This window comes from Manihot esculenta, chromosome 12, assembly GCF_001659605.2.
Source record: "Manihot esculenta cultivar AM560-2 chromosome 12, M.esculenta_v8, whole genome shotgun sequence".
NCBI lineage: Eukaryota > Viridiplantae > Streptophyta > Magnoliopsida > Malpighiales > Euphorbiaceae > Manihot > Manihot esculenta.
The window spans coordinates 14,156,117-14,228,205 of NC_035172.2; the positions used below are offsets into that span (position 1 = coordinate 14,156,117).

At 37.9% G+C, this 72,089-nt stretch overlaps 1 protein-coding gene across 1 annotated transcript; it reads right to left on the bottom strand.

Moving 5' to 3' along the window:
- Positions 1-50,573: 50,573 nt before the first annotated feature.
- On the bottom strand, positions 50,574-57,511 carry LOC122725264 (putative uncharacterized protein DDB_G0290521). Its single transcript, XM_043962300.1, has 2 exons — positions 57,100-57,511; positions 50,574-50,614 (listed from the first exon to the last, which is right to left on the bottom strand). The coding sequence occupies exons 1-2, from the start codon at positions 57,509-57,511 to the stop codon at positions 50,574-50,576; spliced, it is 453 nt and encodes a 150-aa protein (XP_043818235.1).
- Between the last annotated feature and the right edge of the window lie 14,578 nt (positions 57,512-72,089).

Sequence of the window (72,089 nt, forward strand, 5' to 3'; positions counted from 1 at the left end):
GCATACCTTTCTTAGGTCATGGTATGTCGGGGAAAAGAGAAAAGTGAAGTAGACCTGAGAAAGTTGAAGTTGTAGCTAACTAGCCCAGACCCCTTGTAGTGATTAAGATTGCCGCTCCTATGGCCAGATGGATCAAGAAGAACCAGAAGGTGAGTGGTCTACTAAGAGTGAAGAAGGCTTTGGAAGAGCCAAAGGAAATGTTGATGTCAGCACCAGTGGTGGCTCTGTCCGCCAGTGATGAAGATTTCACAGTGTCCCGTGATGCGTCCCGTGTGGGACTAGGTTGTGTGTTATGTAAAGTGGTAGGATGATTGCTTATGCTTCTGGGTAGCTGATGAAGCATGAGTTGAATCATCTTACACACGATCCAGAGGTGGCAATGGTAATACTTGCACTCAAGATGTGGAGGCAATACCTGTATAGGGTATGATGTCAGATCTTTACAGATCAAAAGAGCTTGCAATACATCTTGAGTCAAGGGAGAAGAACATGAGGTATAGGAGATGGGTAAAAACTGCGTGGTATTCCCGACTTCAAGGTTCGGTATATTCGGCTGAGGCAGATATTTCGATAGATGCCCTCAACCGGAAAACCACTTGACAGCTTATCCCATCCCTTAGTATAGTAAGAAGAAGGCCAGTAGTCAAAGATGAGAAGAATCAGAACTGCTGTGAGTCAGCAGGAGAATCATGAAGTTGTCCGCAAGAGGCATGTAGAGTACCAGAAGAGAGAAGAGTTTTGTCAGAGTGTGCAGCGGAAACATGTTGAGGTTCTCGAGGAAGATGAGGTTGCTGGAGGTGTCTCCTAAAGAGAGGGTGATTCGTTACGGGCAAAAAGGTAAATTAACTCTCTAATACATTGGACCCTTGAAATCCTGCAGAGGATTGGGAATGTATCCCACGAGTTAGATTTACCTACTTCAATGGAAGAGATCCATCCGTTTTTCCATGTTTCCACGGTATATGAGTTTGTGTCGGGTCCGAGTGAGGTTCTTGAAGGAACCAGAGGTGGAGATCGCAGAGGATCTCACCTATGTTGAGCAGCTAGTACAGACCGCAGACACGCAAGTTAGAAAGTGTGGAAACAAGGAAATACCGATGGTGAAAGTCCCTTAGGATCACCTTAGATGATAAAGTACACCAGGGAGACCGAGAGTTCATACTCCAGTGACACCGTGTTTCTTTTTAGATTAGAACTTATGTATTGTTATGATTGTATGTTATGTTATATGTTATGCATGTCTTAGTTGAGGAACATTCGGGGACGAATGTTCTTAAGGGGGGGAGAATGTAATACCCGGCTAGACTCCGGCATCGGAATTCCTACCGTCCGATGGAATCGCGGATGTCGGAAACCTCTAGAAGGGTAAAATCATGTTTTTATAAAATGTTTTCATGTATTCTAATGTTTTAAGTATGAAATAAAATGAGTTTTTGCATGAAAAAGTCCTTGGAGGAAAACTCAGGTTCGGCCGCCGAAAGTCAAGTTCGGCCGCCGGACATGCATGCGTTTTGGAGGCACGTTAGGCCCCCGAAAGCATGAACGAGGGAAGTCCAGGTTCGGCCGCCGAACTTAACCTTCGGCCACCGAACATAGCATGCATGCGGAGGCACATTCGGCCCCCGAACGTGGCCTGGCCAGCCACCTATAAAAGGGTCCCTTAGCCGAAAACGGGCGAGCTTTTTTCTCCCCATTTCGGCCAAGGTGAGTATTCCGCCATCCTTCCACAATCTTGAGTTTTTCCTTCCTTTTTCCATGATTTTTACAAGTTTATAACTTTGGTTTTGAAGATCTTTGAGCTTAGAACGAGTTTTGGAGCTTGGAGACCAAAAGTTGGAACTTCTCCCATCTCCAAGTTTAGATCTCCTCAACCCTCGATCTTCAAGAGGTAAGAGCCGATCTTAAGCTCATAGTATGTTGTAAATAAGTTTTATGAAGTTTTATGGGGTAGAAATGCATGTTTGAGTTAGTTGAGCTATGTTAGGTCTTATGTGATTTTTGAACAATGTGGCATGTTTGAGTATGTTTGAAGTGTTGTAGGTGGGGTATATGTTTGTTTGAGGCCCCTAGGAACTTGTATACATGTTTTGGTTGAATGGTATGCATGATTTGGGCTTGGGAGGCGAAATATGCATAGGAGAGCTGAGTTTCTGCCATTCGGGAGAAACTCAGGTTCGGCCGCCGAAGGGACTTTCGGCCGCCGAAGGGACTTTCGGCCGCCGAACCCCCTTGTGGAGGCAGCATTCGGCTGCCGAAGCTTGCCTCCGAAAGAGGACTTTCGGATCTGTCTGGGACTTTCGGCCGCCGAAGGTGCCGCCGAAAGTGCCTGACTTTCGGATCTGTCTGGACTTTCGGCCGCCGAAGGTGCCACCGAAAGTGCCCTGTCCAGACTTTTCTTGCATGTTTTTATGTGATGTTTTTAGGATGTTTTAGGGGGTTTTTGGGGAGTATAGTAGAGTTATGTTTATGTATGTTTGGTCCCTTATTGGAGTCCACCTGTGTAGGAACAGACCCGAGGAACCGAGGTGCTTAGCAGTGTCAACTGCTTCAGAGATAGTCCAGAGCTAGTCTCATGTGAGTGGAACTGAACCTTATGTTTTAAAGTAAATCAAATGTTAAGCATGTTCATGCATCATAAAATGCCATGATATGTAGTAGGTTGTATTGCATTAGTATTCACGAATATGATGCATTGCATAATATGTTGTTGATGTGGATGAATCTTGAATGATCCTTTAGCCCTCAATACGATATGATATGATATGATATGCCATGGTATGATATGAGATAGAAAGACCAGGTCGCCCCTGGCACTATGTTATGTAAGCGAACACTAGGTGAGGCCTAATCGCCCCTGGTGTAGTCGGACATGTTATGATATGAGTTAAGTAAGCGAATACTAGGTGTGGCCTCATCGCCCCTGGTATAGTTGAACGTATTACGACACGTAGAGGGCTATGGGTGACAAATTCATCCTTGATGTGATATGTTTGTGATGTGATGCATTTCATGATAGCATACGTTAAAATGAACTGTTTTCTTTATGGTTTCTGCTCACTGGGCTTTTTAGCTCACCCCTCTCCCCTAACCCCAGGTTTGCAGGGTTAGAGATAGTTCAGGAAGACGACGAGATATGGTTATGGTCTTGACATGTAATAGAATAGTAGTGGACATGATGTAATGTAAGGTTGTGTATTGATGTAAAAAGAGTTGTATTGCATAATGATATTATGTTATATGTTCAGAGTTATAGTATTATGCTTGGCCCGAGTTGGTTAATCCCTTTATACATGAGTTTTATTTTATGTCGTTTCATGTGATGGACCGAGTTTGACAAAGGGTATGCTGACCCTAGGGGTTCTATGAGTTCAGTCATAGTGCATACACAGGTCAAACGGGTTAAAGAAGAAGTTTACAGTTTTATGTTTTAAAGTTTATGCTTATGTTTGATCATGTATGGGATTATACCAGCTATACAGGATGTATGTTAGGCTTGCTACGGGTCCCGGCGACCTTAAGTCGATCTGGATCCTAGCGCCGGTAGCGGTCCGGATTTCCGGGTCGTTACATTTATGATGAGAACCAAGCTTGATATTTGATGATGACCCATCTAGAGCATATGATGAGAGCTCTAGTATGTGGTTTTCTGATCACAGAGTTAGTGCATGCACAGGTCAGGCTTGGTAAATGCAAAAGTTCAAAATTTTTATGGAAATGTATGATCATGTATGGGATTTAACAGGTACACAGAGTGCACAACAGGCTTACTACGGGTTCCGGCGACCTTAAGTCGACCTGAATCCTAGAGCCGGTAGCGGTCCGGTTTCTAGGTCGTTACAGATTGGTATCAAAGCCCTAGGTTCATATGATCAGACCTATAGAGTGTCGAGCTCATAGAGGTTATAGAAAGGCAAGCACAATAGGAAAGATCATGTTCACTAGGATAGGATGTAGAGTCTAGTCTTGATAATGATATGTAATGCCATGATTTTATGCATGTGCATTTACTGATATGCTATGTATGTGATGAGGGTGCATGTGTTTCCACATGGACCATATGATGCTAATGTTTATGTGTGCATGTTATGTTTTCAGAAGAAAGAATGAGAGGGACTCGTCGATCTGCTAGATTGACTGGAGCTCCACCAGAGAATGAAGGCATGGATGCCCGTCCCCCTGCTTTGCCAAGGGCAATGTCTCAGAGAACAGGCAGAGAAAGAACATCAAGGGACCCTAAAAGGTCTTTTGATGAAAGCAGAAGGGAAACAGAGCAGGGTAGAAGATCAGGTGATGGGAGGGAAGCAATGGATGTTGGCATGTCTGAGGAGGGTATGGGATCATCTTTTGGAGGCGCTCAGGCCTCGGGGTTTGGTTATCCACCCCAATACCAGCCCTTTCCATAGGGCCCAGGGTATTCGATGGGGGGTACATTGGATTATCCTAGTTTTAACCCATATCCCACCTTTATGCCTTATCCACCTTTTTACCCACCATATCCACAGTACCCCATGTATCCACCCTCACCCTTTTACCCAAGTCCAGCACACCCTACTCCAGGGAGTTCTGCACCTCCTCCACCACCAGCAGAACCAGTAGCCCCTGTTATCCAAACACCTCAACCTGGCCCATCTGAGAGGAGCAAGGTAAAGATGACTGATTACCTAAAGCTGGATGCTCCTAAGTACAAACCAGGAGATGATCCGTTTGAGTATCTCAAAGCGGTGAAAATGATAGCAGATGAGCTAGGGGCAAGTGATACTAGAGCCATTCAGATGGCGGGGTTCACTCTTAAATGCAAGAAGGCAAAAGAGTGGTTTGAAAACTATATGGATCCTCGACTGGATAGCATGACCTGGGGGGAGTTTGCAAATGATTTTGCTGGATGGGCTTTTCCAGATAGTTTCAGAGAGTTAAAGATGATAGAATTTGAGCAGTTAAGGCAGACAGAGGATATGAGTGTTGATGAGTACACTGACCGCTTCTTGGAGTTGCTGCAGTATGTGGGTCAGGCCTATGACACAGAACAGAAGAAGGCTAGGAGGTATACTATGAGACTTCACTCTCGGTATTCCTCCTTGATCCTAGCAGCAGAGAGGGAGAGTTTCCACACAGTGGTGGATATAGCTCGAAAGATGGAGGCTAGTGCCATTATACAGGGGACAGTGAAACAGCCAGTGGCACAGTCTTCGGGTTCTAAGACCCCAGGCAGGGGTAAGTCAGATCCCTCTTCTCAGAGTGCAGCAGCTTCAGGCAGTAAAAAGTGGAGTGGCTCCACTAAGAATCCAAAGAAGAACAAGTTCTGGAATAAGCTAAAGGCAGGTCTGGGATTAGGAGGTAGCTCGAGCTCAGGCATAGAGGTTCCAGAGTGTATGAGGTGCGGTAAGCCGCACAGGGGAGTTTGTCGTCTCGGGACTACAGCCTGTTTCAGGTGCAGTCAGGAGAGACACATAGCTCGTGAGTGTCCTAGGTCAGCCTTTATAGCACCGTCCCATCAGACAGCTCCAGGCAGTATGCCACAGCCATCAACTCTAGCCACGACTCAGGGCAGAGGCAGAGGGAGAGGGGCAGCCTCTTCTTCAGCAGGTCCCCGTGGTGAAGGTCCTTCAGCTCCAGCTCGGATCTTCACTATGACACAGCAGGAGGCAAACACGTCTAACACCGTGGTGTCAGGTACTCTCATCATTGGTTGTTCCGATGTGTATGCTTTATTAGACCCCGGTGCTTCTCATTCATTTGTTGCTCCGAGAGCCATAGAGAGAGTGGGTTTGATGACTTCTGGGCTAGAGTGTCCCTTTTGGGTCAGTGGGCCCAAGTGCGATCCATCAATGGCAGACTCAGTCTGTCATCATAGTCCAGTGTTTATAGATGGTAGATGCCTTCCAGCCGACCTTGTCGTTCTAGATTTGACGGATTTTGATGTCATTCTAAGGATGGATTAGCTATCTGCTTATGGTGCTACCTTGGACTGCAGAGACAAGGTAGTCAGGTTCAGAGATCAGGATGGATCCGAGTTTGTCTTCAGAGGAGACAGGAGGGGTACGCCGAGAGGTTTGATATCAGCCCTTCAGGCTCGCAGGTTGCTCAGGAGAGGGTGTCAGGGGTTTCTAGCTCATGTTCGAGAGCTTGATAGTCAGGTTAGGGAACTCGCCTCAGTGCCCGTAGTCAGAGAGTTTCTAGATGTGTTCCCAGATGAGCTCCCAGGACTACCATCTGATAGGGAGATAGAGTTCAAAATAGAGTTGTTGCCTGGTACCAGACCGATCTCTATCCCTCCCTATAGGATGGCACCAGCAGAGTTAGCAGAGTTAAAAGAACAGTTACAAGAGTTGGTAGATAAGGGTTTCATTCGACCGAGTACCTCACCTTGGGGTGCTCCAGTGTTGTTTGTAAGAAAGAAGGATGGATCTCTTAGACTTTGTATCGACTACAGGCAGTTGAACAAAGTCACTACTAAGAATAAGTATCCTCTACCCAGAATCGATGATCTATTTGACCAACTAGCAGGAGCAGGTTGTTTTTCTAAAATAGATCTGAGATCAGGATATCACCAGTTGGAAATCAGAGAAGAGGATGTACCAAAGACAGCATTCAGGACCAGATATGGGCATTATGAGTTCCTGGTAATGCTGTTCGGGTTAACTAATGCCCCTGCAGCATTCATGGATCTCATGAACAGAGTTTTCAGACAGTATCTGGATCACTTTGTTATTGTCTTCATAGATGATATTTTGGTGTATTCCAGAAATGCAAAGGAGCATGCCCATCTGTTAGTGTATATGCCCTAGGCCATTATCTTGGGCCTTTTTGTATGTCGTTTTGGTTATTAATAAAAGAGGTTTTTATCATTATTATTTGTTTGCATGTTACATAATAATGATTATCATCCCTGGTTATTTATTATTATGATGATAATAATATAACTGGTATGGTTATTGATTGATAATCATGAGATGATTATGTATATGTTGATATAATTCAATAATCATAAATACTTGTTGGAGAACAAAGTATTGGATGGACCCGCATTGAGATCACTACATGGGTCATTGTCATAAGTGAATCTCAAAGTAGTTATGTCTTAATCCTTTGACTTGAGATTGTCATAGTTTCCAACATAAGGACTATTATGTTTTGACATAATCAAACGTTGTCTTTAATCGGACAATCATAAAGGTTATGATTGAACATAATAGAAATTATGTAGAGGAAAATGAACAATCAAGATAGGATTTGTCCCTCTTTATGAGAGAGATATCTTCTGGGCCCCTCGATAAGTGAGACTGAGAAATGCATGGCCGTGCTCAAATGAATTGATAGTGTGATCAATATCATTTGAATTTATCAGTCTACTTAGAGATCGAGAAATTATAAGTTTGAACATTATAAGTTTGACATTGACCATGACTTATGTTCAAACTAGATATCGTGAGACAAAGGGATTAATACATGTTCTATTTAATAGGCTTTATCGGACTATTGATCCTCATATTAGTTGGGTAGTCATAATGTCTTGCTAGAGGCCACTTATGATTTATAGGCCTTGTTGGACTGGGCCTATTGCCAATTAATATGAGCCTATTGGGTCACACACAAGAACGTTGTTGATGTGCTATATTAATGGGCTAAAAGCCCATTAGTATAATTAATAATAATAATATGTTATTATTATTAATATTAATTATTTATTATTATGAGATAATAATATTTAAAAGATCTGCAGTCTATCTGTAACTGTTATAGATAAAGGACTCTATCACATAAAGATATTTGAGTATCTGTGAGATTGTGATAGTGGGTTCTGAACATAACTCTTTTAGGAAAAGAGTTGTACAATTCTTTTAGGAAAAGAATTGTGGGAAAAATACAACTCCTTTTAGGAAAAGGAGTTGTGTGAAAATAAAAGACTGAGACATATAAATACTCCTTCTACAGATTGAGTATGTTAATGAAAAAGTTTTGAGAAAACTCAGTCTAAAAGATTGTAGAACATAGAGCACATAATCTATCCATCTTGAAAAGAGCTAGCACTCTAGAAGGATAGAAGACGTTCGTGTGGATACCATAGAGGGTGTTCGTTTGAAAAGGCAGCACCATCAGTCCGCCAGTGTATCTTCACTACGAGATTAACAGGTTAGTCTCACATCTTTCTTATGATTTAAACGGAGTACTCGGATTCTGGGAAAGGAAATCCAAAATTTTATTTTTCCGCTGCGCAATTAGATTGCTATTAATCTACGGATTTCCCAACAGTGGTATCAGAGCCTACCTGTGCTTTTCGTTTAAATTAATTATATCATGATTGATATTATATATGTGATATATGTTTATTAGAATGGCATGATAATTCTGGAATATTTTGTGGAAGAATGATCAGATCATTTAGGTAATTTTTATTAGAAAAATTAAATTAAAAATTCCAGATCTGAAATCAAAATTGTTTTGATTTATTATTTTTTAATTAATAAATAAAATATTATTGTTTTCTGCAAATCGTGTTCTTGATGAACACGCTGTTGCGGGTACCTTCGACATCGCCTCGCCATGTTTGATGAAGGTCGCGGGAGGGCGTGTGACGCTCCTTTCGATTCCACCGACGACTTGACTCTCTGAGTTGGCTCGAAGTGCCGACAGACGCGCAATCGTTGCGTAATCTGCTAGACCTCGACTGGCGACAGATTATGAAGCTCGCTGGTGCTGTTTTAACCCCCGGAAAACGCGCAATGGTTGCGCAATCTTCTGGACGACGGCACGACGGCGGAACGGTCGCTGGCCGGCGTTGCTGCCTAGAGCGCAGCGAAAGCCGGGGAATCGCACGCCCGGAGGACCGCGTTCCCCGGAAGGCCGCGCGACCGGTGGAGCGCGCGACGGTTGGGTCGCGCCTCCCAGTGGGTCGCGCGATCCCGGTTGGTCGCGCGCCCAGTGAGTCGCGCGACCGGTGGGTCGCGCGATCCCGGTTGGTCGCGCGCCCAGGTGGGTTGCGCGCCCGAGGGGTCGCGCGACGAAGGTTCGCAATGGCGTGGAGCGTTTCGCGCGCCGGCGGGTCGCCCGACGGTGGGAGCGGCGGCCGGGGCTTCTTCATGAGGAAGAAGATGCCCAAATTACGTTTTTGCCCCTGAAAATAAAAAAAAAATAATAATAATAATAATAAAATAATAATAATAATAATAAGAAAATATTTATTTTCTTTTAGTCTTTAAATTAGATTTAAATGACTATATTTTATTATTATTATTAGTCTTTAAATTAGATTTAAATGACTATATTTTATTATTATTATTAGTCTTTAAATCAGATTTAAATGACTATATTTTATTAGTATGGGATACTATGCATCATTGTCTATATATATATATGTATGCATATTAGATGCTATGATATATATATATGTAAGATAAAATAATTTTATTATTTTGTTATACATTAGTATGAGATACTATGCATGATGGTTTATATATGTATGCATATTGGATGTCATAATATATACACATGCAAGACAAAATAATTAAAATTAAAAGTTAAACCCTCACTCTAAAATTTTAAGTTTTAATGCCACCCATATATTAAAAACCTATCAAGACTAAGATCACCAAAATGCAGGTTTTGCCAAAGCAAAGTGCATTAGGATTATCCTAGTAAGGTAGGATGAGTAATGGTTACTCATTTATTTAATTTTGGTTCAGCTTAATTAGGCTATCAAAACGGTTTTGGGCCTAAGGCATTAGATGAGGTATAACATGCATTTGACATATGATGTCAATACCTCATAATTTAAGAGTTACATTAGATGTAATTGGTAAGGGGTTACCTACCTAAATAACTTAATTCTAAGCGTCATGCCAAAGCTGACTTAGAATTAGGTGAAATATGGATCTTAGCCCACTAAAATATTATTATTATTTTGAGGGTTATATTTTAGTGGGAGATTATTATCACCTCAATATTAATTTGTTTATTAAATTAATTATATTTGCATATTTTTGTAGATTATTATGGCTGCTAATAACAATTCCACCTTATCACTGCGATCCATCCTTGAGAAGGATAAACTGAAAGAAAATGGGACTAATTTTATTGACTGGTTTAGAAACTTGAGAATTGTTCTCAAGCAAGAGAAAAAGTCCTATGTGCTTGATGAAGCTGTCCCTGAACCACCTCCTGCTGATGCTACTAATGCTGTTAAGAACAAGCATAAGAAGCATATGGATGATTCTAATGACATTGGATGTCTTATGTTGGCAACTATGTGCCCAGAACTTCAGAAGGATCTGGAGCACCTTGAGGCCTATGAGATGAGTGTCCATCTCAAACAGGCTTTCCAACAACAAGCTAGGCAGGACAGGTATGAAACCACCATCGCATTGCATGATTGCAAAATGGCTGAAGGTGATTCAGTTAGTGCTCATGTTTTAAAGATAAAAGGCTACATTGATCACCTTGCTAGGCTTGGCTATCCTCTGAGTTTAGAACTTTCCACGGATTTGATCCTACATTCTTTACCTGGCAGTTTTTCTCAGTTTGTCATGAACTATAACATGAACAATATGGAGAAATTCATTCCTGAGTTGCATGGGATGCTAAAAACAGCTGAGGTAAATATCAAGAAAAGGTCTACCCAAATTTTAAATGTCAATAAGGGTAAGCCCATGAAAAATAAGGGGAAGCCCAAGTCTAAAGGTGGTAATGGGCCTAAGGGACGAGGCAAGCCTAAATGGCAATCCTAAGGAAATAGTTCCTAAGGAAGGAATTTGCTTCCATTGCAAGGAACCAGGGCATTGGAAGAGAAATTGCAAACTCTATTTGGATGAGTGCAAGAAGAAGAAGAAGAGTAGTGAGACTACGACTTCAGGTATTTATGTTATAGATATTAATTTATCTATTTCTACTTCATGGGTATTAGATACCGGATATGGTTCTCACATTTGTACAAATGTGAAGGGTCTTAAAAGGAGTAGAAAACTGAAAAAGGGCGATGTGGACCTACGTGTAGGCAATGGAGCAAGAGTTGCTGCCATAGTTGTAGGGACATATGAACTTGTGTTGCCCAATGGGCTTTTGCTAGTTCTAAATAATTGCTTTTATGTTCCTACTTTGAGTAGGAATATTATTTCAGTTTCAGTTTTGGACGATGAAGGTTTTTCATTTCTTATCAAGGATAAGAAATGCTCCATTAATAAAGATGATTTGCTTTATTGTATTGCAAATTCATATGATGGCCTTTATGTCCTTTATCTAGATGATTCTAGAGACAGCAATATCTATAACATAACTTCTATGAAAACTAAGCCAAATGAGTTAAACCCAACATATTTATGGCACTGTCGTCTTAGGCATATAAACGAGAATTGCATATCTAAGCTCCATAAAGATGGTTTATTAGATTCATTTGATTTTGAATCATTTGAAAATTGTGAATCTTGTTTGCTAGGTAAGATGACAAAGGACCTTTTTACTGGACAAGGTCAAAGGGCTTCAGACTTATTGGGCTTAATACATACAGATGTTTGTGGCCCACTAAGCATTAGTGCTAGGGGAGGTTATCAGTACTTCATTACATTCACTGATGATTTCAGTAGGTATGGCTATGTCTACCTAATGAAACATAAGCATGAATCTTTTGAAATGTTTAGAACTTTTCAAAATGAAGTACAAAATCAACTTGGTAGAACTATTAAGATGCTTCGATCTGATCGAGGTGGTGAATATTTGAGCCAAGAGTTTGACGAATATCTTAGAAACTGTGGAATTGTTTCACAATTAACTCCTCCAAGAACTCCACAATGGATTGGTGTTTCTAAAAGGAAAATTCGAACTTTATTAGATATGGTTCAATCTATGATGAGTCAAACAGATCTCCCTTTATAGTTTTGGGGTTACGCCTTGGAAACAGCTGTATTCATTCTGAACCGAGTACCATGAAAGCGGTTGAAAAGACACCATATGAGTTATGGACTGGGAAAATGCCCAGTTTGTCTTTCCTTAAGATTTGGGTTATGTAGCTTATGTGAAATGTCCAATTTCAGATAAGCTAGCTCCAAAATCTATCAAGTGCAATTTTGTGGGGTATCCTAATGAAACCAAAGGATACTACTTCTATACTCCCTCAGAGAACAAAGTGTTTGTTGCTCGAAATGGTACCTTTTTGGAAAAGGAATTTATCTCTCAGAGATTCAGTGGGAGTACAGTGCGACTTGAGGAAACTCAAGCACCACAAAAGAGCATTGAACCGCCGATAGAACCACTTTCAGAACCACAAACAGTTGTGAAGACTGAAAGGGTGACACAAGTCCCATGCAGATCTGATAAGACACGTCATCAGCCTGAGAGATATGGATTTCTCATGACTGATAATCGTGAACTTTTACTCATTGATGAAGATGAATCTTGTGTTTACAAGATGGTTAGTGGGAGTGCAGTTGTGTTTCTGGTCTTATATGTGGATGACATATTACTCATTGGAAATGATATCCCTACCTTGCAAAAGGTTAAGACTTGGTTTGGGAATTCTTTTTCAATGAAGGACTTAGGTGAGGCCGCATATATCCTTGGTATTAAGATCTATAGGGATAGATCCAAGAGGATAATAGGTCTGAGTCAAAGTGCTTATATCGACAAGGTGCTGAAAAGGTTCAGCATGCAAGATTCCAAAAGAGGATTCTTGCCCATGTCTCATGGTATTCATCTCAGCAAGAATCAATGTCCTATGACATCTGATGAGCGAGAACGGATGAATAAGATCCCTTATGCTTCCGCTATTGGATCTATCTTGTATGCCATGTTATGTACTAGACCAGACGTCTCATATGCCTTGAGCACAACAAGCAGATATCAGACAAATCCCGGTGAAAGTCACTGGACAGCTGTTAAGAATATCCTAAAGTACCTTAGAAGGACTAAGGATGCATTCCTAGTTTATGGAGGTTTGAAAGACGAGCTAGTTGTAAATGGTTACACAGATGCTAGTTTCCAAACCGACATAGATGACTTCAGATCGCAGTCAGGATTCGTATTCAATTTAAATGGTGGAATTGTTAGTTGGAAGAGTTCCAAGCAGAGCACTATAGCAGATTCTACAATAGAAGCTGAGTATATAGCAGCATCAGATGCAGCTAAAAGGGCAGTCTGGTTGAAGGAATTCATCTCAGAGTTGGGAATGGTTTCCAGCATTGCAAAAACTATGGACCTTTATTATGGTAATAACGGTACCATAGCACAGGCAAAAGAGCCCAGATCTCACCAGAGATCTAAAACATATACTCAGGTGATATCACCTTATTCAGAGGAGATATCAAAATATGCAAAGTAGACACAAATGACAACATTGAAAATCCACTGACCGAACCTCTTTCACAGGTCAAGCATGATCAGCACACTAGGTCTACGGGTATTAGATACTTGTATGATTAGGCCTAGTGCAAGTGGGAGATTGTTAGTGTATATGCCCTAGGCCATTATCTTGGGCCTTTTTGTATGTCGTTTTGGTTATTAATAAAAGAGGTTTTTATCATTATTATTTGTTTGCATGTTACATAATAATGATTATCATCCCTGGTTATTTATTATTATGATGATAATAATATAACTGGTATGGTTATTGATTGATAATCATGAGATGATTATGTATATGTTGATATAATTCAATAATCATAAATACTTGTTGGAGAACAAAGTATTGGATGGACCCGCATTGAGATCACTACATGGGTCATTGTCATAAGTGAATCTCAAAGTAGTTATGTCTTAATCCTTTGACTTGAGATTGTCATAGTTTCCAACATAAGGACTATTATGTTTTGACATAATCAAACGTTGTCTTTAATCGGACAATCATAAAGGTTATGATTGAACATAATAGAAATTATGTAGAGGAAAATGAACAATCAAGATAGGATTTGTCCCTCTTTATGAGAGAGATATCTTCTGGGCCCCTCGATAAGTGAGACTGAGAAATGCATGGCCGTGCTCAAATGAATTGATAGTGTGATCAATATCATTTGAATTTATCAGTCTACTTAGAGATCGAGAAATTATAAGTTTGAACATTATAAGTTTGACATTGACCATGACTTATGTTCAAACTAGATATCGTGAGACAAAGGGATTAATACATGTTCTATTTAATAGGCTTTATCGGACTATTGATCCTCATATTAGTTGGGTAGTCATAATGTCTTGCTAGAGGCCACTTATGATTTATAGGCCTTGTTGGACTGGGCCTATTGCCAATTAATATGAGCCTATTGGGTCACACACAAGAACGTTGTTGATGTGCTATATTAATGGGCTAAAAGCCCATTAGTATAATTAATAATAATAATATGTTATTATTATTAATATTAATTATTTATTATTATGAGATAATAATATTTAAAAGATCTGCAGTCTATCTGTAACTGTTATAGATAAAGGACTCTATCACATAAAGATATTTGAGTATCTGTGAGATTGTGATAGTGGGTTCTGAACATAACTCTTTTAGGAAAAGAGTTGTACAATTCTTTTAGGAAAAGAATTGTGGGAAAAATACAACTCCTTTTAGGAAAAGGAGTTGTGTGAAAATAAAAGACTGAGACATATAAATACTCCTTCTACAGATTGAGTATGTTAATGAAAAAGTTTTGAGAAAACTCAGTCTAAAAGATTGTAGAACATAGAGCACATAATCTATCCATCTTGAAAAGAGCTAGCACTCTAGAAGGATAGAAGACGTTCGTGTGGATACCATAGAGGGTGTTCGTTTGAAAAGGCAGCACCATCAGTCCGCCAGTGTATCTTCACTACGAGATTAACAGGTTAGTCTCACATCTTTCTTATGATTTAAACGGAGTACTCGGATTCTGGGAAAGGAAATCCAAAATTTTATTTTTCCGCTGCGCAATTAGATTGCTATTAATCTACGGATTTCCCAACACCATCATCTGAGGATAGTTCTGCAGACCTTGAGAGAGCATGGCTTGTATGCCAAGTTCTCCAAGTGTGAGTTCTGGCTGAGGAGCATTTCTTTCTTGGAACATGTTGTGTCAGACCAAGGAATAGCAGTGGACCCCAAGAAGATAGAGGTTGTAGCTAACTAGCCTAGACCCACCACAGTGATAGAGATTAAGAGCTTTCTGGGTTTGGCAGGTTACTACAGGAGGTTCGTGCAGGACTTCTCAAAAATTGCTTCTCCTATGACCAGATTAACCAGGAAAAACCAGCGGTTTATATGGTCTGACCAGTGCGAAGAGAGTTTTGAAGAGCTAAAGAAGAGATTGACTTCAGCACCGGTGTTAGCTCTGCCTATCAACAATGAAGACTTCACAGTATTCTGTGATGCGTCCCGAGTAGGACTGGGTTGTGTGTTGATGCAGAATGATAGAGTGATTGCTTATGCTTCTAGACAGCTGAAGAAGCATGAGAAAAACTATCCTACACATGACCTTGAGATGGTAGCTGTGATCTTTGCACTCAAGATGTGGAGGCATTACCTCTATGGGGTTAAATGTGAGATCTTCACAGATCATAAGAGCCTGCAGCACATCTTGAGTCAGAGAGAGTTGAATTTGAGACAGAGGAGATGGGTGGAACTGCTTAGTGACTATGATTGCAAAATCCAGTACCATCCGGGTAAGGCAAATATTGTGGCAGATGCCCTAAGCCGGAAATCACTTGGCAGTTTGTCCCACATCTCAGCAGAGAGGAGACCGGTGGTGAGGGAGTTCTATAAGCTCGTTAATGAAGGGCTACAGTGAGAGTTATCTAGTGCAGGTGCTTTAATAGCTCAGATGAGAGTTACACCCGTGTTTCTGGAGCAGGTAGCTCAGAAACAGCATGAGGACCCAGAGTTGGTCAGAATTGCCAGGACTGTTCAGTCAGGCAAGAGTGATGCATTCAAATTCGACGACAAAGGGATCCTCCGCTACGGGAACAGGTTATGTGTACCAGATGACATAAGTCTGAAGGGAGACATTATGAGGGAAGCTCATAATGCCAGGTATAGTGTTCACCCTGGAGCCACCAAGATGTATCAAGATCTGAAAAGGGTTTATTGGTGGCCAGCTATGAAGAGAGAAGTGGCACAGTTAGTGTCAGCCTGCGAGGTATGTCAGAGGGTGAAGCTAGAACATTAGAAGCCGGCTGGAATGCTTAACCCACTGCCTATTCCAGAGTGGAAATGGGAGAATATAGCTATGGATTTTGTAGTGGGCTTACCGGCAGCGTCTAATAGACTAGACTCCATCTGGGTGATTGTGGACAGACTAACCAAATCTGCTCACTTCATCCTTGTCAAGAGTGGCTACTCTGTGGACAAATTAGCGCAGGTGTATGTTGAGGAAGTTGTCAGGCTGCATGGGGCTCCCGTTTCTATAGTGTAAGATAGGGGACCCCAGTTCACCTCCAGGTTTTGGCGGAGTCTGCAGGATGCCATGGGCACAAGGTTGGACTTTAGCACTGCTTTCCATCCACAGACTGACGGACAGTCAGAGAGGACCATCCAGACCATAGAGGATATGCTCAGAATGTGTGTGCTAGATTTTGGCGGTTCTTGGAGGCAGCATCTACCCTTAGTGGAGTTTGCCTATAATAACAGCTATCATGCTAGCATAGGGATGGCTCCATATGAAGCTCTTTATGGGAGGAAGTGCAGGTCACCTTTTTGTTGGGACGAGGTTGGAGAGAGGTCCTTGGCAGGGCCTGAGTTGGTAGAGATGACCAACAGAGTCATGCCTATTATCAGAGAGAGACTCAAGACTACTGTTAGTCGGCAGAAGAGCTATGCAGATGTCCACAGAAAGCATATAGAATTCCAGGAAGGTGATCTGGTATTGCTTAAGGTGTCTCCAATGAAAGGGGTGGTTCATTTTGGGAAAAAAGGTAAGCTAGCTCCACAGTACATCAGACCCTTCGAGATTTTGCAGAAGGTCAGGCATGTGTCGTACAAGTTAGATTTACCTACTTCTATGGAAAGAATCCATCCGGTTTTTCACGTTTCTATGCTACGGAAGTTTGTATTAGATCCGAAAAAAGTTCTTAGTGAACCAGATGTAGAGATCCTTGGAGATCTCACCTATGTAGAGCAGCCAGTACGGATCATTGACACTCAGATCAGAAAGTTGAGAAACAAGGAGATCCCGATGGTGAAAGTCCTTTGGAACCACCATAATAGTGAAGAGTGTACCTGGGAGACACGAGAGTCTATGCTCCAACAATACCCCTACCTCTTTTAAGGTTAGAGTTTTTGTTCTTCTTTTTGTTGCTGTTTTGATGCTATGCTATGTTCATGTTATGGCTTATAGTATGCATGTGATAGAGAGGAACATTCGGGGACGAATGTTCTTAAGGGGGGAGAATGTAATACCCGGCTAGACACCGGCACTGGAATTCCTACTTTCCGGCGGAATCTCCGTTGGAATCTGGACTTCCCGGATGTCGGAGTCTTCCAAAGGGGTAAAGCAGAGGTTTTTCAAAATGTTTTTATAGGTTTTTATGTTTTTAATCAAGACAATTGAGTTTTGAAAAGAAAAAGACCAAGGAGGAAAATTGCAGGTTCGGCCGCCAAAAGAGAAGTTCGGCCGCCGAACGTTGCATGGTTTTGCATGCAGCTTTGGCCGCCGAAGGGGAGTCGGCTGGCCACCTATAAAAGCTCCTTTGACCAGAAATGGGGTGTGTTTTCACCCTCTTTTCGTGCAAAGGTGATTTTGTGATCTCCTTTGGCTGTTTTCACCATGTTCTTCAAATCATGCAAGCTTTAATGAGTTTTTAACTTGTGTTTTAAAGTTTTGAGTAAAAGAAGGCAAAGTTGAGAGTTTTGGAGATTTTGGATCGTTTTCCTCCACATCTCCGAGTTAGGACCATCGATCCTCTCGATCTTCAAGAGGTAAGCATGGATCCTCACCTCCCTTATGTTTTAAGCATGTTTTAAAGGGTTTAAGGGAGTTTTATGGTATGGTTTAAGTGGATCTAGAGGTTTATAGGGTATTTTGTTCATATGCCATATTTGATGCTTTGATGATGTTTGTGGAGTTTAAACTAGTGTTTAAGCTCCTATATGCATGGATAAGGGTATATGCATGGTTATGAGAGGTTGGTTGCATGTTGAGAGTGTTTGGTTTGGTTTTGGAGGCTGAGTATGCATGTTTGACTCGAGTTCTGCCTTCTTGTCGAACTCAGGTTCGGCCGCCGAAGCAAGGTTCAGCCGCTGAACCCCTTGAGAAGGCTGTTTTGGCCGCCTAAACTCGCCCCCGAAAGTTTGGACTTTCGGCTCTGGAGGGGAGTTTCGGCCGCCGAAGGTGCCGCCGAAAGTCCCCTGTCCAACCTTCCTTTGCCCATTTTTCCATGCATGTTTATGATATTTTAGGGGGTTTTTGGGGAGATGTTTATAGCTATATTAGATTATGTTTGGTCCCTCATTTGAGTCCACCTGTGTAGGTACGGACCCGAGGAACCCAAGAGGCCCACAGAGTTAGTGATACAGAGACGCCCAGCAGTTGCTAGAGGTGAGTGGAACTGAACTAAACTGTTTTTTTACATAAATGCTGTAACGCCCCGAAAATCGGACCGCTACCGGCGCTAGGATCCGGGTCGACTTAAGGCCGCCGGGACCCGTAGCAAGCCTGACATATAACCTGTAAACCTGTATAATCCCATACATGATCAACAACATGCATAAAAAAATTAAAACTTTTCTTCATACAAACTGTCATCTACTAACTCAACCTGTGCATACTCTGAACATATACATAACATAGTCCCTCTGTGGGATCTCATCAAGCCTTAAAGGCAAAACAACCTGTGTTGAGTTAGTTTACATAAACATCATAACATAAGATCATGTATATACAAAAGGGATTAACAATACATTATGGTCAAGCACAACTCTATCCTCAATAACCTCATTACATAACATCCTGAATATTTTACATTTCATCATAATACAATTGTCATGTCCACACACTAACTATTACATACATATGACTTTTTCTTCTTGCCTTCTCTATCTATCCCGTACCTGCAAACCTGGGGGTTAAGGGAGAGGGGTGAGCTAGATGCCCAGTGAGTAGAACTGTAAAAAAAAGAATATTTAAAACATGCTATCATGAAATGCGTCACTGCACAATCAAATCACACCACGGATGGACTGATTCAAAAATCCCTCAACTCCATGCCCGGCCCTATTATGGGCACCACAGGACTTCGTATTGCCCGGCCCTATTATGGGCACCACAGGACTTCGTACTCGGAGTTATTGCCCGGCCCTATTATGGGCACCACAGGTCTTCGTATTGCCCGACCCTATTATGGGCACCACAGGACTTCGTATATAGAAGGCTAATGAATCATCCTAATGTCCATCCACTATCATCTATCACAACAATACAATGCGGCATAGTCGTGAATTCTAATGCAAACAACCTATAATATGATCATGATGCATGAAGCATGATAAAAGCATTTCATTTTTCAATTTAAAAAGGTTAAGTTTAGTTCCACTCACCTCTGGCTGACCCTGACAAACTCTGTAGCAGCTGGCTCACTGCTGGGGTCCTTGGTTCCTCGGGTTCGAACCTACACAGGTGGACTCCAATGAAGGACCAAACACACAAAAACATAACTCTAATATATTCCCCAAAAACCCCCTAAAACATCCTGAAAATATCACATAGAGATATGCATGAAGTGGCTGAACAGGGCACTTTCGGCGGCACCTTCGGCGGCCGAAAGTCCTGGACAGAGACGAAACTCAGGTAGGTTCGGCGGCACCTTCGGCGGCCGAAAGTCCCAGACAGAGACGAAAGTCTCTTTTCGGGGGCAACTTCGGCAGCCGAAAGGCCTGCCTCCCCAGCCATGTTCGGCGGCCGAAAGTGCCTTCGGCTGCCGAACCTGGTTTCTTGCCAAAGGGCAGAAACTTGGCTCCCTTGTGCATTTTCGCCTCCAAACTCCCCAATCATGCATATATCTCCCCAAAACATGCATACAAGTTCCTAGGGGCCTCAAAACATCAAATACCCCAACTACAACACTTCAAACATCCACAATCAACACACATTGACCAAAACATCAATATTAACCCATAACTCAAAATATAACCTAACATGCATTTCTACTCATAGATCTAGCATAAAACTTACTTAAAACATATAAGGAGCTTAAGATCGGCCCTTACCTCTTGAAGATCGAGAGGAAGACGACCCAAACTTGGAGATCCATGAAAATGAGCTCCTGAGTTCCCAAAGCTCCAAAACTTGGTTTAAAAGCTCAAAACCTTCAATGCAAGCTTAAAACTCAAGAAAAATGGTAGAGATTTGGAGGAATAGCACAAGAGTTGCAAAGGGAAGGTCGGAAGCTTGCTGTGGCCGAAAATGGGAGAAAGCTCGCCCATTTCGGCTAAGTGCCCCTTTTATAGTGGCTGGCCAGGCCACGTTCGGGGGCCGAATGTGCCTCCGCATCCATGCAATGTTCGGCGGCCGAACTTGACTTTCGGCGGCCGAACCTGAACTTCCCTAACTCATGCTTTCGGGGGCCTAACGTGCCTCCAAAACGCATGCATGTTCGGCGGCCGAACTTGACTTTCGGCGGCCGAACCTGGGTTTTCCTCCAATGCTATTTTCATGCAAAACTCATTTAGTTTCATACTTTAAAACCATTAAAAACATGAAAACATTTTATGAAAGCATGGTTCTACCCTTCTAGAGGTCTCCGACATCCGAGATTCCACCGGACGGTAGGAATTCCGATACCGGAGTCTAGCCGGGTATTACATTCTCCCCCCCTTAAGAACATTCGTCCCCAAATGTACCTCAACTAGCACACATAGCATGGCAAGGAACATAACACACATACAAGGCACATAAACACATAGGGATCTAACCTTAAAAGAGATGAGGGTACTGCTGGAGCATAGACTCCCGTGTCTCCCAAGTGCATTCTTCCAAGTTGTGGTGGTTCCACAGGACTTTCACCATTGGGATTTCCTTGTTTCTTAACTTTCTGATCTGGGTGTCTATGATCCGCACTGGCTGTTCAACATAGGTGAGATCCTCTTGGACCTCCACATCAGGCTCACTAAGAACCTTGCTCGGATCTGACACAAACTTCCTCAACATTGAAACATGGAAAACCGGATGGATTCTTTCCATCGAAGCAGGTAAATCCAGCTTGTACGACACATTCCCAATCTTTTGCAAGATTTCAAAGGGTCCGATGTATCGTGGGGCTAGTTTACCCTTCTTCCCGAAGCGAACCACTCCCTTCATTGGAGACACCTTGAGCAATACCAGATCCCCCTCCTGAAACTCTAACTGTCTCCTGCGGACGTCTGCATAGCTCTTCTGTCTGCTTGCAGCAGTCTTGATTCTTTCTCTGATTATGGGTACCACCCTGCTGGTGATCTCTACTAACTCAGGCCCTGCCAAGGCCTTTTCTCCAACTTCCTCCCAGCAAACAGGTGATCTGCACTTCCTTCCATACAAAGCTTCATATGGAGCCATCCCGATGCTAGCATGATGGCTGTTGTTGTAGGCAAACTCCACCAAAGGTAGATGCTGCCTCCAAGAACCGCCAAAGTCTAGCACACACATTCTGAGCATATCCTCGATAGTCTGGATGGTCCTTTCTGACTGTCCATCAGTCTGGGGGTGGAAGGCAGTACTGAAATCCAACCTAGTACCCATGGCATTCTGCAGACTCCGCCAAAATCTGGAGGTGAACTGGGGCCCTCTATCTGACACTATCGAAACAGGAACCCCATGCAGCCTGACGATCTCATCCGCATATATCTGCGCCAACTTGTCCACAGAGTAGCCACTCCTGACAGGAATGAAGTGAGCAGATTTGGTGAGTCTGTCCACAATCACCCATATGGAGTCCAATCTGTTGGACGTCGCCGGTAACCCCACTACGAAGTCCATAGCTATATTCTCCCATTTCCACTCTGGAATGGGTAGCGGGTTAAGCATTCCAGCCGGCTTCTGATGTTCCAGCTTCACCCTCTGACACACTTCGCAGGCTGACACGAACTGTGCCACTTCTTTCTTCATCGCTGGCCACCAATAAACTTTCTTCAAATCTTGATACATCTTGGTGGCTCCGGGGTGAATGTTGTATCTTGCATTATGAGCCTCCCTCATAATGTCTCCTTTTAGCCCAATGTCATCTGGTACACATAGTCTGCTCCCATAGCGGAGGATCCCCTCGAATCTGTACTCGATATCATTGCCTGACTGAACAGTCCTGGCAACCTTCACTAACTCCGGGTTCTCATGCTGTTTCTGAGCCACCTGCTCCAGAAACACGGGTGTTACTCTCATCTGGGCCACTAAGGCACCTGTACCAGACAACTCCAACTGTAGACCTTCCTCAATAAGCTTGTAGAACTCCTTCACCACTGGTCTCCTCTCTGCCGCGATGTGGGATAGACTGCCTAGTGACTTCCGGCTTAGGGCGTCTGCCACGACATTCGCCTTACCCGGATGATACTGAATCTTGCAATCATAGTCACTCAGCAACTCTACCCATCTCCTCTGTTTCAGGTTCAAATCCCTCTGACTCAAGATGTACTGCAGGCTTTTATGATCCGTAAAGATCTCACATTTCACCCCATAGAGGTAGTGCCTCCACATCTTGAGTGCAAAGATTACTGCTGCCATCTCAAGGTCATGTGTGGGGTAATTCAACTCATGCTTCTTTAGCTGTCTAGAAGCATAAGCAATCACCTTCTCATTCTGCATCAATACACAACCCAGTCCCACACGGGAAGCATCACAAAAGACTGTAAAGTCCTCATCACTAGATGGCAGAGCTAACACTGGTGCTGAAGTCAACCTCTTCTTAAGCTCTTCGAAACTCTCCTCGCACTGGTCGGTCCACAGAAACTTCTGATTCTTCCTGGTCAGTCTGGTCAGAGGAGCTGCTATCTTTGAGAAGTCCTGAACGAACCTCCTGTAGTAACCTGCCAAACCCAAGAAACTCCTGATCTCCGTCACTGAAGTGGGTCTAGGCCAGTTAGCCATAGTTTCTGTCTTCTTGGGATCTACCTCAATACCATTCTCTGACACTACATGCCCCAAGAACGAAATGCTCCTCAGCCAGAACTCACATTTAGAGAACTTGGCATACAAGCCATGTTCCCTCAAAGTCTGCAAGACCAACCGCAGATGATGGGCATGCTCCTCTGCATTCCTGGAATACACTAAGATATCATCTATGAAGACAATAACAAAGTGATCCAGGTACTGGTTAAACACTCTATTCATGAGATCCATGAATGCTGCAGGGGCATTAGTTAACCCGAACGGCATCACAAGGAACTCAAAATGCCCATATCTGGTCCTGAAAACCGTCTTTGGCACATCCTCATCCCTTATCCTTAGCTGATGGTACCCCGATCTTAGATCTATTTTGGAGAAACAACCCGCTCCGGCTAGCTGGTCGAATAGATCATCGATCCTAGGCAATGGGTACCTATTCTTGGTAGTGACTTTGTTCAACTGCCTGTAGTCGATACAAAGTCTAAGGGATCCATCCTTCTTCCTCACAAACAAGACCGGAGCACCCCAAGGTGAGGTACTCTGTCGGATGAAACCCTTTTCTACCAGCTCTTGCAATTGCTCTTTCAACTCCCTTAACTCGGCTGGAGCCATTCTGTAGGGAGGGATAGAGATCGGTCTAGTTCCAGGCATCAACTCTATCTCGAACTCTATCTCCCTAGCAGGTGGTAAACCTGGAAGCTCATCAGGAAAGACATCCTGAAACTCTCTGACAACTGGCACCGAGGCCGGCTCCCTGACCTGACTGTCTAGCTCTCTCACATGAGCTAAGTACCCCTGACATCCCTTCCTAAGCAACCTACGAGCCTGAAGAGCTGATATCAGACCTCTAGGTGTGCCCCTCTTGTCTCCTCTGAAGACGACCTCTGACCCATTCTGATCTCTGAACCTGACTACCTTGTCCCTGCAGTCCAAGGTAGCACCATGGGTAGATAGCCAATCCATCCCTAGAATGACGTCAAAGTCCGTCAAATCTAGAACCACAAGGTCGGTGGAGAGGCATCTTCCCTCAATAAAAACTGGACTGTACTGGCAGACTGACACTGCCACTGACGGGTCACACTTGGGTCCACTGACCCATAGGGGACACTCTAACCCAGAGACTATCAGACCTAACCTCTCAACGGCTCTCGGAGCAATAAATGAATGAGATGCACCCGGGTCCATTAATGCATACACATCAGAACATCCAATGACGAGATTACCTGACACCACGGTGTTGGATGTGTTAGCCTCCTGCTGTGTCATGGTGAAGATCCTGGCTGGAGCTGATGGACCTTCACCTCGGGAACCAGAAGAAGAGGCTACCCCTCTCCCTCTACCTCTGCCACTGCCCTGAGTTGTGGCTGGAACTGCTGGCTGTGCCACACTACCAGAAGCTGTCTGCTGGGGCTGGCCCATAAAAGGCGCTCTAGGACAATCCCGAGCTATGTGTCCCTCCTGTCCACATCTGAAACATGCATTAGTCCCAGCTCGACACACTCCCCTGTGCGGTCTTCCACATCTCTGGCATTCTGTACCATCTGAGCCTGAGCTCGAGCCACCGCCAAATCCCAGACCGGATTTCAACTTGTTCCAAAACTTATTCTTCTTCGGCTTCTTGGTGGTGCTATCCCACCTCTTCTTACCTGAACTCTGAGAAGAGAAACCTGGTCCTCCTCTGTTTGGGGTCTTAACCCCTGAAGACTGGGTCACTGACTGCTTCACTGACCCCTCAACTATAGCACTTGCCTCCATTCTTCGAGCCATATCCACCACAGTGTGGAAACTTTCTCTCTCAGCTGACTGAACCAACGAGGAGTACCTGGAATGCAGCTTCATAACATATTTCTTGGCTTTCTTCGTATCTGAATCTAGAGCTTGCCCTGAAAAAGGCAATAGCTCCAAGAATTTATCCGTGAACTCCTCTACACTCATGTGCTCTGACTGCCTCAGTTGCTCAAACTCAATCATTTTCAGTTCTCTAGAACTGTCTGGAAAAGCCCATCCAGCGAACTCATTCGCAAATTCTTCCCATGTCATACCGTCTAGTCTCGGGTCCACATAACACTTGAACCATTCCCGTGCCTTCTTGCACTTTAAAGTGAACCCTGCCATCTGAATGGCCCTGCTGTCACTTGCCCCTAGCTCATCAGTTATTGTCTTCACTACTCTCAGATACTCAAAGGGGTCATCCCCTGACTTGTATTTGGGAGCATCTAGCTTGAGGTAATCTGTCATCTTTACCTTGCTCCCATCGACTGAGCTAGGTCTAGGAGGTTGAGTAACTGGGACTGCTGGTTCTGTAGGTGGTGGAGGTGGAGGTGCAGCATTCCCCGAGGTGGGGTTTGCCGGGTTTGGATAGAAGGGTGAGGGTGGATAAGCTGGGTACTGTGTATAGGGTGGATAGAAAGGTGGATAAGGCATGTAGGTAGGATAGGGGTGAAAGCTGGAGTAATCCGATGTGCCTCCCATCGGATACCCTGAACCCTGTGGGAAGGGTGGATAATGGGGTGGAAAACCATACCCCGAGGCCTGAACGCCTCCCTGAGACTCCCCTGTCCCTTCTTCCTGCATGCTCACATCCAGGTTCCCATCCCTCCTCTGATCCTCTTCCATAACCTCCCTCACATCTGAAGAACTTCCACCTCTATCTGTCCCCCTTCTACTAGCATCAAAAGACCTTCTAGGGTCCCTTGACACCCTATCTCTGTTGGCTCTACAAGACATTGCCCTAGGCAATGTAGGAGGACGGGCGCTCGTGCCCTCATCCTCAGGTGGCACTCCAGTCAATTGTGCAGATCGACGAGTTCCTCTCATCCTATTCTCTGAAAAACAGCTCATAACAAGCAAACATTAGCATCATATGGTTCATGTGGTCACACATGAACCCTCATCGCATACATCACATAGCATAGCATGTCATCAATGCACATGTACAAAATCATGGCATTTCACATCATCATGCAACACAGGACTCAACATCCTATCCTAGTGGACATGACCTTCCTATTGTGCTTGACCTTCTACAACATCTATGAGCCCGACACTCTAGGTCCGACCATATGAACCTAGGGCTCTGATACCATTCTGTAACGCCCCGAAAATCAGACCGCTACCGGCGCTAGGATCCGGGTCGACTTAAGGCCGCCGGGACCCGTAGCAAGCCTGACATATAACCTGTAAACCTGTATAATCCCATACATGATCAACAACATGCATAAAAAAAATTAAAACTTTTCTTCATACAAACTGTCATCTACTAACTCAACCTGTGCATACTCTGAACATATACATAACATAGTCCCTCTGTGGGATCTCATTAAGCCTTAAAGGCAAAACAACCTGTGTTGAGTTAGTTTACATAAACATCATAACATAAGATCATGTATATACAAAAGGGATTAACAATACATTATGGTCAAGCACAACTCTATCCTCAATAACCTCATTACATAACATCCTGAATATTTTACATTTCATCATAATACAATTGTCATGTCCACACACTAACTATTACATACATATGACTTTTTCTTCTTGCCTTCTCTATCTATCCCGTACCTGCAAACCTGGGGGTTAGGGGAGAGGGGTGAGCTAGATGCCCAGTGAGTAGAACTGTAAAAAAAAGAATATTTAAAACATGCTATCATGAAATGCGTCACTGCACAATCAAATCACACCACGGATGGACTGATTCAAAAATCCCTCAACTCCATGCCCGGCCCTATTATGGGCACCACAAGACTTCGTATTGCCCGGCCCTATTATGGGCACCACAGGACTTCGTACTCGGAGTTATTGCCCGGCCCTATTATGGGCACCACAGGTCTTCGTATTGCCCGGCCCTATTATGGGCACCACAGGACTTCGTATATAGAAGGCTAATGAATCATCCTAATGTCCATCCACTATCATCTATCACAACAATACAATGCGGCATAGTCGTGAATTCTAATGCAAACAACCTATAATATGATCATGATGCATGAAGCATGATAAAAGCATTTCATTTTTCAATTTAAAAAGGTTAAGTTTAGTTCCACTCACCTCTGGCTGACCCTGACAAACTCTGTAGCAGCTGGCTCACTGCTGGGGTCCTTGGTTCCTCGGGTCCGAACCTACACAGGTGGACTCCAATGAAGGACCAAACACACAAAAACATAACTCTAATATATTCCCCAAAAACCCCCTAAAACATCCTGAAAATATCACATAGAGATATGCATGAAGTGGCTGAACAAGGCACTTTCGGCGGCACCTTCGGCGGCCGAAAGTCCTGGACAGAGACGAAACTCAGGTAGGTTCGGCGGCACCTTCGGCGGCCGAAAGTCCCAGACAGAGACGAAAGTCTCTTTTCGGGGGCAACTTCGGCAGCCGAAAGGCCTGCCTCCCCAGCCATGTTCGGCGGCCGAAAGTGCCTTCGGCTGCCGAACCTGGTTTCTTGCCAAAGGGCAGAAACTTGGCTCCCTTGTGCATTTTCGCCTCCAAACTCCCCAATCATGCATATATCTCCCCAAAACTTGCATACAAGTTCCTAGGGGCCTCAAAACATCAAATACCCCAACTACAACACTTCAAACATCCACAATCAACACACATTGACCAAAACATCAATATTAACCCATAACTCAAAATATAACCTAACATGCATTTCTACTCATAGATCTAGCATAAAACTTACTTAAAACATATAAGGAGCTTAAGATCGGCCCTTACCTCTTGAAGATCGAGAGGAAGACGACCCAAACTTGGAGATCCACGAAAATGAGCTCCTGAGTTCCCAAAGCTCCAAAACTTGGTTTAAAAGCTCAAAACCTTCAATGCAAGCTTAAAACTCAAGAAAAATGGTAGAGATTTGGAGGAATAGCACAAGAGTTGCAAAGGGAAGGTCGGAAGCTTGCTGTGGTCGAAAATGGGAGAAAGCTCGCCCATTTCGGCTAAGTGCCCCTTTTATAGTGGCTGGCCAGGCCACGTTCGGGGGCCGAATGTGCCTCCGCATCCATGCAATGTTCGGCGGCCGAACTTGACTTTCGGCGGCCGAACCTGAACTTCCCTAACTCATGCTTTCGGGGGCCTAACGTGCCTCCAAAATGCATGCATGTTCGGCGGCCGAACTTGACTTTCGGCGGCCGAACCTGGGTTTTCCTCCAATGCTATTTTCATGCAAAACTCATTTAGTTTCATACTTTAAAACCATTAAAAACATGAAAACATTTTATGAAAGCATGGTTCTACCCTTCTAGAGGTCTCCGACATCCGAGATTCCACCGGACGGTAGGAATTCCGATACCGGAGTCTAGCCAGGTATTACAAATGCAAAGTTTTGAGCATGACTCATGCATCATAAATGCCATGTTATATTAGGGTGTATTGCATTAGTGATCACGAAGGTGACGCATTGCATTATTTATTTTCGATGGGGATGGACAACATGGAGACCCTTTAGCCCTCTGATTATTATTTCCATGTAGTAGAAGTCCTGCAAAGCTCCTTGAGAGTCGGGCACAATGTTTATTGTATGTAATAGAAGTCCTGAGGAGCTCCTTTGAGGGCCGGGCACAGAGCATAGGGATTTTTGGGTCAGTCCATCCATGATGTGCTTTACTTGTGCTATGACGCATTTCATGATAGCATGTTTTGTTCAATGTTTTCTTGTTCTGCTTACTGGGCTCTAGTAGCTCACCCCTCTCCCTACCCCCATGTTTTCAGGGCCTGAGAGAAGACAGAGTAACAGCAAGGGTAAAGGTTTATGTAATAGTAGAGAGTAGTGGACATGATGTATTACACACAGAGATAATGTATTGTATTGAGATGATGTAATGTATATGGAGATAGTATTGTGCTTGGCCCTAGAGTATGTTATCCTTTGTGTGCATGATCATTTCATTATGTCTTATTGTATTTTATGATGAGAACCAAGCTTGATATTTGATGATGACCCATCTAGAGCATATGATGAGAGCTCTAGTATGTGGTTTTCTGATCACAGAGTTAGTGCATGCACAGGTCAGGCTTGGTAAATGCAAAAGTTCAAAATTTTTCTGGAAATGTATGATCATGTATGGGATTTAACAGGTACACAGAGTGCACAGCAGGCTTGCTACGGGTTCCAGCGACCTTAAGTCGACCTGAATCCTAGCGCCGGTAGCGGTCCGGTTTCCGGGTCGTTACATCAAGTTTACTCACCTGCGAACTTTTGGATGTGCTACCTATGTTCACATTGATTAAGAAAAGAGAGACAAGCTAGATGCAAAGGCTTTGGAGTGTTACTTCATTGGGTATGGTTCAAATCAATTTGAGTATAAATTTTGGTATAACAAGAACAGGAAGATCTTGAGACGCTGTGATTTAACATTTGATGAGAATGTCCTATATAAGGACAAGTCTAGGTTGCGATCTGAAGATACAGAAGAAGTTGGAGATGAGGTTGAGTTGTAAGAAATTTCACCTAGTGATGTTATAATAAGACCATATGAGAATCCAAAAAACACTGTTGCAGAACCAGAACAATAGCCAGTCACACCTACACTAGTGTTGAGGAGATCTACTAAGGCTACCAAGTCACCAGAAAGGTATTCACCTTCCTTGTATTATTTGCTGTTGACTGATGGAGGGGTACCAGAATCCTTTGATGAGGCTTATAGGTGAATGATTCAATCAAGTGGGAGCAAGCCATGGATGATGAGATATGGTCACTTGAGAAGAATGACACTTAAGATTTAACTAAGTTGTCTGGAGGGAAGAAAGCTTTGTTGAACAAGTGGATTTACAAGACCAAGAATGAAACTAATGATAAAGTCAGTTTTAAGGATCAATTGGTAATTAAAGGGTATTCACAAAGAAAAGGTATTCATTACACTGAAATATTCTCTCCCATTGTAAAGCTAACCACAATTAGAATTTTGTTGAGTATTATTGCAGCAGAGAACTTGCACCTTAAGTAGATGGATGTAAAAGTAGCATTTTTACATGGAGATTTGGAGGAAGAGATTTACATGCAGCAACTAGAGGGATATGAGGTTCCTGGTAAGGAACACATGGTGTGCAGGCTAAAGAGGAGTTTGTATGGACTGAAGCAAGCTCTAAGACAGTGGTATAAGAAGTTTGACTCTTTCATGTGCAGAAACGGTTTTCACAGGAGTGAAAAGGATCAGTGTTGTTATATCAAGAAGTTTACTGACTTATTTATTATTTTACTCTTGTATGTGGATGATATGTTAATTGCAGGGTCAAGTATGGAGGAGATCAATAATCTTAAGGGGAGACTGTCATTAGAGTTTAAAATGACAGATTTGGATGCAACAAAGTAGATTCAAGGGATGAGAATTTCCCGGGAAAGATCTGCTGAAATTCTAAATTTATCCCAGGAGCAATACATTGAGAAGATGTTGTCCAGGTTTAGAGTAGATGATGCTAAGCTCAGGAGCATGCCTTTGGCTAACCATCAAAGGAGCAATCACCTAAGACAGCTATGAAGCATGATCACATGGCAAAAGTACCCTATGCTTCTAGAGTTGGGAGTTTGATATATGCTATGATTTGCACTAGACCTGATATAGCACATGCATTGGAAGCTGTGAGTAGATATATGTCAAATCTAGGTGATAACTATTGGGTCTCGAATACCCAAGCCACAGCTAAGCCCATGTGAGAAGGCCAGGCTGTAGCCCAGGAAAGCCCAATATGCAAGTCCATCCACTGGCGTGTGATCCTAACCTCGTGCAGGAAGGTCAGACAGAGCAGGGCTTGGGCCCAATTTAGGGAGATCCAGCTCAACCGACTTGATGGGTCAGTGGAGCAACAAAACCCTATACATCTAGGATCGTGTCCACATGGCGCCAGAGGGAATTAAATGGCCGCCTGATGATGGAATATGCAAGTCCATCCACTGGCACACGATCCTGACCTCGTGCAGGTAGGTCGGACAGAGTAGGGCTTGGGCCCAATTGAGGGAGATCCAGCTCAACCGATTTGATGGGTCAGTGGGGCAACAAAACCCTATACATCTAGGATCGTGTCCTCATGACGCCAAAGGGAATTAAATGGCCGCCTGACAAAGGAAAAGGACGTAGTACGCTCGTATGTACGACCCAACATGACAATGACAGATTGTACTGTAGCGGAACGATGGTTACACGTCACTAAAGAACAAAAGGGAAAAGAAAAAAGGAAGGAAGGCATGAGCTAACTAGACAAAGTTCACAAAAACACACCTTGAACCTACCCTCTATTGAATCTCAAGTCATCAATAGGGAAAGAGTAGTGAGAAGCTGTGAAGTGGCCTCTAAGCTACTTAAAAGGAACACTTAGTACATCATTTTGTTATAGGAATGGTAAGGTAGTATTATAGAGTTTTATTGATGCTGATTTTAGTGGAGATGTGGATACAAGCAAAAGTACATCCGGATATATCTACACTATAAATGGGACAGCAGTAAGCTAGATGTCTAAACTTGAGAGGCTGAATACGTTGCAATTGCTGAAACTGGTAAGGAGATTATATGATTGATTGATTGCTTGGAAGAGTTAGGCAAGAAACAGCTTGACAATGTTCTTTTCATTGATAGTTAGAGTGCCACACAGTTGGTGAAGAACCCAGTATATCACTTTAGAATAAAACATATCTGACGTAGGTACTATTTCACTCGCAGTCTGGTGGAAGAATGTGAGATGTGTTTGAAGAAAATTGAAGGTACTAAGGATCCAGCAGACATGTTGACTAAAAGTGTTGATGCTGGAAAGCTGGGGCTGTGCAAGGGCTCACTTGGCCTTCTATAGTAGTATGAAAGATGTTTACAGTTAGGTGTTTTGTGTTGGATACATTGACATGGAGACTTAAGATAGTTAGGTTGACTGGATTAGTTTCCAAATGGGAGAATTGTTAAGATATGGAATCTAATAATATATTATGGACTGATTTTTTAGGACTATTTTGTCTTTTTATATTTTTTTCTAAGCATATAAATATACAATATTCTCCTAGTGTATTCCGTTTTAAAAATTCACAGAGAAATAAGAAAACCATAGCCGCCATGGATGTAGCCAAATTGGTGAATCACCTTAAACTTGTGTGTTGATTTTTTTTCATGAGTATTTTTTGGATTATGTGATTATTTGATTTTTAATAAATAATTCTTTAAATTAGCTTGAAGCAATGAAATCTGAAATGGATTTCATATACACTAACCTAGTATGGAGTTTGATTGATGCACCTGAAAGAATAAAACCCATTGAGTGCAAGTGGGTTTTTAAGAGAAAAACTAACATGGAAGATAATTTATAAATGTACAAAGTCAGGCTAGTTGCTAAAAGTTACATACAAAAATAAGGTGTTGACTTTGATGAAACATTTTCACCAGTAGCAGTGCTTAAATCTATAAGGACTTTACTTGCAATAGCAACATACCGTGATTATGAAATTTGACAAATGGATGTCAAAATAGCATTTCTGAATGGAAATCTTCTTAAGGATGTATACATGATACAACCTGAATGTTTTAAATTCAAGAAATTTTCTAATAAGGTATGCAAATTTCAAAAGTTCATTTATGGACTTAAGCAAGCTTCACAGAGTTGGAACATCCTTTTTTATGAAACAGTTAAACAGTTTGATTTTATCAAAAATGTGGATGAACTTTGTGTATACAAGAAGGTTAGTGGGAGTTGTATTTCTTATTTTATAAGTAGATGATATATTAATAATAGGAAATAATATTCTATTACTGCAATCTGTAAAGATTTAATTGTCCAAGAATTTCTTCATGAAGGATTTGAAAGAAGCTGTTTATATTTTGAGAATTAAAAATCTATAGAGATAGATCCAAGGGGTTGCTAGGATTATCTCAATCCATTTATATTGACAAAGTACTAAAATGGTTTAGCATGGAAGAATCCAAGAAAGGATTCCTGACTATGTCATTTAAAGAGACTAATGAACTCAAAGTTTATGGATATTCGGATGCAAAATTTCAAGCAGATTTTGATGATAACAAATCTCAATATGGTTACAATTTTACTCTAAATGGTGGGGCAATGAGTTGGAAAGGTCCAAAATAGAAACTACTGCAGATTTTATAATAAAAGCCAAGTATACTTTTGTGTCCTAAGCAGCAAAGGAGACAGCTTTGGATCAAAAAGTTCATTTCTGAACTTGGTGTGGTTCCTAGCATTTGAAGAGACTGATGAACTCAAAGTTCATGGATATTCAGATGCGAATTACCAATTAGATTTTGATGATAAGAAATCTCAATGTGGTTACAATTTTACTATAAATGGTGGGACAGTAAATTGGAAAGATTTCAAACTAGAGACTATTGCAGATTTTATAACAAAAGCCAAGTACACTTCTATGTCCTAAGTAGTAAAGGAAACAGTTTTGGATCAAAAAATTCATTTCTGAACTTGGTGTGGTTCCTAGCATTGTTGATCCAGTTACATTAAATTGTGATAATAATGGATCCATCGCATAAGCAAAGGAATCCAAGTCTCATTAAAGATCCAAGTATGTGCTTAGGCGATTCCAAATGATTAGATAGCTCATTGCAAGGAAAGATGTGGAGATAAAGCGAGTTCCACTAATGAGAATGTTTAAGATTCTCTTACTAAGGCATTGTTCAAGTAGAAATATAATTACTGCATGTATACTTATGGGATAAATCACATGGGTAATTGAGTTTAGTGCAAATGGGAGATTATTAGTAATATACCTACGGCCAATATGTTGGTTGTAGTTGGATATTATTTTTCATATATTTGAAGTATTTAAACATATTGTATAAAGACTGTTATTTATTTTTAGTATAAATTTAATTGAATATCGAGTAAAAATAAAGTCTATTAAACCATATTATTATATAAAGAAAATTATAATGTGGTTATAATTCTAAGGTTTTTATTGCATTTAAGTAATGTATCCAAATTTTCTTGATCGATGTTTTTATCATGATTGGACAACGATTAGATCTGTTGAGACTGATACATATTATGTTATTTCCTTTTAGAGAAAGCAACTCATCTCATAAGTTGAGATATGTAAGATATCTAAAACTAATATATAGGTATTTATTTTATAAATAAGTGCATGAATTGACCTGCCTGAGAAATCCATATGGAAAATAACATGTGTCTATGGATTACTCAAATGATGATTGTGTAAGTGATCTTTTGACTTAAAATCAATAAACAATATTATATAAGGACTTCTATGTTTTTATTCATCTTACACGTTACTTTGTTCATGAGTAATAAATGGAGATGAATTGGATATATTAGAAATTATATGAAGGTATTTATGTGATTAAGATAAAATTTATCGCCCTAAGTTAAATTAGGGAATATTCCGTTTATTCTCTCCTAGCATTAATCATAAAATCTTTGTGAAAGGTGGAATAAAATTAGCAAATGAGGTTTGGAGTTTCATTCAATAAGTCAATGTCTAATAGATGAAATCTAATATGATTTAACGTTGTAGACACGTTTTATGTATTAAATGTTAAATTGGGACATTTATGATGGAGGGATATTAATTACACTAAGAAACCATATACTGAAAGGTTAAACCAAATTACTTTTGACATTTAGAATATTTAGTTAGTATTGACATGTTGTTAGGCAATATTTTTTATTTTCAAATTAATTTGTTAGTTAATTATATTTATTGCCAATATATTTGAAACCTAATGGATCACACATATAAAGAATAGTATGAGAAACTAAAATGGAAAGTCAAATCAATTAGAATTTGATCGCATATAAATTGACAATAGGATAAAATTATAATTTGAAAAAATTATGATTTTGATCTATTTAATTAAGTAGGGACTTAATTAAAATTGTCTAAAATTTATATGACATGTTCAATAAAATTCTGAACTATAGTTGTAATTTATTTATTTATTTAGTTAAATAAATAAATAAATATTGTTATACTGAAACTTTAGGGTTTTGGTATAAAAGGATATCGTATGAGAGCCTATGCTCTCTCAGAAGAAAATTTTGGACAGAATTTGTAGAAAAGGTAGAAAGTTAGCACTCAAAACCTCTCCCCTTCTTAAAATCTTAGAAAGGTTCTAAAGTTTTTCGATTGTCATTCTGTATGGATATCGTTAGAGACTGGACACTTGGACGGTTTTTTATTTGCGACAATCCAACAAAAAATAATGATCTCGTATTTTTGCTGCAAAGAAAATAAAGAAAGTAAAATGTATTTATTTTCTCTTCAATATTATTGTTTTCTTCATTTACATGAATTTTCTTCATTTACATGAATTTTCTTCATTTACACGTAATTCATGTTAGTGAAATTTTTTTTTTATTTTTTTGTTATATTTACCCGATTGAAACTCAATAATGATATCTTCAATACAGAAGAGAGTAAGAAAATGTCTTCAATATCATAGCTAAACTCTATTTTTTATCCCTCATAACTACCGGCAAAATTTAACCATTATGTCCTTGAGATATAATCTTATAAACAGTGTAAAAAGCTGACTTTATGAATGGATTAATTATCTCCACTTGCCTTTTAATTAAAAAATTTAGGGCGCAAACTATAAAAAGCGAGATGAGATGGTACAAGTAATTTTGAATTTGAATCTTAAATATGAGACATCTTTTTTTTTGAAAGCAAAACTACTTATTGTATTAATAAAATTCCATCAAATAAAGAGAGATATTATCCTAAACAGAGAGACGATTATACCTGATAGATTCTCTAGTCAAAGTATGAGCAGTTAGAGTAGAATTACGACGAACCCATCTAACAGAAATATCAGTTCTAGAGTCATTTACAATCATTCAAAATCAAATCCCTGTATAAGATAATTTGGCAAAGATACTCCTCATTCTTTCTCATCTCTCGAGCATAAATAATTAAAGTCTCCCGAACAAAGCCACGGAAGAGAGCTTCTACGAGATAAAACTCGAATAAGGTTCCAAGACTGACGTCATCATTGCGATTTCGGAAATCCATAATAACTAGTAAACCTCCATTAAATATTACATTTCGAAACAACTGAATCAATAAAATTTGAAGAAAAGCCAACCACAGAAACAAACCCATGACTCTTCCACATTAACGAAATGTCTCCTCCCAATCATTGTCTATTGACTGAGAAGCAACCATCAAAATATAAAAAATTACGAAAAAATTCTATACGAGAACTAAGAATTTTTGTTTGCATAAAAAATAAAACGTTCGGCTTATAACTAGGAACCAAATCCTTCAATACAATAACTGTCTGAGGATTGCCGCCATAAATCTGCTAAACAGGTCTGCATATTCTGAAAATTGATTGGATCGTATGTGAGAAACATCCCCACCATACAGAAATCATAAGTGACGATTGGAATATCTATGGAATTCTTAATAGAGATAACAACATCTTCTTCTTCATCGATAGTCAATTGACACAGATTGTTTTTCATGGGGAAGAGGAAAGAAAAAGTTAGGTTTAAGGAAGAGGAAAAAGTGATAGTATCGAGGTACAAAGAGACCACAGAGGAAAACTTGCGTCGAAAGTAAGTGGGAGAATTTTAAATCAAGTTAATATGAGACATCTTTAAAACTTAGAAAGGAGCGATTTTTTCTCATAATAATTATGTTTGATGCGAATTCGAATAAGTAAATTAATTGATTTTAAATAACAAATGATATTTACTTAAAAAATTTCAAAGTCAATGATAAAAAATGGAGTCATTAATTATCTGCAAACTAATATTATGCTTTAAGCCTATTCAATCATGTTGCCCACTTGAAAGTTTTGAGTTGGGCAATCAACTAATCTCCAATCGCACCTAAAATTACTCCATGGTCTGAGTGTGGTGGAGCTTAGCAAAAGGACATTGACTTTGTCAATGTGACCTGCTAAGTGCTTGTCTACTCATGACTTTGCATAATTTTTTAAAGGGAAAGCGCAAAAGTATTTAGTTTGTTAATTTTTCACTTCAAGATTTTTAATTTATTTTAAAATTTATAATTTAATTTATATTAAAATTAATATTTTATAATATACATTTATAATAAAATATTTTAAATTTTTATTAATAACATAATATTATGTGATATTATTTTAAATAAATTAAATTATAAATTTTGAAATAAAAAAATAATCACAAAGTAGTCCATTTTAATTTTTCTTCATCTTTCCCTCAGCACCGTAGCTTTCGGAAGCAGTGAGGAAAAACAATATAATATATTATAAATCATTGACTTCCGAAGTCTAACATTAAATCATAAACTTCATATTCAAATAGTTCACAGTTGAAGATTTAAATTTTATAGTGCTATTCTAGAAAATAGTTTATTTTTATAAAATAATAATAGAAATAAAAATAAAATTAAAATTAAAAAAATTCAAGCATTTACAAAATATTTTTAAATTTTTTAAATAGACGAATATAAATTATTTTTTTAATTAGTATAGTTTTTAGACTTAACAAAACTAACAAAGTAAATAATTTCTATTTTTTAATGAAAAATAATTTAATTTCTAAAATTTTAATTTATTAACAAAATATGTCTTTTGTTAAATTTCCTATTATTTGACTATAAATTAAAAAAATAACTCAAATCAAAGAGACGTGAAGAATTAAATTGCTATAGTCTAATAGTTAATTTTAATAGATAGGCTATATATTTTGTTAACAAAAAAAATTTTAGGAATTAAATTATCTTTTATTAAAAAAGAAGAAACTAATTTGTATATATTATCAAATTTTAAGGACTGTATTTTAAATTATTCTAAAAAATAAAATTATTTTTAAAAATGCTTAATTTTTTTAATTTTAAAATTTTTTTAATGTGATTCAATTTTTTTAATAAATTTTCTTGTCTTTTTTAAATATTAACCCCTTTTTTTTTTTCTGAAAGACACTGCTTTAGTTATTGCTTGATCTGAAAAATTACTTTTTTTCTTTGAGATGCGATCTGAAAAATTGCCTTGTTATGACTTAGAGCTGTACAAGATAATATTATGAGAATAAGCTTCAACAATTATTAAATTAAATATTTATATATAAATTTGTGAATATATATATATATATATATATATATATATATATATATATATATATTACACAAATACCAATATAATTATTTAATTTAACGATTATTAAAATTAATTTCATATTAGACTTATGTAATTAATTTTTTGAAGCTGAGCTTGGTCATAAAAATTTGTAATAACTAGACCCTCACTGGCATATTTTCAATATATTTTTACTAACAAAATAAAGAATAAATTATAGTAAATAATTTAGGAAAAATTAAAAAATTAAATTTTCAGGGATAATTTATTATTTAGTTCCCATAATTAATTTAAACTAATTGAATATTCTCTCTATTTATTGAAAACATTAATTAGTTTCCAATTTTTAAAACAATTAACTTTTTAATCCATGTAATTTTACTAGCAGACTAAATATTTGTGAAAACTCTTACTCATTGACCCCGAAATTCTTTTATTATAACTTTTAATATTTGATGATGGAAATTTTTTTTTTTTGTTAAGAAGGTTAGAGTTCCAGAGTTCTAAGTGCTATTGTAAAAACTAGTTAGGCCAATAGCATCATACAATAGTTGAGGCTGTAGTTTCAAAGGTAGGTCTTTTAAGATTTTTACACTATTCGAAAAATATAGTGCCTTCTTGGTTAACCAGGCTGCATGGTGATTGGCCTCTCTATAAAAAATATAGTGTCTTCTTGATTAACCAGGCTGCATAGTGATTGGCCTCTCTATAAGCATGATTAAAAGAGAAATTTCAATCTGGTTGTATGAGCCTCCTAACAGTAGAAATATTATCCAATAAATCTGAACCTTTTCGGTAAGCATATCAATGGACATTTTGCTATCACTCTCCAGTACAAGATGCTGCACATTTAGTTCTCTGGCTAGAAGAATACCCTCATAAATTGCCTTGAGTTTAGCATTGAGAATGCTCGATTTTCTAAAACGAGCAACGAAACTACGAATCCAATTGCCCTGGCAGTCACGGAGCAACCCTCCTCCATATCCCATGCTAGTTTCAGCGTGCCATGATCCATCTACATTTATTTTCAGAGAACTCTCCATTGGTCTCGTCCAGCCAATCTATGTAGGGCCATTCCTTTCCTTATACCCATTCACGTTAGTCCAAACGGATTGAAATTCCTTAGTCTAGTGAATGGAAGCTTATCCTTGAAGACAGCCTTATTTCTTCTATTCTACATATCCCAGCAAGCAACGCCAAATAACACTCGCCATTGTATTTCATGGACTTCATTAGACGCATCTTGCAAATTCTCTGTCAACCATTTCTCTATTTCCTTGGTATTTAAGAAAAAAGAGTTCCATCATCTCCGGGATACCAACTCCTTCCGGACCTTTTTTCACTGAAACAGTCTCTGAGAACATGTAGAGTAGTATCTTGTAACTATAACTTTAACATATTATTATCATGTTTATCACTAGTCATGTTTCATAATTTTTATCCATTTTATTTTTTTATATATATTAAAAAATATAATTTTTTTTATTAACTTTTCGATTATATCTATTTTAAATATTTTAAATTTTATTAAATATTAAGAGATTTTTAAAATGTTTCTTTAAAATAAAAAAAAATTAAATAGAATTATAATAGTCCATTATATGTTACTGTAGTCTAAAAAAGACAAATAGATAATAAGTTTGAGACAATCATAAAAAAAAATGGATAAAAATTATAAGATGGATAAAAATTATAAGAGGAATTGAAACTCAATTTTATATTCTAATCTTATTTAGAAACTCACATTTATAATATTTACATAAATATATAGATTTATATAATATTTTGTTATGATAATCAAATATTCTATTAATGATAAAATTATTACCATAATTTTTATTGAAATAAATATAATTTATAAAAAAATATAAAATATTATTACAAAATAAATAAAATCCAATGAATTATATTGAAAATTTGCTAATATGAATAGGGTGGAAATCTGAGCTACCAAAAATTATTGTTGTTAAGTGAATAAAATGTTTCAATTTGCCAGCTAAATTCAGGGTCAAAGATGAAATGGAGTAAATAGTCATCTCTGCAAATTAACATTATGCTTTAAGATTTTTCAATCATGTTTCCCACTTTAAAATATAATATTGAGTTGGGCGATCAACTAGTCTTCAATGCAAGGAAATTTAATGGGAGCAATGGCACAAGAAATTGCTCAAAAGTCCATGATCTGCGTATGGGGGAGGTCACAAATGGCATTGACTTTGAAAATATGACTGTAGACAATTTTTCTATTCATGAATAAATAAATTTTTCAGTTTGATCCTTAAGCACCGGAAGCTGAGAGGAAAATGATTGTAGTAATAGTAGGATCAAGAGAGGAAAGAAGAAGAGGAAGAATAAGAAAGATGATGAGTGGTCTATACGGTGGTTTTGGAAGATAAAATTTGTGAAGATGAAAATGGAAGGGGCTAGGACGTGAGGAAGAAGACGGGAATTGGAAGGGATTCTTCTGGCTAGAGTTAGTGCGTGAGAGGGAGGGGGATGGGGGAGGTGGCGGAAAGGTTAAAGCATTGATAGACGTAGTATATACATTCAGAGATAGACTAAAATATACGCTCAACGTTTGAATTTTTGTCATATCTATAAAAAAAAAATCAAATATTTATTATTTTTATATTTATATTTATATCTTAATCTTAAAATTTTATTGTAAAATCAATCTTTTTACATTAACCTCAAATTTAGCTATTTATCTAAATTAATTTTTATATAAAAATTTTAGTTCACGTGTCATGTCTATTCAATTACAAAAATTAAAACATTTACATTAATTCATATTTATATTTAAAATTTAAAATTTTAAATAATAAAACTTAAATTTTTTATATAATTATTATATGGGTGAATAAAATAAAAATATTAAATATTTCAAATAATTTATAAAAAATGTAATTAATATATCTAAATTTTTATAAAAATTATAAATAGATAACTTTACACGGTAAAACATGTATATTTAATATTATTAATATAAAATATAATTTTTTATATACTAAAAATATATACATAATTTATAATAAAGAACGTAAATGTCCAATAAAATATTTTAATATATAATATTTATATGTGATATTTTATATAATGAAAATTTATTTATAATAAATATCTATTTAATATTATATATGATAAATATAAAATAAATATATTTTTAATATAAAATCTAAATTAAATAACTATATATTTATTAATATAAAATTTTAGGGACTATATTAAAATTTGTTATTAATTTTTTTAGATTCATTTAATCATTTTAATTATAATTATGACAAATTGAGAAAGATTTAATTTTATTATATAAAATTTATAGTTTGAAATATAAATATGAATTAATACGAACGTTTAGATTTTTTTTATTTAATAAATCTTTTAAAAAATAATCCTATATAACATGTGAACTATAAATTTTTTTATTAAAATTAATTAAAACAAATAGCTAAAATTAAGAAAAATATGGAAGAATGGAATTTATTATTTAAAAATTTAAAGTTATGATATAAATATAAAAAGCGATACACATCAATTTTTTTATCTAATAAACTTTTTTCTTATTATAAATTTAGAGGCTGAAAGTAACAATTTCTTAAAAATATATTTATATTAAATATACTGCTATTTAAAAACTATTTTTTTTATATAACCACTGTATTTTTAAATTTAGGGGTTGAAATTAAATTTTGTTCGCACCGAATCGATCCATTAAAGGTTGCTAGAATAAATTTTTTAAAAAATTAATTTAAAAAAAATTCATTTATAACAAATTTACAATGAATCGTAAACGTATGTAAAGCTAGTTTATAATTTAATTTCAAATAGATATGACCACCCTTTGTATTTCTCTTCATATTTTTCTCATCAATTAATAAACAGAATCTCACTTGCCAAAGGAATTTTCTGTTTATGAGTTATTTGTGAGTCGTTAATTTGAAATACAAACATATTTTTCATTTATGATTTGTTTGTTAATATTGTTTATAAAATTACAGGCAACTCCTTTGCATTTGTAATTATAGCGAAACATATTGCAAACGGATTTTCTATTTGTAATTTTATTTATAATTTTCAAAGCAATCAACTAAATCAATTATAAATATCATTAAATCGTCTTGTACGTACAGAGGCATAAAGCCATAAGCCTTCAGCAGTTCAGCTTTACACAAGGTTAAGTGGGTCAAAAAATAATCTTACTGAAATAATCACTCATAAATAATAAAAAAATATAAAATTTAATGTGATTCCGCATATATTTTATAATAAATTTATTGACAAAAAAAATAATTACGATCACTAATTACTTTTTAATAAATTCACTAATAATTTGTTATTTTCCTGAAAAATTACTCACGCTGTTCAACTATTCACAATTTGATTTTATTACATTCTTTACTTATTTAAGAGATTCTACTCTTTTTGTAATTGACCGTTAGTTCAATAAAAATTTAAATGGAATTCTTCAAGTACACTTTCTTCCTAATCAAAATTTTATTTTAAAATTTTGTAAAAATTTTTTTTAATATAATAGAGCTTCTTATTTTATTTTGAACTATTAATTTTATTTAGATTGATATTTTAACAATTTCAACTTTCTAAGTCAAACAGAATTAACCTTTACAATTTATACAAAAGTCAATTTTTTCGTGGGTAACATCTTATGCTCTTTATTGTTTATGTTATTTCTCATTTCAATCGATTCTCTAATCAAAGTGCTCCCTTTTAATGTGTGGAGATTCTTCCTCTCAAGTTTTGTGGTCTTCATGATCATAAGAACACCTTGACTAACCTCATAGCTCCACCTTAAATAGAAAATCCATAACCAAGAGAATCTAACTTACTCAAAGAAATTAAATTTCTCTTAAACTTAGAAATGTATCTTACTTCATCAAATACCTTCACATGATTATCGTGCAATTTGTTCTTCACTTTGATTTCAACTCTCACTTTACTCCCATCAACTAGTTTCACTTGATTTTATTTCTTTTCCTCAATTGTATTGAACTATTCATTCACTTTGATTTCAACTTTCACTTTACTCCCATAAGCTAGTTTCACTTGATTTTATTTCTTTTCCTCAATTGTATCGAACTATTCATTCTTCGAACAAATAGGAAAAGTGTAAACAAAATCTATTATCCATTCATCTTGTAATGGATCTTTTGCCTTTTCTTCATCATCATCCACATTCATTAAGCCGTATTCATTATCCTCAATTGTGATAGTAGCAATCGCTTATTTTCCATAATTTTTCTTGAATTGTTTAAATTTTAGAAGATCTTCTCTCATTTTCATACAAATATACTAAACATGAACCATCTCATGATAATAAAAACATTCTTAATTTATCAGGTCTACTCATGGTCTTGAGCTTGATCTATTTTTTAAGTTATTTCCATGTGAATTGCTTCTATTACTATTTAAATAAGCAAAAAAAGCTCCACTTTCATTAGCACCACTTATTTGCTGAGTTTTTTATAATCTAGAATCATTACAGTAACATCTTCTACCTTCACTGTCTCTTTCTCAACTATATATTAAGATTGTGAACAAATTTTTATAAGATTGTGGGAGAGAGGTTGATAATAAGAGAGCTCTGTCTTTATTATCAATCTTCATTCCTACACTAGCCAACTGAGTAATTAATTTATTAAAAGTATTAAGATAATCTCGAACATTTATTCCTTCCTCCATTTTGAGTTGGTACAATTTCTTCTTCAAGTATAAATGGTTTGTGAGTGACTTTGACATGTACAAACTCTCCAATTTCTTTCATAATACAATTGGCGAAATATCTTCTAAGACATTGTACTTCATATTAGAGCTAATGTTAATCTAATTATACTCACTGCCCTTTGTTGAAAATCCCCCCAATCATCAACTTGATCATCGTTAATTATTTCTCATTCAAAGTTTTAGTTAATCCTTATTATACAATGACATCCTTCATGGTGCTTTACCACAGACTAGAAATATTCTTTTCGTTGAATCACTTTACCTTAAATTTTGTGCTCGTCATCTTTGACATCACAAATCTCAGCTCTAATACCAATTTGTTGTGATAATTATCTATAAATAATAAAAGAACATAAAATTTAACATGGTTCGACGTAAGCTTACTCTATAATAATTTACTAATAAAGAAAAATAAATACAACCACTAATTATTTTCTCTATCTCTCTTAAAAATCACTCGCACTGCTTAACTACTCACTTGACCTTGCTACATGTTACACAGAGCAACTAGCATTTGATTTTACGGCAGATTTGGATCGAACCTAACTTTTGCTGCCGACGACCTATGGAAACCCACGATAGCTTTTTGGAAAGGAAATTTTGAGACGCACAATTTTCAAAAGTGTGACGATGGCTGCAGGTCTGTCATAAAGTTTGATATGGAAATTTCATTGTTTAAGGAGTCAATTTTGCATTTTAATTTTTTTAGATATTTTTATAATTTTTCATATTAGGGTTTTTTTTATTATAAATAGCCTTTCTTGGCTATTAGAGAGTCATTTTTTCAATCTTTAAAGAATTTCAATAAGATTTTTCGGTTTCTAGCCTATCTTTCTCTTATATCGCCTTAGCCAAGCGGTATTGGTTAACAACTTCTGACGGAGTCTACATAATCCTTTATCATATTGGTATCAGAGCAAAGTTCGACCATGGCAGACAACCAAAAGGCGCGACTTGCTGCAATTGAGGCATCTTTGACAAAATTAAGGGAGATGATCGGACAGCTAGGCCTGCAGCAGGGAATCCACCAACCCGTCACCACCGCACAGCCCCAGCCAGTCGCCAATCCTGTGGTCGCTAATCATATGCCTGCAAATCCCCAATAAAATTATTAGGAAGGTTACAAGATCAAGATAGACCTTCAAAACTTTTCTGGTTCATTGGATGTAGAATCTGTTCTTGATTAGTTGGCAGTGGTTGAACGTTTCTTCAAAATTATGAACGTGGAAGAGGATCACAAGATTCCGATTATGGCCTATAAGTTAAAGGAAGGTGCAGCAGCCTGGTGGAATACGGTTCAAAACAAACGCTATTGGAGGAGGCTGGAACCCACTGGGTGTTGATGAAGTAGATGATTGAACAACGGTTCTTGCCTAGCGATCAAGCTCAGGTTTTATATAACCAGTATCATGACTGTGTACAGGGAAATCGAAGGGTGGATGAATATACCGAGGAGTTTTTGAGGTTGCAGGCGAGGTGTGAAAATTGTGAGAACGAAGCCCAGTAGGTTGATCATTATCAGAGGGGCTTGAATCACGAAATTCGTTGTATGATGGGAATAGCTGCGATTTTCACTTTGGCAGATGCCATTGAGATGGCCATAAGGGCAGAAGAGCGTGTTGATTGGCAGCCACGATAATAGTATAACCGGAATTTTAATTACAAAAATTCTAGTTCGACAGAGACGCAGCATAATAGAGGCAATTACAGCGGCAGCCTCCTAAGGTTGTAAATTCTGGCAATCCTCAGAATATTATGGAAGAAAAGAGAGACAGTAAGAAAAAACCAGTCACCACTACAGCAGACAAAGGAGGCAGAACCAATCCTTATTAGAAGTCAACGGGAGACATATGTTACCGCTGCAGACAACCTGGTCATCAATCGAATAATTATCCAGAATGTAGAGGAGTTAATAATGATCGCCGACAAGTTAATGTAGTTGAGCAAGTGGCCGAATCTGAGGAGGAAGTGGATGACGATGACGGATCTATTACTGGTTCTGAAGATGGAGAGGTCACCTATGTGGTGAAGAAAATCTTATGCTTAATAAAACATAAGGATGAGACGCAAAGGAGGAAGATTTTCCAAGCAAAGTGTCGAATAGTTGCCTACACAGCCGCACCCTTCGCCATACAAAGTTGGATGGATTAAGGAATGTCCGATAATTGAGGTCAATAGAGTCTGCAGCGTGCTTATCTCGATCGGTAAATCTTATACTGAACCTGTTAATTGTGGTGTTGTGGATATGGATTGCTGTGGAATTTTGTTAGGTCGCCCTTGGCAGTTCAATGTTGATGCTTTGTATAAGGGGAAGGAGAATTCATACATGTTCATGTGGAATCAAAAGAAGATTACTATTTTGCCTTTCAGTTTTGAGAAACATTCTAAAGTGGAAGGGAAAAATGTTGTTGCTATTTCCACAGGAGTGCAGAGGCTATCAGGCGCAGTTAAAAAATCTGAAGGCACACTGGCTTTATTGGTGAGAGCAAAAGGTGCAATAGAGGATGCACCATCTTTACCACCACCTGTCGAAGAGCTGTTGAAGGAGTTTCCTAAGATAGTGGAGGAATCATCCAAGCTTCCACCTCTGCAGGATATCCAACATCAGATTGATCTCATTCCTGGATCAAAATTACCGAATCTGCTCCATTACAAGATGAGTTCAAAGGAGAGTGAAATCCTCCAAGAACAGGTTGAAGAATTATTGAAGAAAGGGCATATTCTGGAGAGCATTAACCCCTGCGGAATACCTGCCCTATTAGTTCTAAAGAAAGTTGGGACTTGGAGAATGTGCGTGGATAGCAGGGTCATCAACAAAATTACATTTCAGTATTGATTTCTTATTCCACGACTGGATGACATGCTGGATCAGCTATTCGGGTCTAAAGTCTTCTCTAAGATCGATCTTAAAAGCGGCTATCACCAAGTTCGGATTAAGGAGGGAGATGAATGGAAGATAGCCTTTAAGACTAAGGAAGGCTTGTATGAGTGGCTGGTTATGCCCTTTGGTTTGACGAATGCACCTAGCACTTTTATGCAACTTATGAACTAGGTTTTGCATCCTTTCTTACGCAAATTTGTGGTTGTTTATTTTGATGAAATCTTGATTTTTAGTTGCAACGAAGAAGAACATTTACAGCATCTCTGTTATGTCATGACAGCCTTGCAAGAAAGTGAGCTGGTTATTAATCTTAAAAAGTGCATTTATATGACAGAGCGCGTTTTGTTCCTGGGATTCATTGTTAGTGCAAAAGGGATACATGTTGATGAGAAGAAGGTAGAAGTAATAAGAAATTGGCCCATTCCCAAAACTATTTCTGAAGCCCGCAACTTTCGTGACCTTGCTACCTTCTATCGACAGTTTATCAGAAATTTCAGCAGTATTGTTGCCCCTATCACAAATTATTTGATGAAAGAGAGAGTGCACAAACTTGCTTGGACTGACGCTGCCAACAAGAGCTTTGAAGAGATTAAAGATAAGCTTACTTTTGCTCCTATTCTTGCTCTATCCGATTTTGATAAACTGTTGCCCCTATTCTTGCTCTATCCGATTTTGATAAACTATTTGAGGTTGAATGTGATGCTTGTGGAGTTGGGATTGGCGGAGTGTTATCACAGTCTAAAAGGCCTATTGCCTTCTTTAGTGAGGAATTGAATGAAGCTGGAAAGAAGTGGTCTACTTATGAGCAAGAGCTATATGCAGTATTCCGGGCTTTTAAAACTTGAGAGCAGTATCTGATGGGACGAGAGTTTATTATTCACACAAATCATCAATCTTTAATCCACTTTAAAACTAAAAAACATGTGAATGAAATGCATGCTAGATGGGCAGCCTATTTTGGAGCTTTTCATTATGTCATAAAACATAAGGTTGGCCATAGTAATAAGGTGGCAGATGCTTTGAGTAGGAGGGCTGCTCTGTTGATTACAGTTAATTAGGAGGTTGTAGGTTTTGAATTTCTAAAGGATTTGTATGCTACAAATGATAACTTTGCTGATATATAGGCTAGAGTCCAGGTTCACCAGCCTACTGATGGGTTCTTGATACATGATGGCTTTCTTTTTAAGGAGAATAGGTTATGCATTCCTCGATCTTCTTTACGGGAAAAGCTAATTCGGGAGGTCCATGGAGGAGGTTTGAGTGGTCATTTGGGGCGTGATAAGACTATTTCTGGGTTGGAGGAGCGTTTTTACTAGACACAATTAAAAGGGATACAGGTTGGATGGTCCAGTCCAGTTTGTCAAACTTAGAAGGGACATTCGCAGAATACAGGCTTATACACTCCACTGCCTATTCTAGCACATCCTTGGGAGGACTTGTCTATGGATTTTGTTCTTGGCCTTCCACATACTCAACGTGGATCTGATTCCATTTTTGTTATTGTTGACAGATTCTCCAAAATGGTGCATTTCATTCCTCGCAAGAAACTAATGATGCTTCTCATGTGGAAAAACTGTTTTTTCAGGAGGTTGTTCACTTATATGGCATCCCCAAGACTATTACTTCTGACAGAGATATGAATTTTCTAACTCACTTCTGAGTAACTTTATGGAAAAATTTTGGAACTGAATTTCGATACAGTAGTGTTGCCCATCCCCAGACTGATGGACAAATTGAAGTGGTGAACTGCACGCTTGGCAATCTTCTGCGCTGCATTTGCAGTAATAAGAAAATTGCTTGGGATCTTGCTCTTGCTCAAGCAAAATTTGCTTACAACAGTGTTGTCCACAGCTCCACAAAGATGTCACAATTTGCAGTTGTGTACAGGAAAGTTCCAGCGCATACAGTTGATCTTATTGCCCTTCCCACAGGTTCTTACAATAGTATTGCAGCAAGCAACTTGGCAAAGCAGCACGTGGATGTTTTCAAACAGGTACAACAATGCCTTACAGAAGTTAATGACAAATATAAAGGTAAAACTGAGAAACATAGGCATTTCAAGTCCTTCAGTGTCAGTGACCAAGTTATGATATATTTACATAAGGAGCATGGTGGAGGACAAAAAAAGCTTGATGCCAAGAAGATTGGTCTATTCCGGATCATTTAGAAGATTAATAATAATGCCTATGTTCTTGACCTTCCAAATGAGATGAAAATTTTCAAGACGTTTAATGTGGCGAATCTATTTCAGTATTATCCTGCTGATGATAACTCGAGGTTGAATTCTTTACAAGTGGAAAGGAATGACACGGAGCAACTAGCCTTGGATTTTACGACAGACTTGGACCAGGCCTAAACTTTTGCTGCCGACGTCTGATGGAGATCCATAATAGTTTTTTGGAAAGGGAATTTCAAGACGCACTACTTTCAAAAGTGTGACAAAGGCCATATGTCTATCACAAAGTTCAGTATGGAAATTCCATCGTTTAGGGGGTCAATTTTACATTTTAATTATTTTTTAGATATTTTTGTAATTTTGCATATTAGAATTTTTTTTCTAATATAAATAGCCTTCTTTGGCTATTAGAGACTCACTTTTCAATATTTGAAGAATTTCAATAAGACTTTTCGTCTTCTAACCTACCTTTTTTCTTATATCATCTTAGTCAAACGATATTGGTTAAAACTCCTAACGGAGTCTAATTAGTCCTTTATCAAGATTAAACGTCCGTTTATAAAGTCATCTGTGTCCATTTAATTATAAAATAGGATTACTCTTCCCTTTGAAAATTTATTTCTACTCATTAATTTTACAAATGAATTACACCATTCGCTTATGAATCTATCTGTATCCATTTACTTTTACAAATTCACTATATGTCCATTTAATTCCATTTGATTTTATAAATGTATTACACTTCCCTTTGCGAATTTATTTGCTTCCATTTAATTTTACAAACAGATTATACGTCTATTTACAAATCCATTTGTATCTATTTAATTTTATAAATGGATTACGTATCTATTTGAAAATATGCTTATATCCATTTAATGTTTATAAACGGATTCTGTGTCTATTTGAGAAGTCGTTTATGTCCGTTTTTACAAACAAATTATATGTCCGTTTGAAAAGCTGTATGTATCTATTTAATTTTATAAACGGATTGTACATCCATTTGTGAATCTGTTTCTGTCCATTTATTTTTACAAATAAATTGCACATTCGTTTTGTTAATTATATACCCTACAGTCAATCTATTAGTTGTATTTGGACATTATCTTTCATGTACTTTAAGAATTTAATACATTAATAAAATATATTTATTCATCTTTAATGTTCATTTAATTAAATCTCGATTAAAGATAAATTCTATGAGATTACATTACTATGCAAAGAAAATTATAATGTGTTTATAATTGTGAGATTTTTATTGTGTTTAAGTAATGTCTTTAAATATTCTTGATTAATGTTCTTATCATTATTGGACAATGATTAGACTGTTAAGACTGGTACATATTATATTATTTTCTTTTCAAAGGAAGCAACTAATATCATAAGTTGAGATATGTGAAATATTTAAAACTAATATGTAGGTACTGATTTTATAAATAAGTATATTGAACTCGTTTGCTGAGAATTCCATATGAAGAACTACCTGTGTCTATGGATAACTCAAGTAATGATTGTGTAAATAATCTTCTGACTTGAAATCAATAAGTCATCTTATATAGGGACTTCTATGTTTGATTCATCTTACACATTACTTAGATCATGAGTAATAAATGGAGAAAAAGTAGGCATAGTAGAAATATGAAGATGTTTATATGATTGAGATAGGACTCATCACCTAGGTTAATTAGGAAATATTCCATATATTTTCTGCTAGCATTGATTATGAAATCCTTACGTAAGGTGGAATGAAATTAGCAAATTAGATTTGGAATTTCGTTCAATTTGTCAATGGCTATTGCAAGGAGAACTAATATAATTTAACATAGCAGACATGCTCCATGCATTGATTGTTAAATAGGAACATTAGTGATGAAATAATATTAATTACACTAAGAAACCATGCACTGAAAGGTTAAGTCAGACCACTATTGATATTTCAAATATTTGAGTGGTCTTAGCATGTTGCTAGACAACGTTCTTAACTTTCAAATTAATTAATTAGTTAATTATATTTGTCGTTAATATTTTTGGAACCTAATGGGTCACAAACATAAAAAATAGCATGAAAAAGTAAAATAAGAAATCAAATAAGTAGGATTTAATTGCATATAAATTTTGTGACATTAAGAGTAAAATTGTAATTTGCAAAGGATTACTATTTAACCTAATAAATTAAGTAAGGACTTAATTGAATTTATCTTAAAATTTATATGACTTATTTATTAAAGTTCAGCGCCATAATTTTAATTTATTTACTTCATTAGTTAAATAAATATATAAAATTATTATGTTGAAACCCTAGCCTTTAAGTATAAAAAGTCATCTTATGAGAAATTGAGACTCTTTGAGTTAGCCATTAGAATTTCTCAGAAAAGGTAGAGATCTAGCGATTAACACTTTTCTACTTCTCTTTCCTTAGAATAGTTTTAAGATTTTTCGATTGACATTCTATCTAGATATTATTAGAGATCGTACACTTTAACGGTTTGTAGTTTGCAATAATACAACTAAAATAAACGGTTTCGTATTTTAGCTGCAAAGAAAATAATAATGTATTTATTTTTCTCTATACTTTATTACTTTAACCATTTAAAACGTGATCCTTGTTGTAAAAAAAAAAATTATTTTTTTCTATTCTTTCGCTGCATATTAATTGGATTAATTCCCAACATATTCGTGAATTCCTTTATATTAATTTAATTTTATAAATAAATTACACATTCGTTTATAAATCCATTTACACATTTATTAATTTTACAAATAGATTATACATCCATTTCTATACATTTAATTTTATAAATAGATTATATGTCCATTTGTATCTATTTGATTTTACAAACGAATTACACATTTATTTACAAATTCGTTTGTCTATTTAATTTTTTAAATAGATTACTCATCCGTTTATGAATTTATTTATCTATTTAATTTTACCAAAGGATAACTCGTGTGTTTGGGAATGAGAAGCCATTTATATCCATTTAATTTTACAAATGAATTACAAGTCTATTTGAGAAGTCGTTTATGCCTATTAATGGATTATACGTCCGTTTGAGAAGTCATTTGTATTAATTTAATTTTACAAATAGATTGCATTTATTTATGAATTTATTTATATTTATTTAATTTTACAAACAGATTACATATTTATTTATGAAGCTATTTATTTCTATTTAATTTTATAAACAGATTATATATCCATTTAAGGACATCTATGTCCATTTAATTGTGTAAACTAATTATACACTCATTTGCAAAGTTTTCTATATCCCTTTAATTTAAACAAAGCATTATCCATCCATTTGCAAATCCGATTTACAAATGAATTATATATTTATTTATGAATTTGTCTGTCTCCATTTAATTTTATAAATTCATTATATATTTGTTTGATTTCATTCAATTTTATTAACGGATACTCGTTCGTTTGGAAATACATGTCAGTTTGCAAGTATATGTGTGTCTATTTAATTTTACAAACGGATTATATATCAATTTGTAAATCCATTTGTATCCATTTAATTTTACAAATGGATTACTAGTCTATTTGCAAATTTATTTATATCCATTTAATTTTACAAATGAATAACTCATTTATTTGTGAATAAGGAATCATCTGTATCTATTTAATTACCAGCAAATTACATGTCTATTTGACAAGTTGTTTCTGGCTATTAATAGATTATACATCTATTTGACTAGTCGTTTGTGTCTATTTAATTTTACAAACGAATTGGATGTCCATTTATGATTTTATTTATGGTCCCTTTAAGAAGTTGTTTGCTTATAAATGATTTACAGTTTGTTTGTAAATATGTTTGTATGCATTCAATTTTATAATTGGATTACACGTCCATTTATAAATCTATTTGTATTTGTTTACTGTTATAAAATAAATTATACATCCGTTTATATCCATTGAATTTTATAAAAGGATCAAACATCGATTTGCAAGTTTATTTGCGGCCATTTAATTTTACAAATAAATTATATGTTCGTTTACTAATCTATTTATATCTATTTAATTTTACAAATGGATTTCTCATCCCTTTGTAAAACTATTTGTATCTATTTAATTTTACAAGCAGATTATCTATCTATTTCATAAGTCATTTACATCTATTTAAATTTTAAAAATAGATTAAAAGTCTATTTGATAAGTTATTTATGCCCATGAATAGATTATATGTCCGTTTGAGAAGGTGGTTGTGTTTATTTAATTTTCTAAATAGTTTACACATTCGTTTATGTCTATTAATGGATTATACGTCCGTTTGAGAAGGCATTTGTATTAATTTAATTTTACAAATAGATTATATTTTTGTTGATGAATAAGTTCATTTATGCCTATAAAATAGATTATACATCCGTTTATTTTCATTTAATTTTATAAACAGATTACATGTCTATTTTAAAGTGGATGACATGCGAAAAAAGTTTGTTTACGTAAATAACCTCATTTAAATGAAACTAAAAGGCAATTTATATTACAAACGGATTTATAAATAGAAAGTCCATTTGTGATACAAATAATTCATAAATAAAAAGCCCGTTTGTGACGTAGACAGATTCAGTCATCTATTTGTAACACAATCAAATCCAGCCATCTGTTTGTGACATAAACAGATTACTATTTTTTCTTACAAATAGATAAATATGTTTGTAAATTATAAAATTTCATTTGTAATTTAATTTACAAATAGATCACAAATATAATTTATGTAAACATTATTTATAATTTTGTTTCAAATCAAATTAAAAAGCCATCTATACTACAAACATATTCATAAATAAAAAAAATCCGTTAGTTACACAAACAGATTCACAAACTAAAAATTTATTTGTATTTTTTCGTTAATACTTTTTTTTTCTCATATTCATAAACAGATTTTATGGATAATTCATTTATGATATAAATGACCCATAAGTTTGTATTCCATTTGTAAATGTTATTTGCAAAATCGATGGGCATTGTCGTTTTTTCGAGACTTTTTGAGGAATGTCTATAGCATTCTGATAAATGACTATTTAGACTCTCTCAGGAGTTTTAACCAATATCGTTTGGCTAAAACGAAATAAGAGAAAAGATAGGTTAGAAGACTAAAAGTCTTATTGAAATTCCTCAAAGATTGAAAAGTCTCTTTCTAATAGCCAATGGAGACTATTTATAATAAAAACAAAACCATAATATGCAAAATTATGAAAATACCTAAAATATCCAAAAAAATAATTAAAATACAAAAGTTAGCCCCAGTCCAAGTCTGCCATAAAATCCAAGGCTAGTTGCTCCATGTCATTCCCTTCCACTTATAAAAAACTTGACCTCGAGTTGTCATCAGCAGGATAGTACTGAAATAGATCTGCCATATTAAACGTCTTGGAAATTTTCATCTCATGTGGGAGGTCAAGAACATAGGCATTGTCATTGATCTTCTGAATGATCCGGAATGGACCAATCTTCTTGGCGTCAACCTTTTTCGGTCCTCCACCACGCTCCTTACGTGAATACACCATAACTTGGTCACCAACATTGAAGGACTTGAAATGCCTATGTTTATCAGCTGTAGCTTTATATTTGTCATTGGCTTCTGTAATTGATAGGCGGTTGTCGAAGCCGTCAAAAATAAACCTATTAAACAATCAACAATAAACTTGTAGATAGTGGCAATAGGGTCGAACCACAGGGAATTGACACCAATGATTTTCCTAATAATGACTAGGTCAAGTAAATAACAAGTAAATAAAAGAGGGGGGTTTTGTGTTGAAGATGTACTAAAGCTAATTAACAATAGCAAGCAAATAATTTAAAGATGAGTAAATCAATAAGAGAAAAGCTTCTAGTTGAAGTATGAATCTATTTCAGATTGTTTAGAATTGATCATTGATTCTTTAATACTCCTATTTATCTCAATAAATTAGTTTAGGATGTGGAAGACGCTTCTCACAATCCAAATTCCTCCTTAGTTCTAGTTTGATTAGGAAACGTTCGCTAATCAAACACTAATCAACAAATTGCCAAGGAACGTCCTTGGGGCATTGTAGCATCGAACAACTGTTGACTGCATTAAGACTTAGAGAAACCCAATTCTATCCTTGCCAACCGCGTGGTCAAGTTTAGATTATGCAATTTGATTAAATGTGTATTTGAACAACTTAAGCAATTACGGACTTAAATCATTCAAACAATATTACTTAAGCAATTTAAAAGCAATGGGCCCTTATTGATTCTAAAAGCAAAGTAATAATTATGGAAAGCTCAAATTGCATAAATATTGAAGATAAATAGAAGTTTAACAATGGAGATTTAAATCTCCCAATTCATCACAAAATCTGAAATTCACCAACTTCAACTAGAAAGGAAGGAAATTAGCCACTCATGGTGGACTAAGTACACAAAAGATGAAAAGAAAGGAAAAAAGGAAGATGCTGGAGAGTTTCTGGCGAGTTGAGTTACTGATCCGAAGCTTCTTTGCTGGTTTGGAGGTTCTCCTTTTATAGCTGAAGAATTCTATCTATCTAGGGTTTTGAAATCCCTTTTTGATTTGGTGTTTGACTCCTCTTTTGATGTTGAATTTAATTGCAATTGGAATTCCTTGGATGAGAAGCTCTTTCGTGGCTCTTGGTTTTATGTTGGTAGTGATTGGGTTGGATTTGGACTTCTGAAAATTCGGATTTCTGTTTTCTGCTGTCTTTCCTGCTCTGCTGTCAAGTTTCTGCTTTCAAAGTGATTTGCCCGGTGGTTTGACCAGTTTCTTCAAGTGATTGGGCAAATCACTGACCAGATCGCTTCTCTGTGAGTCAGTCCTCTATGTCTCTGCGAGTGATTTGGCCAGTGATCTTCGAGTTTCTTGGGCAAATCACTGCCCATATCACTGCTGTCTGTTGCCTCCGGGTTTCTGCTTTAGCTTGATCTGGGCAGTGATTGGAGCAGTTTAGCTGGTGATCTTGGGCAAATCACTGGGCAAATCATCCTTCTGTACTTTTTCTGCACTTTTTCTCCCATTTTCTAATTTCTTCCTTTTCTGTAAAAACAAGATAAAAACCATAAATTAAACTAAAAAATGTGTAAATAAGCAATAATAATTATGATAAAAGTGTGGCTAAATTATGCTTGATCAAATACCCCCACACCTAGCTTTTTGCTTGTCCTCAAGCAACAAATAACTTAGCCAATCAAGCCCCTTTTTCTTTTGAGCCTAAGTACCACTTAATCAGCCCCCCCTAGACTCCTAATCTGAACTATCACAGTATAGAGTACATGCACTAAGGTCATCCTCTCCTTTCCTTGTTTCCTTTCACCTACTATGATCAAGAGAAAGGTTTTTGACTCAATCATGCTTATTCTTTTATGTTAGGTTTAGTGCAGCCCCTAGGAGTGACTTGCCCCTTTTCTTCTTTCTTCCTTTTTATTTTTATTTTTATTTTCAGCAGCACTTATTCTTATCCTTGCCTGAAAAAGTCACTAACCTTTTTACGCGATTGTGTACATGGGTGATACACCCCCGGTTACTCAGTTAGTCACTTGTTCAAGTGGCTACTAGCTCTGTTCATAGTCTAGACCATCGAAACTTATTTGCTTGGAAAGGTCACTGACCTTTTTACGCGATTGTGTACATGGGTGATACACCCCCGGTTACTCAGTCAGTCACTTCTCCAAGTGGCTATTAGGCTCAGTTCATAGTCTTAAACCATTGGAACAAGTTTATGATTTGTGCTTTATGATAGTTTGGGCAAATCAGCTCATAGGGAGTTACACTAACTTTGTGTTTGCATGTATTTTTATTTTTATTTCCCTTGACCACAACAAATTTAAGGATTCAATTCAAGTAAAGAACTTTCTAAGTGAAGGTAACATACTGTGAATGATTCAATTTAGGCTTAAAGGGGTGGCAAATCAATGGGGTCATGAGATAAGGAAACTCTTTTAACCTTGTTATCTATGTTGAGTAGAGCAAAAACCAAGACAAAATTCTGTGTGTGTGTGCAAAAAGTGTGAAAAAAATTCTGGTGTGTGCAAAAAGGGGTAAAAAAAATGCAAAAAGAAACAAAAAGAAACAAAAAGAAATAAAAAAGGTGGTGTGATCAGTGAATAAATACTATCCAGTACCCCCACACCTATCCCAAATATTGTCCTCAATGTTTGAATATATATATATAGAGAAATGAAGGAGAAAAGGGAAAGGGACTTCCTGGCCTGTGGGTGATTTGACCAGTGACTTGGGCAAGCACTGGGCAAATCACTGGGCAGATCACTGGGCAGATCGCTAGGTGTATCACTTGGCAAGTCCGTGGGCGCATCAGTGGGCACATCGCTGGGCATAGCGCTTGGCACATTGCTGGTGAAATCATTGGGCGTACTAGTGGGCGCATCAGTGGGCAAATTGCTGGGCACATCAGTGGTTGCATCGCCTTCCTCATGACCTGCGGGATGTGTGGCAATGGTGGTTTCTGGTTCTGGCTCTGATCTCGGCGGTGGAGGTGGCGACTGAGTTCTTGGCCGTTTCTGGCCGTGATATGTCTGGACGGCCGGTGAGTCGGTGCGTCCTGTTGCTGTTTCAGTAGCCGGTGGCGTGTCGGTGCTGGTGGTGGCCGGTGGAGTGGTGTCCTGTGCTTCGTCATCACTGTCGGAGGGGATGGGTTTCGGTAGCCCTAATTTCTTCCTCATGAATGGTCCGCCGGTGGCCTTCATCTTGATTCTTACCATGGTGGTCTTGAGTTTGCCGGTGGGTGAGTGGTGGTCGGAGAAGAGAAATCTTGAAGAAGAAGAGAAGAAAAACAGTAGATAGCGTAAAAATTAAAAGAATAAAGAAAAGAACTACTTAAAGTGATTTGGGTATGTGATCTGCCCTGATCATTTAATGCTGGCCCTCTGAATTCTTGACAGGGTGATTTGCCCAATGATTTGGGCAAGCAGTGGGCAAATCACTTTGGCCTGATCACTCCTCCTTTGTAGTTGCTGGGCTGGTACTGTTCACGCCCTTTGCTGATGATGTGCTTGGTTTTGCGATGGGACCGGTGATCTGGTCACTTTATCTGGGCAATTGGGCAAATCATTGCCCCGATCACTTGTGACTATGGTATATTCAGTCGATTTGCCCGGCGATTTGGGCAAGCAGTGGGCAAATCACTGGGCAAATCACTACATCTGGGCTACCTCCCAGTAGTGCCCTGTTTTCTGTCTTGGGCTGGACTTCAGTGTCTTGCTCAGCAGTCTTGGGAAGGGGGATCCAAGGGAACCTCCTCCACAACATGGACAATAAAACCTTCATAGAATCTCTTCAAACGATGCCCATTAACCTTGAAAACCTTGCTTGTTTGTGGACTCCGTATGTCAATAGCTTCATGTGCTGTATCCTGTCTCTGATTCTGGTGAGATGAGCCTCCACCGAATGGTCTTGAGGTGCCTTTTATGTCCTCCAAGGTCCACCCAATTGCTTTTTTGTGCTTCTTTAACACATCAAGGAGCTTTTCCTCTTCTTCTTGGCTGAGCTGGTTAGAAATAATGACTAGAAGTGAATTTCCAGCTCCCAAGTAGGCATATTTGAGGTGGCTTGACAATTGTTTCAGTTCTAGTGCTGATTTCTGCTGTTTGCTGTCTGATTTGGGCTGTGATTTGGGCAGATTATCTGGTGGTCTGGGTAAATCACTTTCTGTCAAGTCTGTCTGCTCTAGTGATTTGGTCTGTGATTTGAGCAGATTATCTGGTGTTGTGGGCAAATCACTGGGCAAATCACCCACATCCAGCAAGTTACAGCAGTCTGCTGTTTTTTCTGCTTCAGTGATGTTGCTGTCCACTTCTCCTTTCCTACAAAGACCTTCATAAAGTAAGTTTTCTTGATCAAAATCAAAAATTTCTTGACTTAAATCATCAATAACATCAAGGCCATAAACAGGAGAAACATCATTGGGGAATTTCATGGCATCATAAACATTAAATTTGATAACTTCCCCTTCAAACTCCATAGTCAATGTGCCATCATGCACATCAATTTTTGTTCTTGCTGTGCTCAAGAATGGTCTCCCAAGTAAGATATAAGAGGTGATGTTGCCCTTATCCTCCTCCATGTCAATCACATAAAAATCAGCTGGGAAGACTAGTTGGTCAACTTGTACCAACACATCTTCTAGCACTCCCTTGGGATGGACGACGGATCGGTCAGCCAATTGGATCACAATACTGGTGCCCTTGAGTGTACCTGCATTCAACAAGTTAAAAATGGAAAGTGGTATGACATTTATTGAAGCTCCAAGGTCACACATGGCCTTCTTTATTCCCACATTGCCTATCTTGCATGAAACCACGAACATCCCTCTATCCTTGCATTTGGTTGGAAGTTTCCTTTGGATTACAGCTGAAACACACTCCCCCACACTTACCTTTTCACGTTCAGCAAGTTTCCTTCGATTGGTGCATAGCTCTTTGAGAAACTTGGCATACCTTGGAATTTGCTTTACAGCATCAAGTAGGGGAATGTTGATTTCCACCTTGCGGAGTGTCTCCAATATCTCTTTTTTCTCTTTCTCCTTTTGTGACTTTGCAAATCTCTTTGGGAAGGGAGGAGGTATCTTGAATTTTTCTGCTGGTTGCTGTTTCTGCCTTTGACTGGATTCTGCCTTCTCTGGTGATTTGGGCAAATCACTTTCTGCCTTCTCTGGTGGTTTGGGCAGATCACTACTGGACAGCTCAGTTTGACCAGCGATCGGGTCAGTTTCTACTAGTGAACTGGGCAAATCACTGCCCTGATCATTTTCTGGCAGAATTTCTTCCATGCCCTGTTTTTGCAATTTTTCAGCCCTATTGTCTTGCAACTCCTTTCCACTCCTTAATGTGATGGCGCTAACATTTTGTCTTGGATTTATCTCAGTTTGGGAAGGTAGCTTTCCTTGTGATTCAATTTTGTTCAAGGATGAAGCCATTTGCCCCATTTGTTTCTCAAGATTCTGCACAGTATTTGCCAAATTTTTCACAATCTCTTCAAGAGATGCATTGGAATTCTGAGGTGCAGCTTGAGCTTGATTCCTTTGCTGGTAGCTTGGATATTGATTTCCCCTTGCATAACTGAAATTTGGATGGTCCCTCCAGCCTGGATTATAAGTATTTGCATAGGGATCATACCTTCTTTGCCCATTGAAGCCTCCAACAACATTGACTTGCTGGTCCTCCTCTTGAAGGGAAGGACATAGATCAGTTGGGTGGTTGTTGGCACGTATTCCACATGTCTTGGGCTGCTGAATCTGCTGGACTTGTTGGGCTTGACTCACAACAAGGCTACGGACAGCATTGGTGAGTTCAGAAAGTTGGGATGATAAAGTGGAATTACTCACCTCATTTACATTCCTTGTTGGCAGCTCTTGATCTCCAAATTGCTGAGAAGCTACGGCCATGGTGGAAATTAAGTCCCTCATCTCTCGAGGTGATTTTCTCTCAGTTGATCCTCCACAGGCTGCATCAATAAACTTTCTTTCTGAGGGTAGTAGACCTCCATAGAAGTACTCAATGAGAGATTGGTCAGAAATATCATGTTGAGGGCAGCTTGTGCATAACTTTTTGAACCTCTCCCAATACTCATACAAGCCTTCAGAGTGCTTTTGCCTTATGCCACTTATCTCTCGACGGATGCCAATGGCTTTTGAGGTAGGGAAGAATTTTCTCAAGAATGCTCTTACCATATCAGCCCATGATGTGATGGATCCGGGTGGCAAGTAGAATAGCCATTCCTTGGCATAGTCGTCAAGGGAAAAAGGGAAGGCTCTAAGTTTGATATCATCTTCGGGAATACCTTGGGGTCTCATGGTTGAGCACACAACATGGAATGTGACTCGCGGTTGTCGAAGCCGGTCAAAAATAACCTTTCTGGTTATCAACAATTTTACAACTGCAGATAGTGGTGAAAGGATCGAATCCACAGAGAATTGATTACCTATTTATTTTTCTTAACAAGACCAATAAAATAAACTGAAACAATAATAAATTAAAGATGAGATAAAAGACTGAAAGTGGGATCAAATGAGATAAACTGGAAGCAGAATAAAAATAAATTGCAATAAAAGTAAAATGGGGGGGTTTGAGATTGATTGCAGTAACTAATAATGAGAGTAATAACAGAAAGTAAATAATTAAAATAAAAGAGTAAATCAATATGAGAAAAGCCTAGTTGAAGATATGGATCCACTTTGGGTTTTTGGGTTGATCATTGAAACTTAAATTATCTTGATTGGTTCAATAGATTAGTTATGGGGGTGGAAGACGCTTCTCACCACCATGTCTCTCCTTATGATTAAATTAATTAGGGAACGTCCTCTAATTAATTACTAATTAACAAATTGCCAAGGAACGTCCTTGGGCCATAGGCATCAAAACAATTGTCAATTGCATAAAGAAATAGAGAGATCCAATCCTAGCTACCCAAACGTATGGAGATAACGCTAGATCATGCAATTTTCTTGGGTTTTATCCCAAGTGTTCTAAGGTCAGAATATTTCCAGCAATTACGGACTAAAAATAATCCCAACTAACAATCAATTAACTTTGCAATTAAAATCAAGTGGCCAATTTGATCAAAACAACAAAGTAATCATGTAATTAAAGCATCAATTGCATAAAATATTGAACAAAACCAAAGACAATAATTTATGTTCAGATCTCACAACCCATTAAACAACCTTAGTTTCAACCAATCCTCAACTAGAATAAAAGATTTCAGCCTCTCATGGCTGAAACAAAACTAAAAATAAAATAAAAGGAGAAAGGTAGAAGAAGAGATGTGAATTTCGTAGGTGTCTCCCAAGGGGAGCTTAAAGACCATGTAGAGGCTTCCTATGTGGCTTTTTATAGTTGAAAAGTGTTGCCCTAGGTCATACTTACTGCCCAAGAGGTATTTTCTGCCCAAGATGTGTCTGAAAAGGAAAGAATCGCGTTTTTCGGCTTCAGAAGGAAGGCTGCGCGCGAATGCTTTGCGGAAGGAAGTTGGTGCGCGCGGTTTGGTCTCAGAAAGGGAAAGAGGCGCAGATTGTGCTTCCTAAATAAGTTTAGATGCTGACCTTACTTCCTAATTAGTGTAGAGGCTGCCCAAGATGCTGCCCATGTGCAACTTGCTGCCCAAGTTGTTGCAGAAAAGGAAGGTGGCGCGCAGATGGCTCTCAGAAGAGGAAATTGCGCAGATTGTTTCTGAATAGGAAGGATGCACGAATTTTGATCTTCAAAGGGGAAGATATGCTTGTCCATACATTCTTTTTTAGGTGGAGCCTCTTTTGAAATTTGAATATTGAATGCAGAAGAGGAAGAGCATCTCTTTGAGATCTTGCTGCCTAAATAGGAAGATATGACTGCTGCAGTGTGTGCACATCTTTGAACAAGGAAAGAAAGATCTGCGATTTGAATTTCAAATGATCTTCTGACTGAGCTTTCCTTGTTTGCTTTTGCTTCTGCACTTTCCTCATTTGAAAACTTTCCTTTTCTGAAAACTTTCCTTATTTGGAAACTTTCCTTTTTTGGCACTTTTTAGCAGTTTTAAGAGCATTTTCTCCAGATTGTCTCTTTACACCTAATATCTGCAAAACATAATTAAAACCACAAAATTAAGTAGAAAAGATGTAAATAAACATCAAGAACATAATGATAAAATGGACTAAAATATGCTCTATCAAATACCCCCACACCTAACTTTTTGCTTGTCCTCAAGCAAATAAACATAGTCAAACAAGCTTTCTTTGCTACTTGATCCTTATTTCCACTTAAACTCTTACTCTAGACACCTATTTTGAATCATTGCAGTGAAGAATACATGCATGAAGATTACTCACCTTCTTTCCTTGTTTCCCTTTACTTACCATAGCTAGGATCTGTTTTCCTCAAGAGAGACCATACATGCACATTTATTTGTTCAGATAAGACTTTTTCTAGCTTTCAGAGTGACTTGCCCTTACCTTGAAGTACTTTATTCAGACTTTTGCACTTTAGATCTTGCTTGAAAAATGTCACCAACCTTTTTACGTGAAGGTACATATTTGTGATACCCACCCCCAGTTACTCAGTTGGTCACCTTTCCAAGTGGCTACTAGCTCTGTTCATAGTCTTTTGACCATTGGAACAATCTTAGATTTGTGCTTTTGAGGTCTTTGCCTTTGCTGAATTTTCTTTCTCTCAATAATTTGGGCAAATCAACACCAATTGCTAAATCAAGTCACATTAAGTTCATTCACACAATTTTTTAATTTATTCTCATCAATTGAGGGTCATCAATATATTTTTCACCATGGCAAGCTCAAAGATTCAATTCAAAAGGTAATTCTCAAACATGAATATAACTCACTGCAATTGATTCAACATAAGTTTAAAGAGTCATCACATCAATGGGGTCATGGAAAGAAAAGCTCATCCAACATAGTTTATGAGATTGAGTAAAGCATCTCAAAAACGGAAAAAAAAATAAATAAAAAACTGTGGCTATCTGTGTGTGTTATTGAAAGCAAAACGAAAAATTGAAAAAAAATCACACTGAAAATGAAAATAAAAATTCAAACTGAAAATTAAAGCAAAAATTAAAAAATTCAGAATTATGCACCCCCACACCTAAATCATGCATTGTCCTCAATGTGTAAGAAACATAAAAGAACAAAGGAAACTGAGTACTCCCCTGGGTGTGGTGTGCATGGTGCGATCCACTTGATCAAGGCTCAAGTAATTGGGGAAGAGAAAAGAGTCCCAACTGCATTGAGCAAAAAGTGTAGCACTCCTTTTGATTGGGTCATTGCCCATCCTAATTTTTCCATGTACTCATGAAGTAACATGATTAGCTTCTCCTCTTTCAGATGAGGTGTGCCTCTAGCCTTTATGTTTGCATTTTTGAGCACTTCCAACTTCAATTGATATTTCTCCATGGGTGGCTGTAATTTGGCATTAAGTTCAGGCAAAACAAATTCTACCTTATCTGGAGGTTTGGGCAGGCATTGATCTGCATGCTCCTTTGGTTTGGGCCATTGGACTACCATTTGTTCCTCCTGGGCATGGACTGTTTGCATTGGAAGGATGAAAGGAGTTTCAGTTTCCTCCTTCTGCATAGGACCTAACTGAGGTGGAAGACTGATTTGTGTTGGAAGCTGAAAGGACGCGCCTGAGATGATTGCAGGTACTCCTTCTTGCGCAAGATTGATCTGCGGTCCAAGATGAGGTGGTTCAGTTAGAGTTCCTTCTGACTGCACAAGATTGATCTGAAGAGGTGTGATTGGCTCTCCTTTGTTCTGTGCGTGTTCGCAGTCCACCTGTTGGATGTAACAGTTAGTTTCTTTCAGTTCTGGCTCTTTTTGGCTCTCTTCCCTGCAAGGATCATCATTTAGTATATCATCTTTTATATCAAAAACATCTTTGTTTAAACAATCAATGATATCTAAACTATCAACAGGTTCTGTTTGATCAGTTGGTTTGGACAAACAGTATTCTGGTTGTGCCTCTTCAGTAGCTTGTTCTTGTACTTGCCAACTTTCATCATTTATCTCATCAGCTTGAAGCTCTTCCTCTTTTCTTACCATGTCTGCATCTTCCCATCGTTCCATCCACTGTTGGATGTTTTGCATCCTTTGTTGGACGCTTTGCAAAGAAATTGTAAATGTCTCCATCATCTCCTTAAGTTGTTGGTCGTAACTTGGAGGTTCTGGTTGGGCTTGATATTCTTGATAATCCTGGTAGTAGTTAGCCTCAGCATAGCCATAGTTTGGCTGGTCTCCCCAATATGGATTGTATGTGTCAGGGTAGGGATCATGCCTTGGCTGTTCATAGTATCTTCCAAACGCATGTGCTTGTTGGTCATCCTCATAAAGTGTAGGGCATTCAGAAGCTAGATGTCCCACATATGCACATATCCTACATGGCTGAGATAACTCAAGTCGTCGAGCCCGTAGTTCTAAGACATAGGTTTTCACACTTGAGGCTAGGTTAGGAATTTGAGAAGAAAGATTAGATGTACTTACCTCATCCATGATTCAGATCTGCGATGGAAGCTTTTTGTGCTCAATTTTTTTTTTTTTTTTGGAATCTTAAGGAAGAATGTCCTTGAGTACAGATTTGGCCCTAAAAGAAAAATAAACAAGTTAGATCAACTCCCCGGCAACGGCGCCAATTTTTGACTCGCGGTTGTCGAAGCCGGTCAAAAATAACCTTTCTGGTTATCAACAATTTTACAACTGCAGATAGTGGTGAAAGGATCGAATCCACAGAGAATTGATTACCTATTTATTTTTCTTAACAAGACCAATAAAATAAACTGAAACAATAATAAATTAAAGATGAGATAAAAGACTGAAAGTGGGATCAAATGAGATAAACTGGAAGCAGAATAAAAATAAATTGCAATAAAAGTAAAATGGGGGGGTTTGATATTGATTGCAGTAACTAATAATGAGAGTAATAACAGAAAGTAAATAATTAAAATAAAAGAGTAAATCAATATGAGAAAAGCCTAGTTGAAGATATGGATCCACTTTGGGTTTTTGGGTTGATCATTGAAACTTAAATTATCTTGATTGGTTCAATAGATTAGTTATGGGGGTGGAAGACGCTTCTCACCACCATGTCTCTCCTTATGATTAAATTAATTAGGGAACGTCCTCTAATTAATTACTAATTAACAAATTGCCAAGGAACGTCCTTGGGCCATAGGCATCAAAACAATTGTCAATTGCATAAAGAAATAGAGAGATCCAATCCTAGCTACCCAAACGTATGGAGATAACGCTAGATCATGCAATTTTCTTGGGTTTTATCCCAAGTGTTCTAAGGTCAGAATATTTCCAGCAATTACGGACTAAAAATAATCCCAACCAACAATCAATTAACTTTGCAATTAAAATCAAGTGGCCAATTTGATCAAAACAACAAAGTAATCATGTAATTAAAGCATCAATTGCATAAAATATTGAACAAAACCAAAGACAATAATTTATGTTCAGATCTCACAACCCATTAAACAACCTTAGTTTCAACCAATCCTCAACTAGAATAAAAGATTTCAGCCTCTCATGGCTGAAACAAAACTAAAAATAAAATAAAAGGAGAAAGGTAGAAGAAGAGATGTGAATTTCGTAGGTGTCTCCCAAGGGGAGCTTAAAGACCATGTAGAGGCTTCCTATGTGGCTTTTTATAGTTGAAAAGTGTTGCCCTAGGTCATACTTACTGCCCAAGAGGTATTTTCTGCCCAAGATGTGTCTGAAAAGGAAAGAATCGCGTTTTTCGGCTTCAGAAGGAAGGCTGCGCGCGAATGCTTTGCGGAAGGAAGTTGGTGCGCGCGGTTTGGTCTCAGAAAGGGAAAGAGGCGCAGATTGTGCTTCCTAAATAAGTTTAGATGCTGACCTTACTTCCTAATTAGTGTAGAGGCTGCCCAAGATGCTGCCCATGTGCAACTTGCTGCCCAAGTTGTTGCAGAAAAGGAAGGTGGCGCGCAGATGGCTCTCAGAAGAGGAAATTGCGCAGATTGTTTCTGAATAGGAAGGATGCACGAATTTTGATCTTCAAAGGGGAAGATATGCTTGTCCATACATTCTTTTTTAGGTGGAGCCTCTTTTGAAATTTGAATATTGAATGCAGAAGAGGAAGAGCATCTCTTTGAGATCTTGCTGCCTAAATAGGAAGATATGACTGCTGCAGTGTGTGCACATCTTTGAACAAGGAAAGAAAGATCTGCGATTTGAATTTCAAATGATCTTCTGACTGAGCTTTCCTTGTTTGCTTTTGCTTCTGCACTTTCCTCATTTGAAAACTTTCCTTTTCTGAAAACTTTCCTTATTTGGAAACTTTCCTTTTTTGGCACTTTTTAGCAGTTTTAAGAGCATTTTCTCCAGATTGTCTCTTTACACCTAATATCTGCAAAACATAATTAAAACCACAAAATTAAGTAGAAAAGATGTAAATAAACATCAAGAACATAATGATAAAATGGACTAAAATATGCTCTATCAGAATGCCTTCAAATGCTTGTGAGGGTCTTCATTTTCTAGGCCTCTGAATTTGGAAAGGAGATGGATCAGACCTGTCTTTAGTTCAAAAGGTGCTGTCAATGGGGGATATTCAATGCATAAGGGTGCTTGATCTCCTGCTTGTTCAGCTAACTCTCCAAGAGTTCTCTCCCGTGGCTGTGGTGCTTGGATGGGCACGTTTCTTGCTTGATTTTCAGCTTCTACATGTGCAGCAGGTGGTGCTGCCATTGCTAGATTTTCTGCCATGACCAGAAATTCAGTTTCTGGTAAAAATTCTGCTGTAGTAGGTGCGGTGGTGGAAGTTTCTGCTGGTGCAGAAATTTCTTCAGCAGGGGCAGTAGGTGGTCTGTGAGATGGTGTTGTTGATGAAGATGGTCTTGAGGCTTGGTTCCTCAAATTTGCTTGCTTCCTTAAGTGCTTGGCAGTCTTTTCAATCTCAGGGTCATAAAGAAGAGTGTCTTTACGGCCAGACCTGGTCATAAAGGGAAAATACGTTAGTTTTAATCAATTCCCTGGCAACGGCGCCAATTTTTGATAGGCGGTTGTCGAAGCCGTCAAAAATAAACCTATTAAACAATCAACAATAAACTTGTAGATAGTGGCAATAGGGTCGAACCACAGGGAATTGACACCAATGATTTTCCTAATAATGACTAGGTCAAGTAAATAACAAGTAAATAAAAGAGGGGGGTTTTGTGTTGAAGATGTACTAAAGCTAATTAACAATAGCAAGCAAATAATTTAAAGATGAGTAAATCAATAAGAGAAAAGCTTCTAGTTGAAGTATGGATCAATTTCAGATTGTTTAGAATTGATCATTGATTCTTTAATACTCCTATTTATCTCAATAAATTAGTTTAGGATGTGGAAGACGCTTCTCACAATCCAAATTCCTCCTTAGTTCTAGTTTGATTAGGAAACGTTCGCTAATCAAACACTAATCAACAAATTGCCAAGGAACGTCCTTGGGGCATTGTAGCATCGAACAACTGTTGACTGCATTAAGACTTAGAGAAACCCAATTCTATCCTTGCCAACCGCGTGGTCAAGTTTAGATTATGCAATTTGATTAAATGTGTATTTGAACAACCTAAGCAATTACGGACTTAAATCATTCAAACAATATTACTTAAGCAATTTAAAAGCAATGGGCCCTTATTGATTCTAAAAGCAAAGTAATAATTATGGAAAGCTCAAATTGCATAAATATTGAAGATAAATAGAAGTTTAACAATGGAGATTTAAATCTCCCAATTCATCACAAAATCTGAAATTCACCAACTTCAACTAGAAAGGAAGGAAATTAGCCACTCATGGTGGACTAAGTACACAAAAGATGAAAAGAAAGGAAAAAAGGAAGATGCTGGAGAGTTTCTGGCGAGTTGAGTTGCTGATCCGAAGCTTCTTTGCTGGTTTGGAGGTTCTCCTTTTATAGCTGAAGAATTCTATCTATCTAGGGTTTTGAAATCCCTTTTTGATTTGGTGTTTGACTCCTCTTTTGATGTTGAATTTAATTGCAATTGGAATTCCTTGGATGAGAAGCTCTTTCGTAGCTCTTGGTTTTATGTTGGTAGTGATTGGGTTGGATTTGGACTTCTGAAAATTCGGATTTCTGTTTTCTGCTGTCTTTCCCGCTCTGCTGTCAAGTTTCTGCTTTCAAAGTGATTTGCCCGGTGGTTTGACCAGTTTCTTCAAGTGATTGGGCAAATCACTGACCAGATCGCTTCTCTGTGAGTCAGTCCTCTATGTCTCTGCGAGTGATTTGGCCAGTGATCTTCGAGTTTCTTGGGCAAATCACTGCCCATATCACTGCTGTCTGTTGCCTCCGGGTTTCTGCTTTAGCTTGATCTGGGCAGTGATTGGAGCAGTTTAGCTGGTGATCTTGGGCAAATCACTGGGCAAATCATCCTTCTGTACTTTTTCTGCACTTTTTCTCCCATTTTCTAATTTCTTCCTTTTCTGTAAAAACAAGATAAAAACCATAAATTAAACTAAAAAATGTGTAAATAAGCAACAATAATTATGATAAAAATGTGGCTAAATTATGCTTGATCAGTAATGCATTGTTGTACCTGTTTGAAAACATCCACGTGTTGCTTTGCCAAGTTGCTTGCTGCAATACTGTTGTGAGAACATGTGGGAAGGGCAATAAGATCAACTGTATACGCTGGGTGATAGAGCATATTTTAGTCCTTTTTATCATTATGTTCTTGATGTTTATTTACATCTTTTCTACTTAATTTTGTGGTTTTAATTATGTTTTGCAGATATTAGGTGTAAAGAGACAATCTGGAGAAAATGCTCTTAAAACTGCTAAAAAGTGCCAAATATGGAAAATGCCAAAAAAGGGAAAGTTTCCAAATAAGGAAAGTTTTCAGAAAAGGAAAGTTTTCAAATGAGGAAAGTGCAGAAGCAAAAGCAAACAAGGAAAGCTCAGTCAGAAGATCATTTGAAATTCAAATCGCAGATCTTTCTTTCCTTGTTCAAAGATGTGCACACACTGCAGCAGTCATATCTTCCTATTTAGGCAGCAAGATCTCAAAGAGATGCTCTTCCTCTTCTGCATTCAATATTCAAATTTCAAAAGAGGCTCCACCTAAAAAGGAATGTATGGACAAGCATATCTTCCCCGTTGAAGATCAAAATTCGTGCATCCTTCCTATTCAGAAACAATCTGCGCGATTTCCTCTTCTGAGAGCCATCTGCGCGCCACCTTCCTTTTCTGCAACAACTTGGGCAGCAAGTTGCACATGGGCAGCACCTTGGGCAGCCTCTACACTAATTAGGAAGTAAGATCAGCATCTAAACTTATTTAGGAAGCATAATCTGCGCCTCCTTCCCTTTCTGAGACCAAACTGCGCGCACCAACTTCCTTCCGCAGTGCATTTTCGCGCAGCCTTCCTTCTGAAGCCGAAAAGCGCGATTCTTTCCTTTTCAGACACATCTTGGGCAGAAAATACCTCTTGGGCAGTAAGTATGACCTAGGACAACACTTTTCAACTATAAAAAGCCACATAGGAAGCCTCTACAGGGCCCTTAAGCTCCCCTTGGGAGACACCTACGAAATTCACATCTCTTCTTCTACCTTTTTCTTTTCTTTTATTTTTGGTTTTGTTTCAGCCATGAGAGGCTGAAATCTTTTATTCTAGTTGAGGATTGGTTGAAACTAAGGTTGTTTAATGGGTTGTGAGATCTGAATATAAATTATTGTCTTTGGTTTTGTTCAATATTTATGCAATTGATGCTTTAATTACATGATTACTTTGTTGTTTTGATCAAATTGGCCACTTGATTTTAATTGCAAAGTTAATTGATTGGTAGTTGGGATTATTTTTAGTCCGTAATTGCTGGAAATATTCTGACCTTAGAACACTTGGCGTAAAAACCAAGGAATTGCATGATCTAGCGTTATCTCCATACGTTTGGGTAGCTAGGATTGGATCTCTCTATTTCTTTATGCAATTGACAATTGTTTTGATGCCTATGGCCCAAAGACGTTCCTTGGCAATTTGTTAATTAGTAATTAATTAGAGGACGTTCCCTAATTAATTTAATCATAAGGAGAGACATGGTGGTGAGAAGCGTCTTCCACCCCCATAACTAATCTATTGAACCAATCAAGATAATCTAAGTTTCAATGATCAACCCAAACAACCAAAGTGGATCCATATCTTCAACTAGACTTCTCTCATATTGATTTCCTCTTTTATTTTAATTATTTGCTTTCTATTATTACTCTCATTATTAGTTACTACAATCAATCTCAAACCCCCCCATTTTACTTTTATTGCAATTTATTTTTATTTTGCTTCCAGTTTATCTCATTTGATCCCACTTTCAGTCTTTTATCTCATCTTTAATTTATTATTGTTTCAGTTCATTTTATTGGTCTTGTTGAGAAAAATAAATAGGTAATCAATTCTCTGTGGATTCGATCCTTTCACCACTATCTGCAGTTGTAAAATTGTTGATAACCAGGAAGGTTATTTTTGACCGGCTTCGACAACCGCTCTGTCAAAAATTGGCGCCGTTGCCGGGGAGTTGATCTAACTTGTTTATTTTTCTTTTAGGGCCAAATCTGCACTCAAGGACATTCTTCCTTACGATTCCAAAAAAAAAAAAAAAAAAAAAAATTTTGAGCACAAAAAGCTTCCATCGCAGATCTGAATCATGGATGAGGTAAGTACATCTAATCTTTCTTCTCAAATTCCTAACCTAGCCTCAAGTGTGAAAACCTACGTCTTAGAACTACGGGCTCGACGACTTGAGCTATCTCAGCCATGTAGGATATGTGCATATGTGGGACATCTAGCTTCTGAATGCCCTACACTTTATGAGGATGACCAACAAGCACATGCGTTTGGAAGATACTATGAACAGCCAAGGCATGATCCCTACTCTGACACATACAATCCATATTGGGGAGACCAGCCAAACTATGGCTATGCTGAGGCTAACTACTACCAGGATTATCAAGAATATCAAGCCCAACCAGAACCTTCAAGTTACGACCAACAACTTAAGGAGATGATGGAGACATTTACAATTTCTTTGCAAAGCGTCCAACAAAGGATGCAAAACATCCAACAGTGGATGGAACGATGGGAAGATGCAGACATGGTAAGAAAAGAGGAAGAGCTTCAAGCTGATGAGATAAATGATGAAAGTTGGCAAGTACAAGAACAAGCTACTAAAGAGGCACAACCAGAATACTGTTTGTCCAAACCAACTGATCAAACAGAACCTGTTGATAGTTTAGATATCATTGATTGTTTAAACTAAGATGTTTTTGATATAAAAGATGATATACTAAATGATGATCCTTGCAGGGAAGAGAGCCAAAAAGAGCCAGAACTGAAAGAAACTAACTGTTACATCCAACAGGTGGACTGCGAACACGCACAGAACAAAGGAGAGCCAATCACACCTCTTCAGATCAATCTTGCGCAGTCAGAAGGAACTCCAACTGAACCACCTCAGCTTGGACCGCAGATCAATCTTGCGCAAGAAGGAGTACCTGCAATCATCTCAGGCGCGTCCTTTCAGCTTCCAACACAAATCAGTCTTCCACCTCAGTTAGGTCCTATGCAGAAGGAGGAAACTGAAACTCCTTTCATCCTTCCAATGCAAACAGTCCATGCCCAGGAGGAACAAATGGTAGTCCAATGGCCCAAACCAAAGGAGCATGCAGATCAATGCCTGCCCAAACCTCCAGATAAGGTAGAATTTATTTTGCCTGAACTTAATGCCAAATTGCAGCCACCCATGGAGAAATATCAATTGAAGTTGGAAGTGCTCAA

Bases quoted from the DNA above. Each gene is read 5' to 3' on its own strand.
- LOC122725264 (XM_043962300.1), bottom strand. From the start codon at position 57,511: ATGAAGGCCACCGGCGGACCATTCATGAGGAAGAAATTAGGGCTACCG. The intron at 50,615-57,099 runs GTGATACACCTA...TCCTTGCAATAG, and splicing joins TGCGCCCACGGACTTGCCAA to CCATTGACAAATTGAACGAA.